Below are 55520 nucleotides of genomic sequence, written 5' to 3' on the forward strand. Positions count from 1 at the left end.
CTTCCAAACGCATCGAGACCAGGCGGACAGACAGACAGAAGAGCCGCTTTATATATATAGATGAAATAATGCATTTTAGGTCCATGACAGCTGCCTCTGCAGATGAAAAAATGTTCTGTTCATTTTGTTACAAATTTGTCCATTATTTATGCATTTTAGGTCATCCTACCTGATAAAAAAGGATGGTTTCCTAAAAGACCTCCTGCCAAAGATTTTAAGGTCTCATTTTTATTAGAAATGGGGCCAGGACAGGGTTACCAATGTATACAAAAAGCTCTGAATCCAGAGCTCTGAAAAGGAGACCAATCTCCACAATGACATGGCGTCTATGCTTGAGCAGAAACAGGGGAGTTAATGGTTATCTGGAGAGGCAAAAGATCTCTGCCCACAACCTGGAAATGCCCTGAACTACCTGCTCCACACGAGGGCAAGTTGGGAGAGACTGAGAACAACTGCCACTGTGCTGTTTATCCAGGCTAAATGCTGAGCTGAAAAAGCCATCTTATGAACCGCAAACATATGTAATAGTAAGACACAATTTTGACAAGAGGAGGAAGTGAGTTTTTCCTGCCGCCCATTTGGTATAGACAATCACTGTTGTGTTGTCCGACCATACATGTAACAGTTTTCCCCCACACTATGGCCTTAGTGCCAATCGATCGATGTGCCAGGTAGACTGCTCCATTGCCCAATTGCCCGAGTCCACTTCTCTGCATATGGCCCCATCGGTGATGTATCTATTGTAAAGTCCGCAGCCTCAATAATACACGGACTTCGGGAGAACAGTTTAACAGGTACTTTACTGAACAAGAGGCAGCTTGAAACTGAAACTACAGAAGCCTGCTAGGGCCTTTTATACAGGGGTGGTCACTGCCGGTACTGCAGTCTAAGACCAGTTATTCCCTTAAAGGTACATACACAACATCTATTACCACTGTAAACTGAAGGGAAGGCTGATACAAGAGCTTACCCTATATAGTACATTGTCCTCCTGTCCTGCCCAGGGGTGAGGCCTGGCTGGGAAAGGGAAGCTCTGCAAGTAGACCACTGGGTAAGCAAATTCAGCTGAAGTTGGTACATAAAAAAGTCAGGTGTTGAGAACTACAAAGATGAATGAATGCAATCAGACAAACTTTTTTCATAGTATTTTGGTATTCATGACTGTTCTTGTAGGGGCTATCTCCTATTAGAGTAGTGTAAACTGGACTGAAGGCATAAAAACATTCTGCTTGGATTGCAGGTGGGATTTCTCAGAATTGACTAAGAATCCAAGCACTTAGACTGTAGAGTATCTGCTGCAGTGTGCTGGCAGACTTGAGTAATAGGCTTTGATATTCAATTGTTCAGGTATAGATATATATGGAAATTCTGCATCCTGAGATGCCTAATGATCATGGATAGACATTTTCTAAAAATCCTAGGTGCTGAGGAAAGGCTGAAGGAATACTTGTGCTGATAACATTTCCCCTTAACAGGGAACTCAAGAAGAAAAACACCAACTTGCATTTAAAAAGTGCCTTTATCATGGAAAAATGAGACAAAGCACTTCACAGAAGCATCATTAAACAAAAATCGATACTGAGCCAAATATTAGGAGAGCTGACTAAAAGCATGGTCAGAGGTATGTTTTAAGGAGGGTCTTGAAGAGAGAGGTAGAGAAGCAGAGAGGTTTGCAGACTTGGGGAATGCAGAGTTCTCAGAGGATAGTATGGCAAGAGGTGCTTACAGAGATAAGGAGGGCTGAGGCCATGAAGGTATATGAACATGAGTAGAGAATTTTTAAGTGGAGGCTTTGGGGTACCGGGATCCAACCCAAGTCAGTCAGTGAGCACAAAGGTGATGGATAAGCAGGAAACTTCCAATGATGCTTCCACATAGCAATATTAAGTATGCATCTTTTAGGTGTATACCAGATAAATCATCCACTGAGCACACGGTTTGATCGTGCAACCATCTTGAATTTCTGTTATTTTAGGAGTTTGGTTAGAACCTTGTACAGTCTTTGCAGTCCATGAACAATCTGGAGTAGAAACTTATCTCTCACCTCTGATGCTAACAATGCTGCTACTGCAATGGGGTACCACAGGGGCAGCAATCGACTTGTAAAATGTTCTGATCTGCTTTAATGATTTCCTGCAGCTGTTTGGTCCTCTGGTGAACAAAACCTGCTCATTGACCTTGTGCCTAACCAGGTTAGACCCACATCAATAAAATCAACAACTTACATTTATGTAATGCATTTAACAAAGAAAGATGTTCCAAGGCTCTTTACAGAAGCATAAGGAAAAAAAAGTGAAAGTCAGGCCAGAGGAGGAAAGTCTAGCAGAGGTTCCCAAAAGCTTGATCAAAGAGGTGAGTTTTAAGGGTTTTAAAAGAGAGGGAAATGGAATGGTGCAGGATTTAAAGAGAGGGAATCCCACAGCATGAGGCTTAGGCAGCTGAAATCACAGCTGGTAGTGGTGGGGCAACAGAAGGGAGAATACACAAGAGGCTAGAACCAGAAGAGAGATCGGCTGGGGAGGGGGGGGGGGGGTAATTATAGGACTAGAGGAGGTTACAGAGATAGGGAGGGGTGAAACCATGGCAGGGTTTAAACACAGAATCAGAATTTTATTTGATGTGTTGGAGCCAATGTAGATCAGCAAGGACAGGGGTGATGGGCGAGTGGGATTTGTTGTGGGATAAGATACAGGTAGCAGAGTTTTGCATAAGCTGGAGTTCATGGAGGACGAGACATCAACTGGAACTAAGTAAGGGCAGTCCCACCATACTGATGGAGAATAGTATGAACAACCATGTATAAGGCTGCAGAAAGGTAGGAGGAGTAGTAATGCATCAGGGTCACAGTCACAGCAACTGTCATTTATAACCTTGGTTAGGATCACTTTGATGCTGTGGGAGCAGTCAAAACCTGATTGGTGGGATTCACATAGGGAGCTGTTCAAGGGATGGGCATGGATCTAGGAGACAACAATAAGCTCAAGGACCTTGAAGAGGAAAGGGAGGGTGTGATAATGGCAGTTTTGAAGGTGTGAAACAGTGCCCGAGTAAAAGGAACCACTTAAAATTTCAGCTGCCACAGGGACCAAGAAGGGAAGTTGGGTGGTCAGGAGTTTAGTGGGAATGGTGTTGAGGTAGCAGGAGGTAGGTCTTATGAACAAGGTTAGCTTGGAGAGGGCATTGGGGCAGATGAGGGAGAAACTAGATAGAGACAACAATTCAAGTCTAAGGAAAGGAGGGGGACGAGGGAAGATTTGGCTTTGAAGAGGTGGAAGGAGAGGCAGCTGATCTGTAAGCTTGGTGATTAAGAAACTCATGAGCACCTCACACTTGTTAGAGGTGAGGGTGCAAGGGGCAAGAAAGGGGTTTAAGGAGCCAGTTGGCAGTGGAGAAAATGAGGCTGGGATTATTTTAGCCCTCCAGGATGATCCTAGTGTATTGGGGAGTTTTGAGAGGACACGGAGGTTCAGGATTGCTTAATGTGGTTGAGGCAGAACTGGCGATAAATGGCTGAACAATTAGTTGCCAAATAGCGAAGTTAGTTTTGCACCAGGTAGAGTCAAGTTTGCACCCTTTAGATGCAAGGGACCCAAAATGAAGACTGTACCAAAGGAAATGATCGGTATGGAAGATAGAGAAGGCTTTGCTGGGAATGAGGGCTTTGTTAGGAAAGAAGGCATAAAAGTAGAGATGAGGGAGCAGTTGAGCAAATCAACTCATGCAAAGGTATCATGGCAATGGAGGGCCAAAGGCCAGGCAATTGAGAGTTTGAGTGCATGGTTATAAATGAACTGGGGAGTGTTTTCTTTAAACCAGGGACACATACAGAAGGAAGTGGGGTTTCCTACATTACAACAGTGACTACACACTTCACAATGATTTAATTGACAGTAAAGCACTTTGGGACATTGAGGTTGTGAACGGCACTATATAAATGTAAGTTTTTTCTTCCTTTCTTTGGGGAGACTCAGGGCGAGACGGGGGAGGGGGAACGAGAGAGTAGCGGGGCAGATGATCACAATTTAAAGGAGGTCAGCAGGGTGGAACAGAGTGAGGTGCTCAAAGGAGGAGAAGGTGCCAGAGGTGTGGGTGGAGAGGCCAAGGTGATAAGGGCCATGCTGCCATCATGGCAGTTTGAGCAGGACAGGTGGCAGGAAGTATAGGCATCAATAAAGGGAAAGCTTCAACATTCAGGAGCCAAATTTTGGGCAAAGTCAGGATGTCATTATGACCATCCACATGCACAATAAGGTTATGATTGTTAATCTGCCAGCAGAGGCTGTTGAGTTTAGTCCCCTACAGGCCACTGGGTGGGAATAATAATAATAATTCAACTTTATTGTCATTGTACAATGCACAAGTACATGAACAACGAAATGTGATCTTGCAAGCTCCCATGAGTCCAGTACAAATAACATTAACATTAAACGTAAATAGCACCGTCCTGGGAGAAGCAAAGCCGCTGCGTCTGTGCGCGCCGCCATTCCATTTCCACCATTCCTCCTGTCCGACAATCTTCAGCCCAACGCCCGGGCCTGCTCACCAACCGCCCCTCCCGGGGCTCCTTCCGTGACCTTCTGCACCTGGTCTTCCCTGATGGTCACCCCTCCAGGTACTAACCAGGCCTGGCTCTGCTTAGCTTCCAAGCCTTGCCAGTGACCCTGTCCCTGGTCCCAGGAACAGGAAAGAGACAATACAAAATGTTCCGAAAGTTAAAGTCTGAGGGGGCTGTGGTAAGATGAAGTCCATGCAGGGAGCATGGAGTCAGCTTAGAGTAGTCACTGACTAATATTCAGGTTCAGAGTCAGTATTGAAGAGGGAATGGATTCAGGAGCCTTAACAGGGGCAGAGTATCAGCTTGAGCACTGGTGGAGGTTGATCCTGGAGTCCAGTGAAGGTGTGCAGTGACCTGTTAAGTGTTAGCAGACAGCAGAGGAGTGAGCTGCAGTGAGATGAAACCTAATGACCAAGAACAGCGAATTCTGGGGAGCCAGAGGAGAGTGAAGGGTAAATCTAAGGGATCAGTGAAGATGTGAAAGATGGTCAGAGATGCAGCTGAAGTACAAGGTGAGCACCCAAGATTGGGAGCAGCGTTGCTCAAGCACATCCATTTGGTTTGACTCTTGGTTGCAAGGCACATAACTTGTTACTTGTGTGATGTATTTCCTATGCTGGGAGAAGATCTGCATTTTCCACAGTTGTTCTCTACAGAGGTTCCATCTAGTCATGGTGAACCTTTTATGTTATGTTTGATCGAATTTAGAGGTATACTTGATAATTGATAATTTACTATATCACCCCAGACCTTTGTGACCATAGCCTATCTGGATGGCAGCCAAGAGTAATATGAAAACTGTTTATGCAGTTTCAAGTCCAGAGAAAGAGTTCCATTCCAGGGATGAAGGCCCTTGATGCTGGTAGAGACTTTGGATGATTTTCAAAAGCCTGTGCATTTTTAACTTTGGTCTAATAATGCACCCTCTACAATTCGTTGCCATCTTGTTCCTTCATCACCCAGGGAAATCCTGTTCTCAATCTTCTAGAAAAGGATGTGCTACATTCGACTCCCTGCAGTTCCGCTGGCTGTAGGGCTCTAATCTGCCTCGCTATGGATGGGAGCATGGCTCTTATTGATTCCGCCAAGTCAATGACCATCTTGTTCAGGAAGTCTAATCGGTTGTGCAACGTAATCTGATACCTCTGCATACTGCTCAGAAAAATGCACCAAATCCATCTCACTTTTCTCAAGAAAGACTCTGTGCATGTCTCAGAGAAAAGACAACCCATTCTTCTTAGTGGTGAGCTAGGAGTACAATGCCAGACTCATCTAGAGATACATTCCTGGGTTATGGTTTGGAAAACCACCCAATATTCTTCAGGTGGATATTTATACCTTAGTTCTACTATCCCTGAAGGAGTACCAACTGACATTGGGATTGTTTCAGCAATACTTTTCTGGCAGTGATAGAACCTGTGAACTGAAGGGTCCCTTGCTAAGGGAACTTCTGAGATACTAAACTGTTACACCTCTGGAGGGATTGGGTGTATTCTGAGCCTGTCCTGCACAGAATCCCTGTAAGCTGTTGAGGCCTCAGTGCTGTGCGGTGCTAGTGTTTCACCAGTACTATGTATTTAGCTGGCCATGGCTATATTTCGTAGACTTGTGCTTGTCTAAATGTTGGGAGAAATACAGTGCTGCTATTCCTTACGGGTGCACTTTGTTAACCCAAGGTAAATTTGGCGAATTACATTTTGCCAGCAAGCATCTTATACAATTATTAACATCAGTGTTTGTGAATGAATTATTGCACAATATTTAAAGCCTATAGTGGTGCATACATGCTGTGCCAACTATGGAGACAGTAAGGGCTCGATTTTAATAGTCCTGAGGAGGCGGGTCTGTAGCGAAAATCGGAAAAAATGGCTTCAGACACCCAACCCATCTCCATCCCACCCCCACCCGATTTTCATGATTGTCTGTTCAGCCGCTCCCAAACTGACCCAACTGGAACCGGTGGAACAGGTAGTTAACAGCCTGTTCACTGCCTTGCTAATCCTATTTTGATAGTGGCTTCCCATTTTCGTGCTTCTGGCTCCTGTTTCCCATCTTGTCAGAAACAGACCAGGTTCAAGGAGACGAGTTGCTGGAGGACATGATTTGTATGCATTGGTGGAGCACTTTAAAAGCGCCCCTGAAACATGGCTGACATTCAAATGCAACAACTTTGCTGTTGTAGGTATGGGATAAGATTTTGCACATCTACTGACCTTGTGACTGTCCAAGCTGACACCCATCTGTAGTGTGACATGAATGGAATAATTTCAGGCCACTTCGACTGTGCGCGTGCAAGCTTATTGCCTCAAATGAAATCTATAGCAGGGGGATGGGAAACATTTATGCCCTCTCATCCTGGTCCTCATAATCGGAGGAGCAGCAGCTGCGTGGCCCAGCGCAGATCTTCCTGGTAAGAGGAATAGGAGGAGGACGAGGGGTGCCTTGCATGCCCTGTTGTGACCAATGCAGCATCCCTCCAGTTCACTGCTGCCTGTCAAGCAGGGTATGCACACTGCCATGCAACATTAGCATAAGCTTACTCTTCAACCATAGATGGCTACCATATAGCTCTGTAATTGCAGGTGACACATGTCCAACGTCATACATCATCTCTGCTATACCCTGTTATTTCCTAACACTTTCACCATCAGCATTACAAAAGCAAGTGGTCCTGAGCCCTCAATGCGCTTTTGCCATTTCCCATAACACATAGGCCACACAATCAACTGTTTGACATAATTTCTCTTTTACACATCACAAAAGGATAATAAACCAGAAACAGTCAGAAAAAAAGAGATAAATCACCCAAGTGACTCCCCTTGTGACTATAGGCGCTTAATCTTTCTCTTACCTGTGCTTCTACTTGGTGCTTCCCATGTGGCTTCAGCAGATGAAGAGGCACCTTGCTGACTAGGATGCTGCGCCTGCTTAGATGCCTTTGGCAGGCGTCTTCTGGGCTTGGGAGCCTGGGAGGGCTCTTGAACATTCTGCTCTTCCTGCGACTGCGCAGGGACTGAAACGGCCATCTCAGTTGTCTCTGCAAAGTGGGTCTCTGACCAAGGGCTCCGCATTGGCATGGTCGTGTGAGCGCTTTGAGAGGAGCCCACACTTCTTTCTGTCCTGCCAACATCCCTCTCATGGGTCAGCCACACCTCAGTGCTGGCAAGTGGCAGGAGAGCACCTTGCTGCACTTCAGGGGGACCATGAGGACACGTATCTGCACTGGCAGTCCTCATCAAAAGGATGTCCATGAAGTTCTGGTCTCGCTGCTCAATAGCTGCCCATTGCTCCTCTAGAGAGGACATTCAATTTTGAACAGTCACCATGTTTTCCTGACTCTGGCGACTTATTTCCTCCATGGCCGTAGCCATCCTTTCCACTGAGGTAGCCAGACTTTCCACGGAGGTTGCCATCCTATCCATGGTGGTGCGTCCATGCGCCATTGCCTCCACCACGGCAGTGCTGATTTTACAGATGGACTCCTCCATTCTCTCCACACTCGCACTAACCCTGGAGGCAAACCCTTCCAGAGACAGCTGCACTTGTTCCTGTATTTCCCGAGACGCTCTTTTTTTGGATGGTCCCAGAGGCACAGTGTCTGCATGCAGCTCAGCAGGGCTAGGGGAGTACTACGACCTCCACCGAGTACACTCCACTGCCGTCGCTGTCTCCACCATCTGCCGATGCTCACTTGTGCCCTGTGATAGATCAGGTGGCAACACTACTCTAACTCGCGAGGGCCCCACCGAGGTGAGCATTGCTGCGCTGGTGCTGGGTGCGCGGAGTCCAGGTGACGCTGTTCCCTCAGAGGCTTCAGGTTCCTCTGAGGAGTCGTCTGACTCTTTGTCCTGGATCGTGGGGAGGGGGGCGCTCGATGATCCTGTGGGCGAGTAAAAGCATGATTTAGATCCTTTTGAGCAAACGATACAACGCGATTCTCTATGAACATCATATGCCATTGCATTCCGAGAGGGATGAAACTCTATTACGTCACCAGTTTCCTCTAGTGTGCCCGTCTCTCCATTGCCCACTTCCAGGTCCTCGCCACCTCAAACAATCTTGTTTGCAGCCTCCTCAGCACTGGTTAATGTGGCTAGGGTAGGTGTTCCTCCTCCACTCATTGCTCGCTCCCTCTTATTGTGAGCTATCTTTTCCTGCAAGGAGGGACACAAGTGGTGTTTCAGCCACAGTGATGGAGTGAGGGACAATAATCCCTACCACAGAAGCTTTGAGAGAGACGAAGATGGGGTAAGGTACCAAAAGGAAGCTAGCTCCCTGTGCGGTTAGTTGTTGTCACTGCATGACAGGGAGAGCAAGTCTAAGGGGTGCATAGGCAGGATGCTGAAGTGATTCAGTGTAGAGACAGAGATGGATAGGGAAGGGTGCAAGGGAAATAAGAGTACGGTGGGATGTGAAGGAGGAGGCTTACAACGCAGAGTGCTGGTGATGAGAAGAGAAGGGAAGTAGACTGAAGGCACGTGTGATGGGATACTCACTTTTGATGTTCGCACAAGATCATTAAACCTTTTTCGGCACTGGATCCATGACCGTGCATTAATGGACATTGCGCTGACCTCCTCAGCAACGCGCAACCAGACTGCTTTGGTCTGTTGAGGACGCTTCCTCCGGCCATCAGGAGGGAAGAGAATCTCCCTGCACCCTCTGACAACATCCGCAAGAGCATGGAGGGAGTCATCATTAAAACGAGGAGCTGCCTTGCCTCTGGAAGAAGTCATAGCGTCAAAGTCCAGGAATCCAGAAGAGAAAGGTTTAGGCTGAATGGCAGCTTTAAAAGCAGCAACTATGACGACGTCATCAGAAGTGACCAGCCGACCTGATCGCACTCAATGGACCGGCCAGCGCGCCTCACTGAAATCAACAAGCTCACTGAATCAAAATCGGACATCAGCAGCTGATCCCGCCAGAAGCGGCTCCGGAACCTGCCCACCACGTAACCAAACTCCAATCCGCCTCGGCAATTAAAATTGAGCCTCAAGTTTGTTTTGATACAGGCAATGTTTTGCATGGGTCTGTGTTGAAGAATGCATCATACAACCACAGTGCAGCTAAGTTACACTCCCTGTGCTGAATTTGTCTTAGCCCCTTGTATGCTTATACTAGCTGAAGTGCCCGGCGGTGCCGAGGCTTTTTCGAGGGCATGTTGTTGTTGGAAGAGAGAGAGCGCGCGACTGGGGGGAAGAGAGCGCGCGACTGGGGGGGAAGAGAGGGAGGGGAGGGGGGAGGGGAAGGGAGGGGGGAGGGGGAGGGCGGGGGGAGGGAAGGAAGGGAGGGAGGGAGGGCGGGGGAGGGGGAGGAAGGGAGGGAGGGGGGGAAGGGAGGGCAGGGGGGGAGGGGGAGGGGGGATGGAGGGCGGGGGGGAGGGAGGGGAGGGAGGGCAGCGGGCGCCCCCCCCCCCGAGGGTCACGACCCCCGTGAGGGTCGCGCGCCCCCCCCCCCCGGAGGTGAAGACCGCCGATTGCGCGCGCAGCAGGAGCGGAGACGCGGCGTCTCTCTCGGCCGGCGGGCCCGGTTGCCAGGGCAACCGTGACGCTGACCAAGCCAGAGAGAGAGAGAGACGCCGCGTCTCAGCTGCTCCTGCTGCACGCCGCCCCCCCCCCCCCCCCCCCCCGAGGGTCGCGCGCGCCCCCCCCCCCGCGGGTCGCGGCCGCCCCCCCCCCTCCCCCCGAGGTGAAGACCGCCGATTGCGGCTGTGCGAGACGTCCGGCGGGCCCGGTTGCCAGGGTAACGCTGGACGCTCAGCAAGCCCCGGCAGAGAGAGACGTCTCAGCTCCTGCTGCGCGCGCACCCTAGCGGCGCTGGGCTGAGGCTCGGCCCTCCAGCCTTCGAGTGGGGTCGGGAGGTGCCTAGCTCGGGCGTGGGTGCGGAGGAGACGCCGAGGCTTCTAGGCCTACCTGGAAAAACGGGGAAAGGTAGGAAAATTAATGAGATTAGATAAGTTAATTACTTTCTAAATCATTTTTTTTAAAAACAATATGTGTTTTAAAAGCAACGTTTTTTTTTTTTAAAGACGCAGAAAGCGGGAAAAAGAAAGGAAAAGTTTGGAATCAAGATGGCGGCGACTCACCTCAGTTCAGAACGATAAAGCCTGGCCACATGCGCACCGATTGGCCCGGCGGCACACGCCAGCAACCCGGCGTACGATTGGTCGAGCTCGAGGTCACTCTGTCGCTAATGAGCGGATAATGAGATGCTAATGAGCGGAATGTTGAAGGTTTTTGGGATACCGCGGGCGCAATTTTAGCCCGGCCGAAACGTAAATACGCTTAAAACCATCTCGGAAGCGTAAGCTTTCTTTGGAGGTAACGCGCGCGTAGGTACGCCCTGTAACTTTCGAGTGCATACCCGCAACGCACACGCGATGACAGACAGACAGAATGACAGAAGTACCGATTTATATATATAGATACTATATTTGCTCTTTATATAACTTTCTAGGGAGCAATTAATTGATTGTTGGTGTCACCATCTAACCTAAAGCGCATAGTTTATTTTTGTCTCTTCTGTACTTATCTTTGTGTAGGTTTCTACGGAAGGATGAGCTAGATTGGCCGAATGGCCTCCCTCATCTATGCTGAAAAAGACATCCTAATATATTTTCTGGACGTTCACCATCCGGTGACGATACTTTAGACTCCCGGAAAACCTCTAAAACAAAACCAAAAACATGAACAGGCCAGTTTAAACAGCAGAATGTTCAATACTCTTTTTTCCTAACCTAACTACTCTTGTGGTGAGCCTATGGACTTTGTCTCGAACTTTTGCAAAGCCAAAGGGAAGAGCAAAGAATCTTTATCTGGGGAAAAACTGGCACAATGGCATAAGTTCCGTGATTTTATACAGCACAGGAGTAGGAGACCATATCCAAAACAGTCTGTCTGCAATGTCATGATGATATTTCATGTGGTTTCCCCAGAACCCATGAAGCTAGGATATACTCCTACTGTGTTACAGGATGTGCAAGAAGAAAATCAAACCTTTCAACTAATTGCAGAAAATATAATTAAAATAAAATAGTACTAAAGATTGAATTTTCCATCCTGCAGGAACCAATACACAGTGATGCTTCCCAAAACTTTCCCTTCTAGGAGAGGCGATATGTTACAATGGCCCCCAGATGGAGCTCAGTATGAAGCCTCACGCAAGTAAAGGTGTGAAAAATGATCCCCACATCAGAAAACAGATCTTATTTTCATTATTATGTATTTAAAATGACAAATGCCTCCTGGGTGTTGGAAAACCCTTGACTGAATGACTGCTACACTCAAAAGCAAATTGAAGACTCCAGGCTCTTCCATTTGAGAAAACAGATCTGGGGAAAATAATGGATGGTTGACACTCAGATCTAACAAATTCAACAACCAAGGTATTTGACTAATAAAGCATTGCTTCTTCTCAAATTGTTTGCAAGATTCTTGGAATGAGAGGAAATAGAAGCAATACATAGAATCATAGAATGGTTACAGCACAGAAGGAGGCCATTCGGCCCATCCCGGCTCTCTGCAACAGCACTTCAGCTAGTCCCACTCCCCTGCCCTTTCCCCGTATCCCTGCATATAGGAAGCATCTCTCCCAGGCGAACAAAACACCATCAAGGCTTGCGACTCAGCAGTTCTGATTCCTGCAACAGAGCCTTGATAACTTTTTGTTTTAAATGCAACGATTAGCAACCCTTTTGAGTAATTCAATCTGTCAAACAGTAGTGTTAATACTACAAATCAGGATCTATACTGTCCTGCTTAAGCATTATGTAGACAATTTCTGTACCAACTGACATGAAAACCCCAGCTAATGAGAGGCATCGCTCCAGAAAAGGAAACCTACTCAATTAATAGGTAGGACACAATACTGTTAAGAGTTGAAGCCATAAGCAAAGTCAATTAGTTCCAAAAAGAGGTAGACTGTAGAACTTTCCATGGTGCACAGTAACAATGAGTTGTTGCTGTCGACAGGAAAAAATGAATGGATGGTGGAGGGAGGTGGGGGAAAAAGGGTAAGCCGATTTCTTCTGCAGTATGGAGCTGATCACATGTCACTGTTGAAGCCAAGAAGTTTCTAAAATCGATGTGGTGTACTATGATTTCCCCCCCACTTCGTTGAATGATTCGGTCCATCCAGATATGCATCCAGGCAGGATAACTGCAGAGCTTTGACAGCCAAGCTATCAATTGTTAATCCTAATGGACACCACTAGAATTAAACTGAATACTTTCCCCATTCCCCTCCTAGTTATGCTATTCAACTAGCAATACATGAAGATTTTCTGTCCATGCTTTCGATCTTTTTAGGGAACCTTCCTGAATAGCAACTTTAAAGATACAATCCAAGTTGTGGAAATTACTTGCAAACAAAGAAAGGAAAACACGCCCACTGCATATCTTTTACAAAGCAAAATCATACCTTACTGACGAGGAAGTCTGTAGCTTCAAAGTGCCGTCCATACATTTTTGGTGATTCTCCAGGTATAGGTTCTATTTTAATACAGATCTCTTGACCTTTCCGGGCAACATCAACTTGTTTATGATTCACTTCAATACTAGTAATAATTCCAATATCGACAAACTGGAAAAGGGCAAATAATAATTAACTTTCATAAGCAGTCTACTGATTGGAACCAATATAGATAGGTTTATAAATGCTAAGAAATTGAAATTTATACACAAAAAATAAATCATTCTGGGGGAAAAAAAGCCTGAAAAAGTGTCCTTTCATTGTCAGTAAAAAACATATGAAGATGCAAGACTTATGTAAACTTACATTTTTTGAAGGAACACACAATGGGGTGCCTTGTTTCAGAAAGCCAGCTTCCACAATAACTCCCATTACAATTGGGTCACGAGAATTGAAAATGAACTGAGGGATAATTCGCAGTTTTGAAGGAAAAACGGCTACATGCCTAAAAAGGGGAGAAAAGTTTAGATATTTAAATACATACACATAAAAGTAGACGAGCAAGAGAGCTAGGGGATTAGATCTTTACAACTCATTTTTCATATGGAAAATTCTCATGCATTCAAACATTAAGATAATTAACTCATTATACATAGATACATAGAGATAGGAACAGGAGTAGGCCATTCGGCCCTTCGAGCCTGCTCCGCCATTCAATGAGATCATGGCTGATCTTAGCAGTTCAGTACCCCGTCCCCGCCTTTTCTCCGTAACCCTTAATCCCCTTAGCCTTCAGAAATATATCCAATTCTCTCTTGAAAATATTTATTGAATTAGCCTTCACAGCCCTCTGTGGCAGGGAATTCCACAGGCTCACCACTCTTTGAGTGAAGAAATTCTTCCTCATCTCTGTTTTAAATGATTTGCCCGCTATTTTTAGACTGTGGCCCCTGGTTCTGTGCTCCCCGGCCATTGGAAACATTCTCTCTGAATTCAGCCTGTCCAGGCCTGCCATAATTTTATATGTTTCGATGAGATCCCCTCTCAATCTTCTAAACTCCAGTGAGTACAAGCCCAAACTATTTAATCTCTCTTCGTAGGTCATTCCCGCCATTCCAGGTATCAGCCTGGTGAATCGCCGTTGCACTCTTTCCATGGCAAGAACATCCTTCCGCAGATGGGGCGACCAAAACTGTACACAATACTCCAGATGCGGTCTCACCAGCACCTTGTACAGCTGTAGTAAGGTATCCCTATTCCTATACTCGAACCCCCTTGATATGAAGGCCAACATACCATTTGCCTTCTTAATCGCCTGTTGCACCTGCATGCTCTCCTTCAGTGACTGGTGCACAAGAACACCCAGGTCCCTCTGCACTTCCCCATCTCCCAATCTATTGCCATTCAGATAATAATCTACCCTCCTGTTTTTACCCCCAAAGTGGATAACCTCGCATTTATCCACATTATAGTGCATCTGCCACGTATCCGCCCATTCCCCCAACCTGTCCAAATCGCACTGTAGCCTCCTGACATCCTCATCAGAGCCCACCCCTCCTCCTAGTTTAGTGTCGTCAGCGAATTTGGAAATATTGCATCCAATTCCCTGATCCAGATCATTTATATATATTGTGAACAGCTGGGGTCCCAGGACAGATCCTTGCGGCACCCCGCTGGTCACTGCCTGCCACTCCGAAAACGAGCCGTTTATTCCAACTCTCTGTTTTCTATCCGCCAGCCAGTTCTCTATCCACGTTAATACTTTGCCCCCAATTCCATGAGCCTTAATTTTGCATGATAATCTTTTGTGTGGAACCTTATCGAAGGCTTTCTGGAAGTCAAGGTACACCACATCCACTGGCTCTCCCCCATCTATTTTACCAGTTACTTCCTCAAAAAATTCCAGCAGATTAGTCAAACACGATTTACCCTTTGTAAATCCATGTTGACTCTGTCCGATCCTTTCCCCATTTGTCAAGTGCTCCGCTATTTTATCCTTAATAATGGACTCTAGCATTTTGCCCACAACCGATGTAAGGCTTACTGGTCTATAATTCCCTGCTTTCTCTCTACCCCCCTTTTTAAATATTGGGGTAACATTAGCTACCCTCCAATCCACGGGTACTGTTCCCGAGTCAATGGAGTTCCGGAAGATGATCCTTAGAGCATCTGCTATCTCCAGGGCCACCTCCTTAAGTACCCTAGGATGTAGTTTATCAGGCCCCGGGGATTTGTCGGCCTTCAGTCCCCTCAACTTACCCAACACCATCTCCCTAGAGATACTAATTTCTGTCAGCTCCTCCCTCTCATTAGTCCCCATGTTTGCCGATATTCCTGGGAATAACTTCACAGTTAACAACCTATCCTCTCTTATGAGGACTTACCTGATCTTGTTTTATTTCAATGAAGTCTATGACTGGAGGAGACATAGTTGCAGATTATATTGTAATTATGTTTTAATAGCTTATGGTTGCACTTATACAAGACAATGTGCACCCTGGTAAAAGGACATATACAATATTTTGTAGTAAAATGTTTCTTTTCCAGTCATGCGACTGACACCACCTTTTTTAAACAAGGAACCTCCTGTCATGATTTAAACTAGCTTTTGATGATGGTTTCTAAGAGTCTGCACAATTTTTGAAGAGAGAAAAAAAGGCAATGCCTGCATAAGTCTACAAAACAGGCCTTATTATTTTCATATCATCACAACTTTCAGTGTAATATGTAACAGTCTTGAACTTACTTGAATTCTTCTTGCTTTTGTTTTTTGTAATCTTGTCTGTATTTTGTGAAAGCATCAAATAAATGATAGATAATTTCTGCACTGAAGATCCTGACCCCAAGCGTGTCAGCAAGCTCCTGGGAATCGCGTTCAATCTTCACATCAAAAGCAAGAATGACTGAATACCTAAAAGTTGGATCCAGAACAGTTACCTTAGACAAATACATTATTCAGTATCAGCAGATATTGCTGGAGTACAACCTTAGTCATTTTACTGTAGAAGGAACCCACATCATTGAACCAGCTCACCATTCTGTTAGCCATAGCTGCTCTATTTTCTGCCCTCTCTCCTTATCCATCAGTACCCTCACTTCTCTTTTAAACACCTCAATTGATTCTACTTATTTGACCTTCTGGGTAGTGTTTCACAATTTTTAAACTGTGTGTGGGGGAGGGGGGGGGGGAATCCTAGATGTGCTGTTAACCAACTTAGTCTTAATTCTAAGATTATGTCCCCATATTTTGAATTCCCCTTGCTAGAGTTAAGAGTCTTTTCCCATCTATATAGTTAATTTCCTTCATTATTTTAAAAGCTCAAACATCTTTCGGAAATACAACTCAAGTTTACCCAATCTCTCAGCAAAGCTAATTCCTTTCCTCCCAGATGTCATCACGATGAGGTCTTACCAACTGTCTGTATAGCTGGGCAATTGTACTTGCTTGTATTTATATGTCTTGGTGTGTAATTGGTTGGGAGATTAATCGAAGGCCAAATTCTAATGTATTTAATCATACTTGATTGGAAGGGTTAATTCTTTATATTATCTTTTAGCTCTTGTCTGTTAAGTAAGTTTCTGTTAGAAGGCTGGAAATGTCATTTTCAGTTGTTTTGCAGTGAAATGAAAAGGACAGGGACATGTAGCTTATAAAGAGATCAGCAGAGGCAAAAGCAGACTTTTTGTTAGATGGCTACATCAACATCCATAGGTTGTGCAGTGGTGAGATAGTTAACAAGTTAATGGTGCCATCCATTCGAGAAATTGTAGCTAGGGTGGCCAACTCCTGAGAATTTTGTTGCGGAATATAGTCAAGTGATAACTGAAGTGTTGGGCCTCTAACTGTCTCCAGTTAAATGATCTGATTGACAATTCAGTCAAGATAAAGCCTTGATCAGCTGTATGGGAGACCTTCTTGATAAAACTGAAATTCATTAAGTGAATAATGGGATGAGGTAATCCTTTGATAATATATGAATTTTTTAATTTTTATTCATTGATGGGATGTGGGCATCGCTGGCTAGGCCTGCATTTAGTGCCCATCCCTAATCGCCCTCGAGAAGATGGTGGTGAGCCGCCTTCTGGAACCGCTGCAGTCCATATGGTGTAGGTACACCCACAATGCTGTTAGGAAGGGAGTTCCAGGATTTTGGCCCAGCGACAGTGAAGGAACGGCGATACAGGTCCAAGTCAGGATGGTGTGTGGCTTGGAGGGGAACTTGTAGGTGGTGATGTTCCCATGCGTCTGCTGCCATTGTCCTTCTAAGTGGTAGAGGTCGCGGGTTTGGAAGGTGCTGTTGAAGGAGCTTTGGCGAGTTGCTGCAGTGCATCTTGTAGATGGTACACACTGCAGCCACAGTGCGCCGGTGGTGGAGGGAGTGAATGTTGAAGGTGGTGGATGGAGTGCCAATCAAGCGGGCTGCTTTATTCTGAATGGTGTCGAGCTTCTTGAGTGTTGTTGGAGCTGCACTCATCCAGGCAAGTGGAGAGTATTCCATCACACTCCTGACTTGTGCCTTGTAGATGGTGGAAAGGCTTTGGGGAGTCAGGAGGTGAGACACTCGCCGTAGAATTCCCAGCCTCTGGCCTGCTCTTGTAGCCACAGTATTTATATGGCTGGTCCAGTTCAGTTTCTGATCAATGGTAACCCCCAAGATGTTGATAGTGGGGGATTCAGCGATGGTAATGCCATTGAATGTCAAGGGGAGATGGTTAGAGTCTCGCTTGTTGGAGATGGTCATTGCCTGGCACTTGTGTGGTGCGAATGTTACTTGCCACTTGTCAGCCCAAGTCTGAATGTTGTCCAGGTCTTGCTGCATATGGACACGGACTGCGTCAGTATCCGACGAGTCTCGAATGGTGCTGAACAGTGTGCAATCATCAGCGAACATCCCCACTTCTGACCTTATGATGGAGGGAAGGTCATTGATGAAACAGCTGAAGATGCTTTGGCCTAGGACACTGCCCTGAGGAACTCCTGCAGTGATGTCATGTGATTGAGATGAATGACCTCCAACAACCACAGCCAACTTCCTTTGTGCTAGGTAGGATTCCAACCAATGGAGAGTTTTCCCCTCGATTCCCATTGACTTCAGTTTTGCTAGGGCTCCTTGATGCCACACTCGATCAAATGCTGCCTTGATGTCAAGGGCAGTCACTCTCACCTCACCACTGGAGTTCAGCTCTTTTGTCCATGTTTGGACCAAGGCTGTAATGAGGTCAGGAGCTGAGTGGCCCTGGCAGAACCCAAACTGGGCGTCAGTTAGCAGGTTATTGTTGAGTAAGTGCCGCTTGATAGCACTGTTGACGACACCTTCCATCACTTTGCTGATGATTGAGAGTAGACTGATGGGACAGTAATTGGCCGGGTCGGATTTGTCCTGCTTTTTGTAGACAGGACATACTTGGGCAATTTTCCACATTGCCGGGTAGATGCCAGTGTTGTAGCTGTACTGGAACAACTTGGCTAGGGGTGCAGCTAGTTCTGGAGCACAAGTCTTCAGTACTATTGACGGGATGTTGTCAGGGCCCATAGCCTTTGCAGTATCCAGTGTCTTCAGCCGTTTCTTGACATCATGTGGCGTGAATTGAATGGGCTGAAGACGGGCATCTGTGATGCTGGGGACCTCAGGAGGAGGCCGAGATGGATCATCCACTCGGCACTTCTGGCTGAAGATAGTTGCAAATGCTTCAGCCTTGTCTTTTGCACTCACGTGCTGGGCTCCACCATCATTGAGGATGGGGATATTTTTGCAGCCTCCTCCTCCTGTTAACTGTTTAATTGTCCACCACCACTCACGACTGGATGTGGCAGGACTGCAGAGCTTTGATTTGATCCGATGGTTGTGAGATCGCTTAGCTCTGTCTATCACATGTTGCTTCCGTTGTTTGGCATGCAAGTAGTCCTGTGTTGTAGCCTCACCAGGTTGACACCTCATTTTTCGGTATGCCTGGTGCTGTTCCCGGCATGCTCTCCTGCACTCTTCGTTAAACCAGGGTTGATCTCCCGGCTTGATGGTAATGGTAGAGTGATGGATATGCCGGGCCATGAGGTTACAGATTGTGGTTGAATACAATTCTGCTGCTGCTGATGGCCCACAGCGCCTCATGGATGCCCAGTTTTGAGTTGCCAGATCTGTTCGAAATCTGTCCCATTTAGCACGGTGGTAGTGCCACACAACACGGTGGAGGGTATCCTCAACATGAAGACGGGACTTCGTCTCCACAAGGACTGTGCGGTGGTCACTTCCACCAATGCGGTCATGGACAGATGCATCTGCAACAGGTAGATTGGTGAGGACGAGATCAAGTAGGTTTTTCCCTCTTGTTGGCTCCCTCACCACCTGTCGCAGACCCAGTCTGGCAGCTATGTCCTTTAGGACTCGGCCAGCTCGGTCAGTTGTGGTGCTACCGAGCCACTCTTGGTGATGGACATTGAAGTCCCCCACCCAGAGGACATTTTATGCCCTTGCTACTCTCAGTGCTTCTTCCAATTGGTGTTCAACATGAAGGAGTACTGATTCATCAGCTGAGAGAGGGCGGTAGGTGGTAATTAGCAGGAGGTTTCCTTGCCCATGTTTGACTTGATGCCATAAGACCTCATGGGGTCCTGAGTCAATGTTGAGGACTCCCAGGGCTACTCCCTCCCGACTGTATACCACGGTGCCACCACCTCTGGTGGGTCTGTCCTGCCGGTGGGACAGGACATACCCAGGGATGGTGATGGTGGTGTCTGGGACATTGGTTGTAAGGTATGATTCGGTAATTATGAATATATCTAAAAAGAGGGGCATTAGAACAGATTCTTCAGAATTTGACAAGGCCTAATCAGCTGTTTTCCTCGAGCTCGAGACCTTTAACACAGTGAATTTGCCAGTAATTCGTATTATCGTAAGTGCACTCTTAAGTATATGTGTAATTATTAATAGTTATCATTGTATGCTTAATTCCTATGAAAGCCAATAAATGCCTTTGAACCCTATTATCTTGAGGAATTACTTAGAAACCTTTAGGTAAGAACATCCATTCTTTAATACTTATCCCAAAGATATATTTGTATTTTATATTTACAGCTCAGCTGTCAAAAAAATCTTCTGCAATAGAATTGCAAGAGGACATTTATAGACAAAAATAGATCAGATTTGGGATTTTAAAAAATAAAATGACAGAAATTATTGCATTTACTGAAACAATCTGGAGAACTTTACAGGGGCCATGGTAAACTATTAATAATTACACATATACTTAAGAGTGCACTTACGATAATATGAATTACTGGCAAATTCACTGTGTTAAAGGTCTCGAGCTCGAGGGAAACAGCTGATTAGACCTTGTCAAATTCAATTGTCAATTCCTCACAATTAAAGAATATCCTTAATTTAATTAAAAATGCAGGAAGTTGGTTACACATTAATGCAGTCTGTTAATTCACAGGATATAGTAAGAATGACAATTTTGCAAGCCAACATAAACTTAATAGACTACACTGAGCACATAACTTAAACAGAGTTAAAAAAACAGAATTCTGCTAGATCTTGCTAAATAAAATGTCACGACAGATGACATCAAAGTAACTGTGACACTGCAAATATTTATTTTGTTCACATTTTTGTATAAAAGTACCATCTATTATGCAGAATGTGGATAATGGTTTCCATTTATATAAATGATCTGGACAGGATACCAAACTTGGGGCCATGGTAAACTTTGAGGGAGAATGCAGGAGGACATAGACACTTTAGCAGAAAGGCAAGTAGGAAGCAGACGCAGTTGAATGTAGAAAAAGATGTAGTAGAACAATTTGACAAAAAGTGAAAGGATGTAATACCCTAAATGGCAAGACTCTCAACAAAGTAGAGGAACAGAAGTATGTAGGGATAGGTCTTTAAAAGTAAAACTGCAGGTAGAAAAGGTCACAAAAATGCAAAATAGATTCTGGGTTTTATACAGGGTACTACTACTACTACTTTGTGTGGCTGATGTAGATGTAAAGCAACAACTATAATTTTACATTTAGGTGGTTAAGCCAGATAATTGCGTCAGGAGTAGAAGTATATTGCTGTGATGCCTCCTTGGTATTTGTGAATCAGACATGGAGTCATTATATGTTCCATGGTCTGTTCTGGGTGATCACTGTCGCACACTGGAGAGTTTTTAATTCTCCACTTGTGCGTCAAGTATCCACATCTGACATGGTTTGTGCGGATGTGGTTTAGGGTTGCCTATAAGCTTCATGGAAGACTGAAACCAGGGAGCTTGTCCGGTCTTTCACGAGTTGCTTGTTTGTGACTTCTTGTGAGCTCCATTCGGCTTTCCAAGCATCATTAGGGTTGAAGTTGCATTGTCGAAGGTTAAGCGTATGGGTCCAAAAGGGCTTGCATGACTTCAAGTGGTGGTGAGGGACATTGTTGAGATTCTGGTGGATGTGGAGATTTTTGTTTTCCCCCCAGTCGCTATATTTCCCAGAGGGTTGCATCATTGCGCCAAATGGGATGGGGGAGCGATGTGCGATAGCACGGCCAGCCAAGGTTTTGGGGTCAACTTGAGAGTTTCAGTGAGGCACTGCATTGCAGTGTTCAGTTGAACATCAACAAGTCGAGTGTGGCCACTTCTGGCACAGTAGTCGGCTACAGAGTACACAAGGGCCATCGCTGATGTCCACAGCACCGATGCTGATGCTCTCCAGCTTGTGCTTGCCAGTTTCTGGACCAGGTTGACCCTTGTCTTCGTCTTGGCGGCTACCTTCAAGTGATCGCAGAGGTTAGCGTGCAGTCCAGATTCACCCCGAGATAGGTCGGAGTGGGGTCATGTCGCACAGTGCTGCCGCAGGTGGTCACTTTCAGGGTGTGCTTAGCGTTCCTGTTATCAAGATGGAGTGCAGTGACTGTTGTTTTGTGGGGATTTGGCTTGAGCCTCCATTTCTGGAAATATTCCTCCATGATGTTTAAGGCCCCCGTTCAGGGTGGTTCCGATGTCGGTGAAGGTGGCTGCTTGCGTTGCCAGGGCGAGGCCTTCCGCATATGCAAATTTGCACAACTTTGTTGGCGGCATGTTGTTCGTGTAGACATTGAAGAGCGTTGGCACTAGTACTGAGCCTTGTAGCAGTCTGTTGTTAAGGAACTGGGACGAGCCGACTTTGTCGCCGGAATGGGCATGTAGCTACCTATTGTTCAGCATCATCCAAAGCAGGCGTAGTAAGGCAAGGGATGTTCCTTGCGAGCTTCAGCATCAGGCCTTTAATCCAGACTGTGTCGTTGGCCAATGACAAATTAACAAAGGCTGCCCTGGTCTTGGATTTCTTCTGGAATCCAGCCTCGATGTGCGTTGCAAGGGCCAAAACTTAAGTCACATCCCGCTTGTTCTTCGGGGATCACTGACTCGGCAAAAGGGTACTGAATATAAGAGCAATGGTGAATTTGTGCAAGACATTGATTAGGCCACAGTTCGAGTACGGTGTGCACTTTGGGTACCCTGTTATAGAAAACCGTTAGAAAACCGGAATCATACCAGGAATCTGAAGTTAAAGTTAAGAAGAAAGGTTTGAAAAGTTGAGACTTTTCTCACTGGAACCGAGAAGGTTAAGGGAGACTTGAGAGATTTTGAAAATTATGAAAGGTTTTGAGGGGGTTAACACAAAGATTGTTTCTACTGGTTGAAAAATTGGTAACAAAGGGGTACAGATTGATTATCACTGAGAATGAAGGCAGAAATTAGAAGTTTTTTTCACATCATTTGGACATGGAATGCTCAACCACATGTGGTTCTTAAGGCAGATACTACAACATAATTGAAAATGGAATTGGATAGGTATTTGAAAAGGAAAACTATAAAAAGGGCACAGAGAAAGTGCAGGACTATATAATTAGAATAGATAGTTCCAGTTGAAGAGCTAGCAGCAGCACAGTGGGCTGAGTGGCCTCCTTCTATGTTGTAATTTCTATGACTATTAACATTAGACTAGAGCTGCAGGACACAGTACTGTGGGAAACTGCAGTGGGGCAGGTTCCATTTTTCTATTCACAACATGCCACTCTAAGCTCAGTACTAATGTTATTCATCCCATATTTTCAATGGTTTAGTTGTGCCAATATTCCACTAATTGGTACTTTGTAGAAGGCACATGAATGGAAACATTTCTGCATTCACTATTCCATCTCCCTTGCCATTCCCTCCCCATGAAACATTTCTGAAACTGGCTGTTCATTATCCTGGGTGCATTACCAAAGATTTACCTAGATAGTACAGCTAAGGAAGACACATTTGAGTGATCTAAGGCATGAGAGCCAGAAAAATTCAAGAGTAAAGAATAGTTGGAAAGACAGGTAGTACATAAAAACCATGACAACCTGAGCTTTGGGTTTCTGAAGCAGTGCCATTGGAACTCTGGAGGTCACCTCCTTTTATATTAAAAAGCGTTTACAACAGCAGAAAAATGACTAGTGAAAAGGTACAAATGTTCAGCACTTTGCTCTGTACTTTAAAAGAAAACATGAGGCAAAGGTTTCTATTAAAAAAAGGTCTGGATTATTGCAACAACACTGTTTGGCACTTACTGAGGATCATGCTCAAGCATGGCTGAAGATTTCATCACATCTTTCTTATGGACAGGTCCAATGTTAATTCCAGCATACTAAGAAAGAAAGAAAGAAATAGACAGATTTAGTTTTATAATTATTGACGTTAAATCAAAGCAGAAAATCGTAGAGATTTCAAGTTAAGATACTTACTGGCACACTTGATGTCCGAAGATATTCTAAGAGTGCCTCCAAAGAGCCCAATGTAGAGGCTTGTACATAAACACCCTTGTCCTCCAGTTTAATAGAATTCAGTGTTTGCTTCAGTTCGTGTTCTAGCTCATCCTGTTAACAGTCACATGACAGGGCACCAAATTACGTTAGTCACATTTTCAAACTTTGTCTACATTGAATGTGTAATGCGACTTTTGAAGATAAAAGCAGGCAACTATAAAGTTCTAAGAAAATATGGATCTTTCCAAATACACTATCTTTATTGTATCTAGTTTCTCCTACAACTGGTACCATGATGGTTATGCAAGTTTATTTCTAATAATATACCAGCTTCAATGCAGAACAAAGTGCTCACAAGATGACCCTCAGACGTTGGGGAGCAGGGTACAGGATTGTAAAATTAAAACCACTGGACATCATGAAGTGGGGACTTACGATTTTCCTTCAGGTAGCTTTTCATTTCAAAATGAGCTCATAATTCGCAAGAATAATTTTTTTTTAATTGCAGCTCATGTAGTGTAATTACACATCTTGTTCTGCACAATATCCAGTAATTACCACACAGAATGCTCAAGAACCCATAAGCAAAACCAATGAAAGTAAACTAAACACTGCTTGTTACTTTAATACAGGGAAGCAGTCAACTAGTGAGGCAGCGGTTCTGAGAGATGACCTCATCCAATCTGATTTCCAATCAGTGATCTACCTGGGGGAAAGTTTTACTTTAAAGAATCAGAACTTTTTTTTTTTTTTTTAAAAAGATAAAAAAGCAAGCACACACTCTGTGGAGGAAATGTTGCAGAAATTTCAAACACAAGAGAACATTGTGTAGGTACATGTACTGATTTTGGTGTAACTTATTTAATTTTTATGTTTTGAGCATTGTATTCTTCTTAGGCAGTCCCTCGGAACCGAGGATGACTTGCTTCCACATTAAAAATGAGTTCGCAGGTGATTGATGAGTCCAATGCGGGACCTACAGTCTCTGTCACAGGTGGGGCAGACGGTGGCTAAAGGGGCAGGTGGGTGGGGTGCTTGGGTTGACGTGTGCTCCTTCCGCTGTTTGTGCTTGGTTTCCGCTTGCTCCCGGCGAAGAGACTCGAGGTGTTCGGTGCCTTCCTGGATGCTTCTCCTCCACTTTGTGCAGTCTTGGGCCAGGGATTCCCAGGTGTCGATGAGGATGTTACACTTTTTCAAGGAGGCTTTGAGGGTGTCCTTGAAGCGTTTCCTCTGCCCACCTGGGGCTCTCTTGCCGTGCCGGAGCTCCGAGTTTTGGGAGTCTCGTGTGGGGCATGCGGACAATGTGACCCGTAAATCGGAGCTGATTGAGCGTGGTCAAAGCTTCGATGCTGGGGATGTTGGCCTGAGCAAGAACACGGACGTTGGTGCGCCTATCCTGCCAATGGATTTGCAGGATCTTGCGGAGGCAGCATTGGTGGTACCTCTCCAGTGCTTTGATGTGTCTGCTGTACATGGTCCATGTCTCTGAGGCACACAGGAAGGCAGGTATCACTGCTGCTCTGCAGACCATGAGCTTAGTGCCGGGTTTGAGGTCCTGGTCTTCAAACAGCATTGTACTGTTGGGGTGCTGAAACTAAGATGACGTTCGATCACATACATACATACATACACACAAATAATGTGCAAGATTCTCAAGAGATTTCAGCAAGATTCTCAAGAGATTTCAGCAGATCATAAAATTTGCCGGACTAAGTTTTAAATATGTACTGGTAGTGTTTTCAGACAACCAAATTCAAACCTTTAGAACTGCAATTTCATCATCCTTGTGGGCTATTAGTAGTGGTAAACCTGCAAGAGATTTCTCCAGATCTTTAGCAAGAACTTTCACACCTTGCGCAGCCCAGACTTCCTTTTGTTTCTCATATTGATTCTGAGGAAAAAATACATACATATCAATACAATTGTAAAACCAACAGTTTATTATATAATAATAATTCTATGGTTGGGGGGGGGGGGGGGGGGCAGAGGGCAGGGTACAGGCAAGAAGATCAATGGCATTGGCTCAAATTACATAACATTTTTCTTTTAACCATACATTCAAACCTGCAGTTCTTCTGTTGGCTTCCTCTTAAAAGCAATGTCAGTCAAAATAACCAAAAAGTCACACAAGCACTTCCAGAAGGGGTTGTTGTATAGTATAGTAGTGAACAGGAACAGTAATGCTGTCTGATTTTCTCCTTCCCTAACCCAAAGCTAATTGTAGCAGATCTATTACGACCCAGGCTGAGGTCAGCTAACTCAGTTGAGCCACCAGGTAAGCTCAATTGCAGTTTCAATTCCCATTTGGTTATTGTTTAGTCAAATATTCAAGACATCAATTTAGGGCATTATCTCCAAATATTCCTGTAAAAGCATTTTACTAAATAAGTTATTCATATTTTCAACACAATGCGCTCAGATGTCCCTAGATAAAGAGCTTGCACTCAAAGACATAATCTAATGCTCAGAGCTACAAAGTGCCAGCATAAAATTACTTTCCAACCTACTGCTCTAATCGCGAGTCAATTTAACAGAACACTTGTGCTGTATATCAATGCTATGAATTAATACATTTTGGCTGGAGATGTTACAGTACACTTTCCCCTCCCACCCCCCGCTCCAAAAAAAAAAATTTGCATGAATTTGCTTTGAATGGATACCTTTCCCATTTTTAATAAATGAAGCAATGTACCCCTGCAACCAGCTTAATATTAAACTGCTATATTCCAGGGTTAACTGTTACAACTGAAACTAGGTCGTCAATTTAATCCACTATAATGTGTACATCTCTTCTGCTAAATAATATTTTACCAGTAACATTGAAAGAAAAACCTTGCACTAAAACAGCATGGTCCTACAAGACGTGCTACATTCTCAACACATATACAAGTAGTAATAAAAATTCCATTGCTTCTTTATACTACATGTGTATCAATTATTGTTTTACATTGCAACCTTGTTTTTAAAAAAATCAGTTTTGTATTGTTAAATGCATTTTTTTTTAAACAATGTTCACATTCCTGGGACAGCCCTGTTCCTGGGACTAGGGACAGGGTCACTGGCAAGGCTTGGAAGCTAAGCAGAGCCAGGCCTGGTTAGTACCTGGAGGGGTGACCATCAGGGAAGACCAGGTGAGAAGGTCACGGAAGGAGCCCCGGGAGGGGCGGCTGGTGAGCAGGCCCGGGCGTTGGGCTGAAGATTGTCGGACAGGAGGAATGGTGGAAATGGAATGGCGGCGCGCACAGACGCAGCGGCTTTGCTTCTCCCAGGACGGTGCTATTTACATTAATGTTATTTGTACTGGACTCATGGGAGCTTGCAAGATCACATTTCGTTGTGCATTGTACAATGACAATAAAGTTGAATTATTATTATTATTCCTAAATATTCAGTAAGTGAAATGAATGCATAAAGCCAAGGACAGGAATAGGCCCTTTGACCCACCAAATTTCATCCATTTAGTACTCCAACTCACCCTGCCAACTGCATTTTGAATGTTATGTCTTTATGACTCTACTGTCTTAGCTGGTAGATTATTCTGCATGTTTTTCACCTTCTGAGTTAATTTTCTTTTTAATATATACTCATGTAAAATATACTTTTCATTAAGTTTAAATTCTCTTGTCCTACTGACCAGATTTACATTGATGTATTAATCTGGGTTCAACTTATCTATTCCATTTAATATTTTATATACTTCAATGAGGATTCCCTTAACTCTTTGCTCAATGGACGCTGGAGTTTAATATTCTCTATTTCTTAATGGTTCATCTTTAAATTTGGGATTAGTCTTGGAGCTCTTCTCCCAATCATGACCAATGAACATGTTCCCTTTTGAAGCAGTTAGCAAAATTGTATGCTCTATTTTCCTCATCATGTTAATTGCATACATACACATTAATGAGTCCCACCAAATATTTCTTTTATTAATTAGATATGACAAGAGAAAGTCACTTAGTCATTTAGCTTAAACTTCATGAATTCATTCTTACCAAAGTCACAAATGTGAAGCACAGATACGGATACAGTTTCTAGCTCAACTAATACCAAAATGGACCAAGACTCTGCTGAAAATGATTTCAACAGATTTTGAAAAGATGCAAGGTGAAATCTGGCAATTTGAAGGGATGAGTTAGTGTTGGGATAGAGACACATTGCTATAACTTTGCGATGGCACAATACACTCATAAAAGCCTTTAATATACAAGAGCCACAGAACTAAGTTTTGCTATAATACTACACACAAATATAGCAGGTAAAACCATCAACATATTTTTAAAATCATAATGTTATTTTCCATACCTTTACTCTCAATTCTTTAAGTGGTGGTGGTAATAGGAGACCTCTGATCTGTGTAACTATAGGACCTTCAACTCCAGGGACAATAATAGTATCTCCTTCCTTCATTTGACCATTGATTAGAATCACATCAATAGTCGTTCCCATTCCAGGAAGTGCTTTTACCTTAAAAAAAAATACCCAGACAAAAGACACATTAATTTACTGTTATATAATGTATTTTGTGCTTACTGCCACACTGTCAGCTCTGCGTCATTTCTTCCCTTTATGCTCCCTTTTCCAAAAACTGTTCATTCACAATGTTATATGGTTCTATGAACATAAGCAGTCCTCTGGTACTTTGCCATTCTCTAGGTATCTACTTAAGACACGTGAATCAACAGGATGATCTGGATACAGTCGTCACCTTAGCGGAGGGCATGCATCAACTTTACTCAGTTGCTAGCACTCTCACCTCAAGGTGGTCAGGAGTTCAAGACCCACTTTAGGACTTCAGCACACTTCAATGCAGTACTGAGGGAATATTGCATTTCAGCAGAGATGTTAAATCAAGACCCTGTCTGCCCGTTCAAGTGGACATAAAAAATTCTGTAAAAACAACAGAAAATGCTGGAAAAACTCAGCAGGCCAGGCAACATCCGTGGAGAGAAAATAGAGTCAACGTTTCGGGTGAACCCTTTGTCAAGACTAAAGAAGCACAGGAAATGAAATAGATTAAGAGGCCAGGCTGGGAGAGAACAAAAGAGGTGAAGAGACTTGTTCTCTCCCAGCCTGGCCTCTTAATCTATTTCATTTCCTGTGCTTCTTTAGTCTTGACAAAGGGTTCAACCGAAACGTTGACTATTTTCTCTCCACGGATGTTGCCTGGCCTGCTGAGTTTTTCCAGCATTTTCTGTTGTTATTTCAGATTTCCAGCATCTGCAGTATTTTGCTATCGATAAAAAATTCTGTGGCACCTTTTGAAGAGAAGAAATGAATTCTCCTGATGTCCCGACAACATCCCTCCATCAAACATCATCAAGAACAGATTTGTTTCTCATTCATTTCATTTGCTGTTTGTGCGACTTTGCTAGGCACATATACACTGTTGTGGCGTTGCCACATTGGGGGAAACACTGTACGTAGATAAACCTGTATAATCCCCTTTTAACTGCTGTATTCCCCTCCCCCGCAAGACAGTTGCAAGCTGAGAGGAATAAGGCATGTTCAGACTTGCCTGCTGCTGAGAGAAGGAAAACCAATCAGGTTCCAGCAGGTGACCAATCCATGAGTCATCACAGGCTCGCGGGCTTTACGAATTCAGTACTGTATTGTGAGAGTTGGAGTAAAGACCTATTTCTTGTAGCTCGCTGTGTTGCCTATTTCTTTACGCGGGAGACTGTAGTCTCCCACATTGGTGACCCCGAATGTCGGCGGCCGAAGCCCCCGACTCACGTAGCCCTACAGAGGCCAGCAACGACCCGACGGCAACCAGCAGCAGCCCGATGTCGGCCGGCGCCGCGTCCTTGAAGCTCCCCACCTTCTGGGAACACCAAGCACCAGCTTGGTTCGCGCACACGGAGGCCCAATTCACCCTTCGCAGGGTTCAAGACGATGAAGAAAGGTACCTCCACGTAGTCTCAGCACTAGCAAGCTCCACCGCCGCCGAAGTTCTCGACCTGCTGGGGAACCCACCACAGACTGGCAAGTACTCAACCATTAAGGGCCGCTTGCTGCAGGCTTACGGCCTGTCCGGGGAGGAGAGGGCCCGTAGGCTTCTTTCACTACCAGGCCTCGGCGACTCTACCCCGACCCAGTTGATGAGCCGGATGCTTGTGCTCCTGGGCTCTGAACCGCAGGGCTTCTTGTTTCGGGCCCTTTTCCTCAGCAGGTACCGACTGCCCTCGCGGGGTCCCCGATCACGGACTGCGTACAACTGGCAACCGCCGCGGACAAAGTCTTCGCCGTCGCCCAACTCGGCTGTGCAGCCGCGAGGCTCCCCGACACCACCGAGTGCGCGCCGCCACGCCAGGCCGCAGAACTATGCTACTACCACGCGCATTTCGGCCACAAGGCCCAACGCTGCAGAGCACCCTGCTCTTTCGATCAAACCAAGATGGCCGCCCGGCCCAACGCGCCAGCCCCGCGCCGCCGTCTAGGCCCGCTCGACCGCACCCCCGCCGCCACGATGGCCATTGGCACCGCAGGTAAACTGCTGTACATAACCGACTCCCTTTCAGGGCGCAGATTTCTTTGCGACACCGGAGCCCAATGCAGCATAATTCCTGCCTCCCAGCTCGACATCCAGGCAGGCTGCAGCGGCCCACCCCTTGTGGCGGCAAATGGCGCAGCCATCGCTACTTTTGGAAAGCGACGGGCCGAGGTTTGTTTCAACGGCCAGCGATTTACGTGGGATTTCGTGACGGCCTCGGTGGCACATCCCTTGCTGGGCGCCGATTTTCTTTGCGCCCACGGACTCCTGGTCGACGTCCGCAACAGGCGCCTGATCGACGCAGCAACTTTCGCTTCACTGGCCTGCCAGCAGAGCAACAGCCCGGCCCTCGTCGGGTCCTGCTCTGCCCCGGCGGATGACGACTACGCCCGCCTACTCGCAGATTTCCCGAGGCTCACACAACTGACCTTCTCAGCCGCGGCAGCCAAGCATGGTGTCGAGCACCACATCACCACTACGGGACCACCAGTGTTCGCCCGAGCCAGACGCCTGGACCCAGCAAGAATTCGCCACGATGGAGAAACTGGGCATCATCCGCCGCTCGAACAGCCTCTGGTCGTCCCCCCTCCACATTGTGCCCAAGCCGGGCGGTGGCTGGCGCCCCTGCGGCGACTACAGACGGCTCAACGACGCCACCACGCCCGATAGATACCCCATTCCGCACATCCAAGACTTCTCGGCACACCTAGCAGGAAAGTCCGTCTTTTCCAAGGTCGACCTGATTCGCAGCTACCATCAGGTCCCCGTCCACCACGCAGACGTCCAGAAGACGGCGGTCATCACCCCCTTCGGACTGTTCGAGTTCCTGCGCATACCCTTCGGGCTCAAGAACGCCGCACAGGCCTTCCAACGGCTCATGGATTCTGTCCTACGGGACCTGAGCTTCCTGTTCGTCTATCTGGACGATATCCTCGTGGCCAGCACTAGCAAGGCCGAGCACATCGCGTATTTGCGCTCTCTTTTCCAGCGCCTCAGCCAACACGGGCTAATCGTCAACCCGGCCAAATGCCAGTTCGGAGCAGCCCAAATTGACTTTCTCGGCCACAGAATCTCGCCAAAGGGAGCCATTCCCCTACCTTCCAAGGTGCAGGCGGTGGCCGACTTTCCCCAGCCCACCTCGGTCAAGGCGCTGCAGGAATTTTTGGGGATGGTCAATTTCTATCACCGTTTCGTGCCCAAGGCCGCCTCACTCATGCGCCCCCTCTACGAAGCCACCAGGGGCAAAACGGGCAAAGAGCAACTCACCTGGTCCAGCGAGATGGCGAGAGCCTTCCACCAGACCAAAAGCGCCTTGGCCAACGCCACACTACTGGCCCACCCCATCCCGGGCGCCAAGACCGCCCTCACCACGGACGCCTCGGATTACGCCGTCGGCGCTGTCCAGCAACAGTGGGTCGAAGGCGCGTGGCAGCCACTGGCATTTTTCAGCCGACAGCTGCGCAAGAACGAGCAGGCCTACAGCACGTTCGACAGAGAGCTCCTGGCCCTGTTCCTGGCAATCCGGCACTTCAGTTTCCTCCTGGAAGGCCGGCCGTTCACCGCATTCGTGGACCACAAGCCGCTCACTTTCGCCATGGCCAAAGTAACCGAACCCTGGTCCGCGTGCCAACAGCGCCAACTCAACTTCATCTCAGAGTTCACCACGGACATCCGCCACGTCGCCGGCAAGGACAATTTGGTGGCCGACTGCCTCTCAAGACCCTCGCTCCACGCAGTGCACCTGGGCGTCGACTACGCCAGCATGGCGAGAGACCAGGCCGCCAACGCGGAGATCCAGGCCCTCAGGACGTCAACCACCAGCCTCACTCTGGCCGACATCCACTTCCACGCAACCGGCACAACCCTCCTGTGCGACGTCTCAGTCCCCTCGCCTAGGCCGGTCGTCCCATCCGCCTGGCGCAAGCGAGTTTTCGACATCATCCACGGCCTCTCACATCCAGGGATGCGTGAGTCTCAGAAACTCATGTCCGCCAAGTTCGTCTGGCCTGGACTCCACAAGGATGAGAGAGACTGGACCAACACATGCGTGGCGTGTCAGCGCGCTAAGGTCCAGCAGCACACCAAGGCGCCATTGGAGTGTTTCCCGGTGCCCGAGAGGCGTTTCGACCACGTCCACGTCTATCTGGTAGGCCCCTTGCCACCGTCGCACGGTTTCACACACCTGCTCACGATCGTCGACCGCACCACCAGATGGCCCGAGGCGGTTCCCCTCGCCTCCACCACCACGACCGACGTCGCGCAAGCATTCGTCTCGACATGGGTGGCCCGGTTCGGCGTGCCGACCGACATATCCTCGGACAGAGGCCCCCAGTTCACCTCCCACTTGTGGAATGCCATCACCGCCGGCCTCGACACCAAGTTGCACAGGACAACAGCCTACCACCCACAGGCCAACGGGCTCTGCGAGCGCTTTCATCGTTCCTTGAAAGCCTCCCTCCGCGCCAGCCTGGCTGAAACCAGCTGGATCGACAAACTACCCTGGGTCTTCCTGGGATTGCGCACTGCGCCCAAAGAGGACCTCCGCGCCCGAGATGGTCTACGGCCAACCGCTCAGAGTACCAGGCGACTTCCTCCCCCTGACAACGGAGCCGTGGTCGGCCGCCAGACAGCTTTCCCTGCACCAGGACGCGGCCCAGCAATTCCGTCCAGTGCCCACTTCGCAACACGGCCCGCAGCCGTCCTACGTGCCTCGGGACTTACGACATGCGGAGTTCGTCTTCGTGCGCCGGGACGCGCACAGAGGCCCGCTGCAGGCACCATACACCGGCCCCTTCTCAGTATCGACGTCGGCGGGAAGCCGGACCTTATTTCAGTAGACCGCCTCAAACCGGCGCACCTGGACCTCAGCTTCCCGTTTCGTCCGGCTCTTCCCCCACGGCGGGGCAGACCTCCCGCATTGGCGGCGGCCCCACAAGAGGACCAAGACACGCCAGAACCTTACTTCCCGGCCGCCGCCCCACCTTCGCCGGCAGCCCGTCCAGCCAGCCCACCGGCAGACCAGCCGACGAACCAACCGGCCGACCTCCCAGACAGCCCTCCTCACACGCCAGATGGCTACTACAGCCGCTACGGCCGTTTGGTCAAACCTCCGCAGAGACTGACTTTTACAGTTAACGAGGATTCTGGGGGGGGGGGCGTATGTGGCGTTGCCACATTGGGGAAACACTGTGTATGTAGATAAACCTGTATAATCCCCTTTTAACTGCTGTATTCCCCTCCCCCCGCAAGACAGTTGCAAGCTGAGAGGAATAAGGCATGTTCAGACTTGCCTGCTGCTGAGAGAAGGAAAACCAATCAGGTTCCAGCAGGTGACCAATCCGTGAGTCATCACAGGCTCGCGGGCTTTACGAATTCAGTACTGTATTGTGAGAGTTGGAGTAAAGACCTATTTCTTGTAGCTCGCTGTGTTGCCTATTTCTTTACGCAGGAGACTGTAGTCTCCCACACTGTCATGGTTGTCTACACAACAATGATTGCACTTCAGAAAGTAATTCTTTGATTATGAAATACTTTAGGATGTCCTGAAGATGTGATATGGCACTTTATAAATGCAAGTTTACTGTCTTTCCTAGCACTTTTACGATTTTACTACATGCAGTGAACAGAGGAAACTTTCCCCAGTGCCAACACATGTACATTTTCCATCAAATGTCGATGGATAATGATCAGAAGGAACACTAGCTGATTGTTTTCCCATTTCTTCCAACAGGGATGCTGAGGCCAACTGTAGTACCTGCAGCCAACCTGAATAAGATCAGCTAATATAACATAAATCACAAATCAGCAGCTGAACCTGGGATCTTCCTATTCTGCACGACTTAGTAGCACAGCTTGAATTGCATTTACCGAATAAATCATCAGATTAAAAAAAAAATTAGAAATTAAACTACATGATTCTCCCCACTCATAACTTGGGTTTATCCTAGCAATAGGTGCAAGAGTAAATGAACACAGATTATCTACTGTTAACCATGGTAAATACAGTTCCAATCCAGAGAGGAAAAGATGGCATTAGTTTACTTGGTTTATAAACGTCACTAAGCAACTATCATGTTTTGGATTTTTTGAACATTTTTCCATAGAAAGGATTTGGGAAAAAAATGTTTAAACATTGAATTTTTAAAGCAAAGTTTATTCATGTTCCAGACAAAAGGTAGTTAATTGCTAATGAGCTAGGTATTCAAGTTGTTTGTCCAAAGACTGAAAACAATAAGCAATTTGTTGCCCGTATTGAAAATTGATAAGCATCTCACACCCAGTGTGTTGGGAAATCCCTGAGCCCGGTCGCTTGGCGGGGGCTGTCTAGCACAGGTCCAACCCACTCGGTTATGAACATAGGGAGATAAAAATAGGGATAGAAACACACGTTGAAAACCATGTTTATAAACAAAAAGCTAATAGGACAGGCTTTTACCCAGACTCAGTAAGCTAGGGAGATGTAATTTTGTTTAAATCAAGTAGGATGACTCACTGACATGGATGGGCGTAGCTTTGTCGCTATTTTGTATTATTATACAATGACATGTTATACTGATAGAAGTTATGATCAGACTAAATTAATTCTATTTTGTATATCAATTCATATCTTCCTAGCAAGTGTTGTCTTTGCCTGCCTTCAGAAAGATTGGAGAGGTGCGCGTGGGAGCACATGCGAAGGACACAAATTCAGTTCAGATCACAAAAAGGTTGTATTGTTACATCCCTGGGTTTCACTATCATATAGTTGGATAGTGTGCAGTACAGGCACACCCCTAAACGCAAGATGCTCAGACTGTGAACAAGAGTGACCAGCACTGCTGTATGCAAGGGAATACCTAAAACATGACCCAAATTTGTAAGCAAATAGAATCTACATATTATCCATGCTCAAATTTCTCAGAACCTGCAAGACAGATCCAAAAAGATTCAGGTTTGTTTGCATAATTTGTTAAGATTTCACAAGTATAATTTAATAAACAGAGCACTCCAACATCTAGTTCCCATCAGTCAACTTTATTTCAAATTTACAGGGACAACTGTGAATATTTCCATTTAACTGTTAATCTTCACTAACTGCCTTGGGGAGACAATTAAGTAATGTGAAGGTTATTGGGAAGACAGTAGCCATTGTTTTTGGTCCCCGCCACAAACTCCGTTCCCTAGCCACTGACTCCATCCCTAACATGTCTTGAGGCTGAACCACACTGTTCGCAACCTTGGTGTCATATCTGACCCTGAAATGAGCGTCCAACCACATATCCGCAGCATAACAAAGACCGCCTACTTCCACCTCCGTAACATCGCCCGACTCCGCTCTTGCCTCAGCTCATCCACTGCTGAAACCCTCATCCATGCCTTTGTTACCTCTAGACTTGACTATACAATGCACTTCTGGCTGGCCTCTCACATTCCACCCTACGTAAACTTGAGGTCATCCAAAACTCGGCTGCCCGTGTCTTAACTCGCACCAAGTCCCCTGTGCTCGCTGACCTACATTGGCTCCTGGTTAAGCAGCACCTCGATTTCAAAATTCTCATCATTGTTTTCAAACCCCACCATGGCTTCGCCCCTTCCTATCTCTGTAATCTCCTTCGGCACCACCCCCCCTTCCTATGAGCCCTCTTGAGCATCCCCGATTATAATCTTCAACCCTTGGTGGCCGTGCCTTCTGTTCCTAGGCCCTAAGCTCTGGAATTCCCTGCCTAAACCTGTCCGCCTCGCTACCTCTCTTTCCTCCTTTAAGACGCTCCTTAAAACCTACCTCTTTGACCAAGCTTTTGGTCACCTGCCCTAATTTATGCTTATTTGGATCGGTGTCAAATTTTTTGTCTTAAAATATCCTGTGCAGCGCCTTAGGATGTTTTACTACGTTAAAGGCGCTATATAAATACAAGTTGTTGTTATTAGCTTTTGTTGGATAGAACACCTGGATAATTGAAACTAACAACTTAGTAGGGCTTTTCATAAATGCAGGAACAACACAAAACGGGTGTCTACTGGTGATTAAACACAAGAAAGAAAATAAAGAACATGCATTTATATTTTGCCTTTCATGATCTAAGGATGTTCCAAAGTGCTTCACAGCTAATCAATGCCATTGAATTGTAGTCGCTGCTGTAATGTAGGAAAACACCTCAGCCAAATTACTTGTAGCAAGGTCCCATAAACAGCAATGAAATAAATAACCAGATAATCTGTTTTAGTGATGTTGGTTGAGAGATAAATGTTGGCCAAGACATCAGGAGAACTTCCCTGCTTTTCTTCAAATAGCACCAAGCGATCTTTTACAACTACCCAAGGTGGCAAGCTGGGTCTCAATTTAGTGTTTGATCCGAATGATGGCTGTTCCAACAGTGGAGTACTCCCTCAGTACTAAACTGAAGTGCTAACTCAGATAATGTGCTCAAGGCTCTGGAGGGCTTGAACCCACAACCTTCTGACTCAGAGGTGACTACCACTGAGCCAAGGCTGACAGCTGTTGAAAGTCATCCCTTCACTTTGCTGCTCATTTTTTTTTTTAATGTAAATAAATGGGTTATCCCGAGTTCTCCTGAAGGCCTAGTGTGTGTTACCATGTCATACAGAACAGAAAGACGACAGGTTCAATCCCTGGTCTTTGGTGACTTAGCTAGGGCAGTGAGGGGAACACTGCAATTCATCTCAATATCTCTAGACTAGCAAAGGGAGGGATGGGGCAACAGGGTTTCTACTCCTGATTGCTACCCAGTGACCCCTACTGTAAAATGTGCATACGTGTGGAGTTTGCACATTCTCCCCGTGTTTGCGTGGGTTTCCTCCGGGTGCTCCGGTTTCCTCCCACAGTCCAAAGATGTGCAGGTTAGGTTGATTGGCTATGATAAATTGACCCTTAGTGTTAGGGGGATTAAATACGTGGGGTTACAGGGATAGGGTGGGATATGTGTTGGTGTAGGGGTTACGGGGATCGGGTGGGATATGTGTCGGTGCAGGCTCGATGGGCCGAAATGGCCTCTATCTGCACTGTGGGGTTTCTGTGATTTCTGTGATTTCTGTGATTTGTTGATAGAGATCATGCGAGGGGAAGATCATGTTTGGTTCTAATGCCACAAAGTCAGTAGTCTGCTAATACTCATTTCCTTGGCTCACAGATAACGAATGGCCACTGCATCAAGGTACCAGAGAGCTGTCTACGGCTTCACCTCCTACAGGTAAGCCAGCAAAGGAAGGGTGATGCTTTATTAATAACGGTATTTTTTTCTGACTTAACATTTACCGTAAAAGCTAAATTTAGAAATATATTGCTACACAATATTTTCAAGGTTGAGCTGTAAATTACTGGAGATTATTTATCCAAGTTTACAGTAGATCTTGAATGCCTACCTCCATAACTTGAGCTCTTAGTTCCAGAGAATATGCTAGTCTCTTAGCAAGCATAGTCTGGGTCAGTTCCACCAGCAGAGCAATAAGATTTCCCATACCATCTCCAGTGTGAGCTGATGTAGGTATCAATGACACAAATGTACGCGGATCCTTGTTCTCAAAGAATAAAGCAGCATTCAGACCCTAAAAAATGTGATGCATGTTATCCATTAGCAATTCAGATAAATATATACCCTAATAAAATAGTTTAGGAATAGAATCACTTCACCCTAACAACTACAGTAAATTAATTCAAGTTGGCACACAGATGAAAATCAAACATTATTTAAATATTAATGGAGCTCTCATAGCATTGTTCAGAGTTGAAGGATATGCTAATTCTTGTGGTGAATGATTGTTTTTCAGTGGTGTCCCCAGGGGTCAGGATTAGGACCACTGCTCTTTTTGATATATATTAATGACCTGGACTTGGGTATAATGTCAAAGTTTGCAGATGATGTGAAACTCAGAAATGTAGTAAACATTGAGGAGGCTAGCAACAGACTTCAGGAGGACTGGTGAAATGGGCAGACACATGGCAGATGAAATTTAATGTAAAGAAGTGTGAAGTGATACATTTTGGTAGGAAGAATGATGAGAGGCAATATAAACTAAATGGTACAATGTTAAAGGGTGTGCAGGAACAGAGAGGCCTAGGGGATGTATGTACACAAATCTTTGAAGATGGCAGGACAAGTTGAGAAGGCTGTTAAAAAAGCATATGGGACCCTTGGCTTTATGAATAGAGGAATAGAGTATAAAAGCAAGGCAGTTATGCTAAACCTTTATACTGTAAAACACTGGTTGGGGGCTTCAGCAGGGGTACTGTGTTCAATTTTGGGCACCACACTTTTGGAAGGACATCAAGGCCTTAGAAAGGCTGCAGGAGAGATGGTACCAGGGATGAGGGACTTCAGTTATGTGGAGAGACTAAAGAAGCTGGGGTTGTACTCCTTAAAGCAGAGAAGGTTAAGAGGAGATTTGATAGAGGTGTTCAAAATCATGAATGGGTTTGATAGAGTAAATAAAGAGAAACTGTTTCCAGTGGCAGAAGGTCAGTAACCAGAGAACACAGATTTAAAGGTGTTTGGCAAAAGAACCAGAGGTGAGATGAGGAAACATTTTTTTTTTTTTTTTAAACACAGAGTTGTGATCTTGAATTCACTGCCTGAAAGGGTGGTGGAAGTGGATTCAATAGTAACACTCAAAAGAGAATTGGATAAATACTTGAAGGGAAAAAATTCACAGGGCAATGGGGAAAGGGCAGAGGAGTGGGATTATTTGGATAGCTCTACCCAAGAGCCGGCACATGCACGATGGGCCAAAAGCCCCCTTCTGTACTGCTATCATTCTATGATTCTATGAACAGAAAGCATCATGCAGGAAAGCAACTCTTCTGAAAACAAATTCTTAAGTTTAAAAAAAAACATTAAACTGAAATGCATTTTTTATTCCAGACTTTGTTTAAAAAAGATGGCCAACAGAGAAAGTCACAAAACCTGTTGTGCAAATTCCACAATAGTGGATTTGGCTCGCTCATCAAATTCATCTTTGGTGTTCTTCTTCTGCTTCTTTAATGTGGTAACCACATCCGTATCTGGACTTTTCTTCCAATCGTACAACCTGTCAATCTGAAGTAAAAAAAAATGTTTGCAGAAATGAAGTACTTATTCAATCACAATAGAGCAACATGCCCACATTTAGTACCATTAGTACCACTGATCTGTCAATAAGCCAAAAAATGTGTTTTAAATTGGAGATGCAGTGATATTCTGCTATGGTTAGATATTAGATATCTGCACATAGGTGTGCTGAGTTGTCACTCATCTGCAAAATGACCTCTCACCTCACACAAAATATGGTGCAGCAACAGACAAAATAGGTTCACTTTCATGTCACTTCCACTCTCTGACAGTTTGTGGATGTACTAATGTGATGGGCCACTTGTACAAATTCTAGTTAATGAGAAGAGGGCCTACAATGGAATGAAATCCTGGTCGTCAATTACCTAAAAAAAGATTGGTGGTATTACTTGCTGGAACTTACTAAAATGCATTAATAAACAAACTCCCCAAATGTGTGAAAAACACACAACTATAAAACAATTCATTTTCAGCTGTATCCGTTGGGTCAGAAGTATGATCAAAGAAACAGGAAAACTTAAAAATGCACCACAGGCAAAAATGCACCTTTTACCATCAAAGTAAACCCTTCTGCTTTGCATGAAGATTGACAATATGATATTTCCAGTTCTCTGCACATATGGCTGAAGATTTAAAAAGTGAACTTTGAATAAAGACAAACCAACAATTTTAGATTCCATCTAAAAGCTCAGCCGCCAATGGTGGAGCAATGAAAAATCGGGGATGCACAAGAGGCCAGAATTGGAGAAGCGCCGATATCTCAGAGGGTTGTAGGACTGGAGGAGGTTACAGAGATAGGGAGGGGCAAGGCCGTAAAGGGATTTGGAAACAAGGATGAGAATTTTAATGGAATGGAAATTTTGCCATCCCTGCTAATTTCATCTTTCCATTCATTCAATGAGATGAACTAGACAGAAATCAGATACAGTACAAAATTTAAAATTGCAAACTGAAATTAATATTTAATCTCATTTTTCTTTACAACTCATTCATAAAAGCAATAGCCTAGCCTTACAATGTTGCTTAAATTAAAACCATTACTCACCTTATTAAGTGCAACAATAAAGGGGCATTTTTTTGTTTTTAGTAGGTTAATGGATTCTATCGTCTGCGGCTCCAATCCATGCATGATGTCAACCACAAGGATGGCAATATCACAGAGGGAGCTTCCTCTATTTCTTAAGTTACTGCAAGGGGAAAAAAATAGCAAAAGAAAAATGTCTTCAATATAGATATCTCCAATTTAAGAGTTTGAAGCTTGCAACACAATAGATACAATATCTAGAGTCATGCAATATTGTTTGCTATATGAATTTGAAGGGTTGACTATCATTGGCATACTGGAAAGATGAGATCATTAGAGGCTGAAGATGTTAATCAAACTGTGCAGCGCCTTGGGATCTTTTACTACGTTAAAAGCGCTATATAAATACAAGTTGTTGTTGTATAGGCAGTGAAACGGGAGAAAAGAACAATTAAAAATAAACTCCAGGGACAAGTACAGTAAAAAAAATTATTTAACCAAAATGTTCACAACACACCAAAATAAGTCAGTTATTAGATATACAGATATATATTGAACTCTTCATCCCAATTGTAACTGCTCCCCAAAAATGGGAGACCTACAGAATAATGCAGGTGAATATTCAGAGAGCATGGTAGAAGTATGAGCCAGAAGATCAGTGGTTGAGCTGTGCAATGCAAGTTAATCTCATCAGCAAGAATGGAGGAGATTTTATAGGGTGTAACTGAAATGCTGCAGTTTAGCAATCTGCCCAACTATCATGATATGGATCCTACTCTTGCCAATTTTAGACTACATCTTAGATTTCAACTTAACTTGACTTGAGTACTGTACCTTTATAACCAGATCAGTAAAATAGTGACAGCTTGCCATAACTTATTTTTAACTTGAGGAAGAAAACACAATTTGCAGGGTAACAGTAAAAAAAAAGTTTGATGACGGAGCTATTTATGGAAAGAGCAGAAGGTATAGTTCTAATTCAGTTAATTAAATTTCTCTTGTGAATGGTTCACAAGATTTAGTCTAGTTAGCATTCAGCTGCATTGTATACCAAAATAAACACTAGTTAGAATGCAACATTGCTGCAACGTCAGTTTTTAAAAAAAACTTCATTGTTTAATACAGAATCTATGTTTGTGTTCAGTGTTACTAGCTTCAGTTGGAAATTGTTCCCCTTCTGGCTCCAAACATAAATGCACTCAGAAAAATGCTACAGTTTTGAAATGCATGCTCCCTTACTCAGTATGGGTCAATGTTTGTGTTACTTTCATTAGGTTTGTCCAATCACATGAAAGTAATTAAGACCAACCACCTAGTTTTAAAGAACAAAAATATTTACCTGAAGGATTCGTGACCTGGTGTATCAATGATCAGCATTCCTGGTATTTTAACGTCATCTTTCTCAAACTAAAACAGAGTTATCAAAGAGTGCTCATTTTTAATATTGCTTTATGACTATTCAATGACATATAAATTGGAGATTGCACACATAACTATTTTCATTAGTACTATAAAGGAAATCTGTTGTAACTTGTTCATTTTTTGTATACTTACGTTTTTCACCATCTTAGCTTGCTCCTTGATGGTTTCCAGAGGGACGTTGGTTGCACCAATCTGCTGGGTAATACCACCTGCTTCACCATCCTGTACATGAGTATGACGGAGCTGTGTGCAACAGAATCAGATAACATAATCACCATCAATGTGTATTGGTGAACCAATCGAGTGACTGAAAACACCTTTTCAAAAATTTTCATCGATCATTTCTGTCTCAGTAACGGAAATTGCCAATGTCCAAAAAAGGTTATAAACAAAATAATGGAAAAAAATCCAAAAATTACATATTTCAAAATAACAATTAAATGTGTCTTTTCATACCTTTAATGAAGTTTTTACTTGAAAGCCTCAGACTCTTCCAAAAGCTTGTGCTTGGACTGGCTATTTCTGTCCAAAGCAGTAGCTCTTAACTTAAGAGTCCAAGAATGAAATGTTCACAATTTCTCTGGATGCATCAATAGCATTTATGTTAGCTAAATAATACAGACCAAGATAGAAGCAGGCTGACAAAAATCGATTTGATTGTTTTTAGAAAAGCCAGATAAAAAATTTTAAATGCCTTAAGCTAAAATTTATGTGGAGTGCTTATTTTAAAAGCAGAGGCTGTGTTTGAGTGTGCGTGCGCACGTGCAAGACTGAGAAAACAATTCAGTGGGAAAAAAACTAATTACAGATTACACAGCTGTTGTCAGTGTCGTGTTAGTTGGTGTACGAATTATACTCTGGAAAGAGCGAGCCAGAGAGGGAGAGCGCGAGCGAGCGCGCGAGGCAGACTCAGAAAGCAAGTGGCAGTGAGAGTGAAAGAAGAAAAAGAGTGAGAAGAAAAAGAGTGAGAAAAAAAAGTGACAGACAAACCAAATTCTACCCAACCACAGGTTCCCCCTCCAGGTGATGACAGAGCAAAGGATACCGCCATGCTGCCAAACCAGAGTAGCCCCACCACAGCACTGCTAAACATCCCGATACCAACTCCAAAGCCAGGAACATTCCCCAGTGCTACCAATGCTAACCAAGCACAGGATCACTTTCAGTGCAGCTAATCCCCACTCCCCTTACTTACTGCTGCTGTATATCAAATACCAAACTCCAACTGGGACATCTTGCTTATCATATAAATTGTTATATGTCTGGGGGGACTCAGTAGAGGAGATTTTAGTGAGTTTGTAGATGATGAGTGGAAATTTGCTATGATTAACAAATACTTTACATTAGTGTTTTCAAAAGAGAGGGATATTGGGGAGGAGGTCAATTCTGAATTGATTAAAAGTGAGCGAGCGACATATTATAATAAATAACGTATTAGGGAAGTTAGTTAAGCTAAAGAACAAAATGTCAGGAGCCAATGAGATACATGCAAGGATCAGGTGTTAAATGGGGGGGGAAGTAGCAGAAATTATGGGCTGAATTTTAATGGGGAAAGTGAGTCGAGGGGGTTGGGGGTCTCCAAGGCGGTCAGGAAACCTGGGAGAACGGGTTTCCCGCAGGCCCTGCCAACTTTAACGGCAGGGCCCGAGCTACATGGGAAGCCTCCGTTTCCCACCCGCAACCAGCCAGATTGAGGCTGGCTGGCTCCGGGCGGGTAGGCCTGTGGCACTAGGCCACACAGAGGAGGGAAGGAGGGATCACGTGGGCGTCCTGCCAGGAGAAACTCGAGGTGTTGGGGGCCAAAGGAGCAGCACAGTGAGGGCCGGGGGTGGGGGGAGGGATGGGGAAATCGGAGGCCTGAGTGGGTGAGGCCTAGGGGTGGGGAGTGATCGGAGGCCTCCTGGAATGGGTTGGGGGGGGGGGGGGGGGGGGGGTCTCAGACTGCGGGGGGCGGATTAGGCAAGGACCCTGGATCCAGGAGGTAGGTGTAAAGGCACTTGCCTCCTGGATGCAGCAGTCCTCGCCTTGCTGCAGCTGGCAAGTTTTACGAGGTGTGCAAAACCCAACCAGCTCTTCCAGTTGAGTATCTTCACCACTGATCTTTCCTTGTCCTTTTCCATAACTACTCTAAACCCAATGATACTGTGAGCACTGTTTCCCAGATGCTCTCCCACTGAAACATGCTCCACTTGCCCACTTCATTCCCCAGACCACAGGAGGAGCAGTGTGTGCAGTTTTGGGCTCCACACTATAGGAAAGATTTAAGGCAACAAAGAGAGCATATGCAGATTCACTAGGATGATGCCTGGTATGAGGAGATACAAATATGAAGACTTAAAAAATTGTTTTTGTTAGAACAGAGCAGATTAAGGGGTGATCTGATAGAGGTGTTCAGTGTATTTTCTGACTCTCCATAAGCAACACCACAATATAAACAGATAGATACCAATTTAAGGATTTTGTATACAAGACTGTCATACTGCTATCAATGGGTAATTGTGTAATGGCAACATCTATTGTTCTTACTTGCTTCAGAGATGGTGCTGCACCCTCTCTCAGCCTGGTAGAACAAGCACAGCTAAAAAGACATACTATTTTCTCCAACTAATCATGAGCAAGGCTATGGTTTTACATTTGAGCACACTTCCGGTGTCAAATTTATTCCTTATAAATTCTTTTGTCCATATTTATAATAGAAACTGCCGAAGTAAACTTAAAAAAGACTTGCATTTATATAGCGCCTTTCACAACCATCGGACATCCCAAAGCGCTTTACAGCCAATGAAGTACTTTTGATGTGTAGTCACTGTTGTAATGTAGGAAACGTGACAGCCAATTTGCGCAGAGAAAGCTCCCACAAACAGCAATGTGATAATGACCAGATAATCTGTTTTAGTGATGTTGATTGAGGGATAAATGTTGGCCATAACTCCCCTGCTCTTCTTCGCAATAGTGCCATGGGATTGTTTACGTCCACCCGAAAGAGCAGACGGGGCCTCGGTTTAACATCTCATCCGAAAGACGGCACCTCCAACAGTGCAGCACTCCCTCAGTACTACACTGGAATGTCAGCCTAGATTTATGTGCTTAAGTCTCTGGAGTGGGACTTGAACCCACAACCTTCTGACTCAGAGGTAAGGGTGCTACCCACTGAGCCACAGCTCATTGCAGTATTGCAACTAATTCAATTTCTCCGCTTCTCAAATTGCTGCAATTTTTCCCATTTAACTATTAACAATAATTTTAAAAAGTACTGTATCAGAATAAAGACAGAATGTAGGACTTTAAAATGGGAACTGAATTACTTCCGAGAGTCTGGTCCAATTATCCCATCACTATCTAACCCCACTTTACCTGAAGATGACACTTAGTCTTGACTCAGTGTGCCGTCCCAAGGGAGATCAACACATCAGGCATTCTGCTCGAGCTTGTGGTTCACTTATTCATTTGTGCCAATTCTGCAAACACTTGCAGGATCCATTTCACATACCTTATCCAAAATTTTGGTTTTCCCTGTGTCAACATGTCCAAGAACACAAATAACTGGTGCTCGCAGTTTTTCAGTGTTTATATTCATGATGTTTTCTGCTCTGCGTTTCTGAGAAAGCACACAAGATATTTTCAAAACAGAAAAGCAATCAACATAAGCAGCAAGTCTGAGTTATGCATATAAAAATACAATTTCATATTAAAATCAACTATAGGAACGTAGGAACAGGAGTAGGCCATTATGCCACTCAAACCTGTTCTACCATTCTATTAGATCATGGCTGATCTGTACCTCAGCTTCATTTACATGCCTTTGCTCCATAGCCCTCGATACCCTTACCCAACAAAAAACTATCAATCTCAGTCTTGAAAATTTCAACGGATCCAGCATCCACTGCCTTTTGGGGGATGGGGTGGGGGAAAGAGTTCCAGTGTTCCATTATCCCGTGTGGAAAAAGTGGATCCTGATATCGCTCCCAAATGGCCTTGTTCTAATTTTAAGATTATGGCCTAGTTCCAAATTCCCCCACCACAGCAAATAGCTTCCCTGTATGGTATTTACATTAGACCATCTTCAAAATCATTATTGACTTGTACTTTTATTGCTACTAAATAGGAAACTGTCTGAATGGCTTAATGGGTAAAAGTACTGCATTGAATCATAAGGAAGCTCCCAGGTTCAATTCCTGGTGTGTGCCAAGTTAGATCATCTCAGCCAGGATAGAGGCAGATAGTTCCAAATGCTTTCTAGATCACTGGGCTAGCATTCCTCATCATCATCCATCTATTCATACGAGAACTGCAAGTGTAAATAGTGGGTGATTGACGACATTGATTGTTGCACATTCAAGCAAGTGTCTGTCCAGCGTCACAAATGAAGGATAAACAATTGGTACTGATGAATTATCTCTGGAACTGTAGCTAGGAAGAATCATCACCTTTAAGAGGAAGGGGAGAAGACTTGAAGAAAATTTGAAACAAAAAATGAAAAAGTATAGTAAGATTGTAATCCTATCTAAATATTGGAAAATGAATAAACAACTTGATAGTGTGTATAGATTTCCTAGGCTTCATTAAGGCCACAACAGAAAACTTTCATGCAACAATGTATTATCAGCCCTGTAGATTTGTCTGCTCATGGATGTCTTTCAAGGTATTAGAATGTCAGACAGGAGTTATTTTTAAGCAGAAGTGATACCTCAATACGTCGCTTTGCTTCATCATAAATTCGTTCTTCTTTTGTTCGGCCATCATCTGAATCGGATTCAAGTTCAGAATCAGAGCTAAATTCTTTTGTAGGTTTTGTTTTCTCACTCTTTACCACTTCAGGTTCTTTACCCACTTTCTGTGATGCTGTCCTAGTTTCATCAAAACCCTTCTCTTCCTCCTCATCTTCACTCTCATCACTTGCTCCATCTTCTTCACTCTCCTCTTCCTCCTCCTCCTCCTCCTCGTCCTCTTCAGCCTCCTCTTTTACTTCAATGTGGACAGTTTTCACTTCTGTCAAAGATTTTTCAAATTAACAGTATTAGCCAAGGAAATGTCTTAACTAAAACAAAAAGTAGCACAATACAGGTGTAACAACTGGTGGAAAGAATAATCTGAAATGTCTCTGGCAAATAACTGGTTTAAATTTTGAGGGGGAAAAGAAAGGAACTGGTTTAGCAGATTTTCATTGCAGAACAACAGATTTACGATGAATATAACTGTACGCTGTATTCATTTTAAAGCCTTTGAGACGGGGAAATGCAGCAAATACTCACCCTTTTCTTGTTCATGATCACTTGCCATAGCTTCCCAATCATCAAGATCAGCATCATCCTTTTTTTCTTCAGGTACTTTGAAACAAGATTTCAAACATAAACTTCTAAATAGTCAACTTTAAACTAGAAATATGTCTCAATCTATATCAGAAGAAGTTTTAGTTGAGTAGAATTTTGCACTTTGGAAATACAAGACATTCACTGTTACATAAAAAAACATGCATTTCATTGTAAATTAAAGTGATTATGCTTAGACATTCATGAAAATTCCAAATTCTACATGGAATTACATTGCAATATTTTCTTTTAGATGCGAGTGAAAAAGTATTACTCATGTAAATAATGAAAGGCCTTTGAGCTGTACTTATTAAAGAAGATAATTTTTTTTAAACTTAAGGGAATGCAAGTTAAACTAAAATACTGTCATTTCACTCTTCTGTACACACAAACTCCCCAAAATACATTGATGAATAAATTGTTTGGCAAACAAAATTGCTGTAAGAAATGGTAAACATACAAGGAGACAAAATTTTCCTCCCCAGTTTTCTCCCCTTCCCATTACTGAAATCATACATTTCCTGACTGGGATACAATTCCACAGGTGCCCAATCTCCCTCCAGTGCCCAGCCCAAGTGGCCATTCTTAAATTGTGACCCTTGATAGTATTGGCAGGCAATTGTGGAAGATATTTTACCCAAGTTCAATCTTGTCTTCACCAATCTATATATACACACCAACAGTCTCCTATTCCTAACCAAAGTTCCACAATTAAAATTGACAACTCAATCTCTTGACATGCTGAGCTTGTGTCACTTGCGAGTGTAATAAATACTATTTATGAAACTAACCCATCTTCTTAAATTAATCAAAAAGAACTACAGCGTCAATACTGTCCTGGAAATCTGGTGTGGAAAAGAAATATTGATCTGCAGATTCTACAAACAGTCACTGTTAAGCAAATATTTGCCTCTTCTCTTATTCATTCATGGGATGTGGGCATCACTGGCAATGCCAGCATTTATTGCCCATCTCTAATTGCCCTCGAGATGGTGGTGGTGAGCTAGCTTCTTGAACCGCTGCAGTCCGTGTGGTGAAGGTACACCCACAGTGCTGTTAGGGAGGGAGTTCTAGGATTTTGAACCATCGACGATAAAGAAATGGCGATATATTTCCAAGTCAGGACAGTGTGTGACTTGGAGGAAAACTTGGAGGTGATGGTGTTCCCATGTGCCTGCTGCCCTTGTCCTTCTAGGTGGTAGAGGTCTCCAGTTTGGGAGGTGCTGTTGAAGAAGCCTTGACAAGTTGCTGCAGTGCATCTTGTAGGTGGTACACACTGCAGACACGATGCGCCGATGATGGAGGGAGTGAATGTTTAAGGTGGTGGATGAGGTGCCAATCAAGCAGGCTGCTTCGTCCTGGATGATGTCGAGCTTCTTGAGTTGCTGGAGCTGCACTCATCCAGGTAAGTGGAGAGAATTCCATCACAATCCTGACTTGTGCCTTGTAGATGGTGGAAAGGCTTTGGGAAGTCAAAAGCAACATTCCCACTAAGTCGCGTGGCTGCGCAACAGTCTGGCGGTCCCGCTCACTGGCTTTTCAATGGAAATAACCATGCATGCGCTAAAAATTGAATGGGCTGCACAGTCAGTTAAAGGGCACACGCATCAAAGAAAAAATTAAAGGGAACATTGGTCAGGAAGTAAGTCACTTTAGGAAGGATGTGAAGGCACTGGAGAGGGTGCAGAGGAGATTTACCAGAATGGTTCCGGGGATGGGGGATCTTAGCTACAAGGACAGGTTGGAGAAGCTGGATTTGTTTTCATTCGAGCAAAGGAGGTTGCAGGGTGAGTTGATAGAGGTGTACAAGATTATGACGGGTTTGGATACGCTAGACGGGGAAAGGCTGTTCCCACTAGTTGATGGTACAAGGGCTAGGGGACACAGATTTAAGGTTTTGGGCAAGAGATACAGGGGGGAATGTGAGGAAAAACTTTTTTTTTATTTTTTTTTTTTATACAGTGAGTGGTGAGGACCTGGAACTCGCTGCCGACGGAAGTGGTGGAAGCGGACACACTCAATGTTTTCAAGGGGAGACTGGATAGGCACTTGAGGGAAATAAACTTGCAGGGCTACGGTGATAGAGTGGGGAAATGGGACTGACTGGATTGCTCTACAGAGAATCGGCACAGACTCAATGGGCCGAATGGCCTCCTTCTGTGCCGTTATGACTCACCGCAGAATACCCAGGAAGAATTTGGAGTGGGAGAGGAAGGATCCAGTTTTCGTGGTCCATGTAGGAACCAACAATAGGTAGAATTAGGAATGAAGTTCTGCCGAGAGAGTTTGAGGAGCTAGGATCCTCAAAAAGTAATAATCTCTGGATTGTTACCCGAGACACGCGCAACTTTGCATAGGGACAAGCAGATCAGAGTGTTAAATGCGTGGCTCAAAGAGTGGTGTGGGAGGAACAGGTTTCAATTCATGGGGCACTGACATCAGTACTGGGGAAAAAGGGAGCTGTTCCGTTAGGACGGGCTCCACTTAAACTGGGCTGGGACCAGTGTCCTGGCGAGTTGAATAACTAGGGCTGTAGCTAGAGCTTTAAACTAAGGGGGGGGTGGTGTCAGGTGAGGGGAATTTAGAAATCTAAAGAGAAAGTTCAAAGCAATGGAGCAGTGTAGTGAGTTAGATAAAGATAAGCAGAGTGTGACAGGAAGGGACAGAGAGTTTAACAGTAAAAGTGCATCAGCGAATGTGAAAGTAGGGAATAATGGTAAAAAGTAAAAATTAAAAGGCTCTTTATCTGAATGCGCAAAGCAGTCATAACAAGATAGACAAATAGAGATAAATGGCTTTGATCTAATAGCCATTACAGAGACGTGGTTGCAAGGTGACCAAGGTTGGGAACTAAATATTCCAGGGTACATGACATTTCAAAAAGACAGGCAGAATGGAAAGCCCTGATAATAAAGGATGGCATAAGGACAGTAGCGAGAAAGGACCTCAGCTTGGAAGATCAGGAAGCAGAATCAGTATAGGTAGAAATAACAAGGGGCAGAAAACACTGGTGGGAATAGATTATATGCCCCCTAACATGCCCCCTAACAGTAGCTATACCTCTGGACAGAGAATTAATCAACAAATAATAGAAGTTTGTAGCAAAGGTAATACAATAATCATAGCGGACTTTAATCTTCATATAGATTGGGCAAATCACATTAGCAAAGGTAGTCTGGAGGACGAGTTCATGGCATGCATTTGAGACAGTTTCCTAGAACAGTACATCGTGGAACCAATCGGAGAACAGACTATTTTAGATAGAGTATTGTGTAATGAAACAGGGTTGATTAGTAATCTCATAGTAAAGGATCCTCTGGCGAAGAGTGATCATAATATGATACGATTTCACATTGAGGGTGACATACTCAAGTCCGATACTAGAGCCTTAAACTTAAATAAAGCCAATCACATAGGTATGAAGGAAAAGATGGCCAACGTAAATTGGGAAATTAGATTAAAAGGTATGATGGTAAGGGCAAAACGATGAAATATTTAAAGCAGAGGAAGATACAAGGAGCGACCGGGGGGGGGGGGGGGGGGGGGGGGGGTGGAAATATAAAATATCCTGTATAGTTTTGTGTCAGTCTTGCAAAGTATGATGGGATAGTTGACATGGGTTAAAAGTTTAAGTATTGGTTTAGTTGATGCAAGACTGTTGGAACACGGCCAGAGCAGAATGTGCTAGGTACCAAAACCGCTCCCAAGGTGCAGCCTGTAACTGAACAATGCAAGACGAATAGGAGTAAGTCTGTGGTGACAGATGTCTTTGTGTATGTAGCAATGATTAGCTTATGAACGTACAGGAATGTGACGAGATGTTCTATTCATTGTTCTTGTGCATGAAACGGTTTGATGTATGATAATGATGTGTCAATCAGGACTTGTTTACTTCACTGTATAAATATAGGGTCCGAATTCGTGCTCGTGGAAGTTGTTGCCTCAGCCATTGACTGAGACACGCTTCCCTTGTTGCACCAAGTAAAACATTAAAGTGTTACTTTTCTGACGGAACCCGGTGTCAAGATTTCGACGGGGGGGCGGGGGGGGAGAGAAAGAGAGCGACGGGGGGGGGGGGAGGGGGGAAAAGAGAGCGACGGGGGGGGAAAGAGAGCGACGGGGGGGAAAGAGAGCGACGGGGGGGGAAAGAGAGCGACGGGGGGGGGAAAGAGAGCGACGGGGGGGGAAAGAGAGCGACGGGGGGGGGAAAGAGAGCGACGGGGGGGAAAGAGAGCGACGGGGGGGGAAAGAGAGCGACGGGGGGGGAAAAGAGAGCGACGGGGGGGGGAAAGAGAGCGACGGGGGGGGGAAAGAGAGCGACGGGGGGGGGAAAGAGAGCGACGGGGGGGGGGAAAGAGAGCGACGGGGGGGGAAAGAGAGCGACGGGGGGGGAAAGAGAGCGACGGGGGGGAAAGAGAGCGACGGGGGGGGGAAGAGAGCGACGGGGGGGAAAGAGAGCGACGGGGGGGAAAGAGAGCGACGGGGGGGAAAGAGAGCGACGGGGGGGGAAAGAGAGCGACGGGGGGGGAAAGAGAGCGACGGGGGGGAAAGAGAGCGACGGGGGGGGAAAGAGAGCGACGGGGGGGGAAAGAGAGCGACGGGGGGGAAAGAGAGCGACGGGGGGGGAAAGAGAGCGACGGGGGGGAAAGAGAGCGACGGGGGGGAAAGAGAGCGACGGGGGGGGAAAGAGAGCGACGGGGGGGAAAGAGAGCGACGGGGGGGGAAGAGAGCGACGGGGGGGAAAGAGAGCGACGGGGGGGAAAGAGAGCGACGGGGGGGGAAAGAGAGCGACGGGGGGGGAAGAGAGCGACGGGGGGGGAAAGAGAGCGACGGGGGGGAAAGAGAGCGACGGGGGGGAAAGAGAGCGACGGGGGGGGAAAGAGAGCGACGGGGGGGAAAGAGAGCGACGGGGGGGAAAGAGAGCGACGGGGGGGGAAAGAGAGCGACGGGGGGGGAAAGAGAGCGACGGGGGGGAAAGAGACGACGGGGGGAAAGAGAGCGACGGGGGGGGAAAGAGAGCGACGGGGGGGGAAAGAGAGCGACGGGGGGGGAAAGAGAGCGACGGGGGGGGGAAAGAGAGCGACGGGGGGGGAAAGAGAGCGACGGGGGGGGAAAGAGAGCGACGGGGGGGGAAAGAGAGCGACGGGGGGGAAAAGAGAGCGACGGGGGGGGAAAAGAGAGCGACGGGGGGGGAAAGAGAGCGACGGGGGGGGAAAGAGAGCGACGGGGGGGGAAAGAGAGCGACGGGGGGGGAAAGAGAGCGACGGGGGGGGAAAGAGAGCGACGGGGGGGGAAAGAGAGCGACGGGGGGGGAAAGAGAGCGACGGGGGGGAAAGAGAGCGACGGGGGGGGAAAGAGAGCGACGGGGGGGGAAAGAGAGCGACGGGGGGGGAAAGAGAGCGACGGGGGGGAAAGAGAGCGACGGGGGGGGGAAAGAGAGCGACGGGGGGGGAAAGAGAGCGACGGGGGGGGAAAGAGAGCGACGGGGGGAAAGAGAGCGACGGGGGGAAAGAGAGCGACGGGGGGGGAAAGAGAGCGACGGGGGGGGAAAGAGAGCGACGGGGGGGGAAAGAGAGCGACGGGGGGGAAAGAGAGCGACGGGGGGGAAAGAGAGCGACGGGGGGGGAAAGAGAGCGACGGGGGGGGAAAGAGAGCGACGGGGGGGGAAAGAGAGCGACGGGGGGGGAAAGAGAGCGACGGGGGGGAAAGAGAGCGACGGGGGGGGGAAAGAGAGCGACGGGGGGGGGAAAGAGAGCGACGGGGGGGAAAGAGAGCGACGGGGGGGGAAAGAGAGCGACGGGGGGGGAAAGAGAGCGACGGGGGGGGGAAAGAGAGCGACGGGGGGGGAAAGAGAGCGACGGGGGGGGAAAGAGAGCGACGGGGGGGGGAAGAGAGCGACGGGGGGGGAAAGAGAGCGACGGGGGGGGAAGAGAGCGACGGGGGGGAAAGAGAGCGACGGGGGGGGAAAGAGAGCGACGGGGGGGGAAAGAGAGCGACGGGGGGGGAAAGAGAGCGACGGGGGGGGGAAAGAGAGCGACGGGGGGGGGAAAGAGAGCGACGGGGGGGGGAAAGAGAGCGACGGGGGGGGGAAAGAGAGCGACGGGGGGGGGAAAGAGAGCGACGGGGGGGGGGAAAGAGAGCGACGGGGGGGGAAAGAGAGCGACGGGGGGGGGAAAGAGAGCGACGGGGGGGGGGAAAGAGAGCGACGGGGGGGGGAAAGAGAGCGACGGGGGGGGGAAAGAGAGCGACGGGGGGGGGAAAGAGAGCGACGGGGGGGGGAAAGAGAGCGACGGGGGGGGGAAAGAGAGCGACGGGGGGGGGGAAAGAGAGCGACGGGGGGGGGAAAGAGAGCGACGGGGGGGGGAAAGAGAGCGACGGGGGGGAAAGAGAGCGACGGGGGGGGAAAGAGAGCGACGGGGGGAAGAGAGCGACGGGGGGAAAGAGAGCGACGGGGGGGAAAGAGAGCGACGGGGGGAAAGAGAGCGACGGGGGGGAAAGAGAGCGACGGGGGGGAAAGAGAGCGACGGGGGGAAAAGAGAGCGACGGGGGGGAAAGAGAGCGACGGGGGGGAAAGAGAGCGACGGGGGGGAAAGAGAGCGACGGGGGGGAAAGAGAGCGACGGGGGGGGAAAGAGAGCGACGGGGGGAAAGAGAGCGACGGGGGGGAAAGAGAGCGACGGGGGGGAAAGAGAGCGACGGGGGGGGAAAGAGAGCGACGGGGGGGGAAAGAGAGCGACGGGGGGGAAAGAGAGCGACGGGGGGGAAAGAGAGCGACGGGGGGGAAAGAGAGCGACGGGGGGGAAAGAGAGCGACGGGGGGGAAAGAGAGCGACGGGGGGGAAAGAGAGCGACGGGGGGGGAAAGAGAGCGACGGGGGGGAAAGAGAGCGACGGGGGGAAAGAGAGCGACGGGGGGAAAGAGAGCGACGGGGGGAAAGAGAGCGACGGGGGGGAAAGAGAGCGACGGGGGGGAAAGAGAGCGACGGGGGGGAAAGAGAGCGACGGGGGGGAAAGAGAGCGACGGGGGGGAAAGAGAGCGACGGGGGGAAAGAGAGCGACGGGGGGAAAGAGAGCGACGGGGGGGAAAGAGAGCGACGGGGGGGAAAGAGAGCGACGGGGGGGAAAGAGCGACGGGGGGAGAGCGACGGGGGGAAAGAGAGCGACGGGGGGGAAAGAGAGCGACGGGGGGGAAAGAGAGCGACGGGGGGGAAAGAGAGCGACGGGGGGGAAAGAGAGCGACGGGGGGGGAAAGAGAGCGACGGGGGGGAAAGAGAGCGACGGGGGGGAAAGAGAGCGACGGGGGGGAAAGAGAGCGACGGGGGGGAAAGAGAGCGACGGGGGGGAAAGAGAGCGACGGGGGGGAAAGAGAGCGACGGGGGGGAAAGAGAGCGACGGGGGGGAAAGAGAGCGACGGGGGGGAAAGAGAGCGACGGGGGGAAAGAGAGCGACGGGGGGGAAAGAGAGCGACGGGGGGGAAAGAGAGCGACGGGGGGGAAAGAGAGCGACGGGGGGGAAAGAGAGCGACGGGGGGAAAGAGAGCGACGGGGGGGAAAGAGAGCGACGGGGGGGAAAGAGAGCGACGGGGGGGAAAGAGAGCGACGGGGGGGAAAGAGAGCGACGGGGGGGAAAGAGAGCGACGGGGGGGAAAGAGAGCGACGGGGGGGAAAGAGAGCGACGGGGGGGAAAGAGAGCGACGGGGGGGAAAGAGAGCGACGGGGGGGAAAGAGAGCGACGGGGGGGAAAGAGAGCGACGGGGGGGAAAGAGAGCGACGGGGGGGAAAGAGAGCGACGGGGGGGAAAGAGAGCGACGGGGGGGAAAGAGAGCGACGGGGGGGAAAGAGAGCGACGGGGGGGAAAGAGAGCGACGGGGGGGAAAGAGAGCGACGGGGGGGAAAGAGAGCGACGGGGGGGAAAGAGAGCGACGGGGGGGAAAGAGAGCGACGGGGGGGAAAGAGAGCGACGGGGGGGAAAGAGAGCGACGGGGGGGAAAGAGAGCGACGGGGGGGAAAGAGAGCGACGGGGGGGAAAGAGAGCGACGGGGGGGAAGAGAGCGACGGGGGGAAAGAGAGCGACGGGGGGGAAAGAGAGCGACGGGGGGGAAAGAGAGCGACGGGGGGGAAAGAGAGCGACGGGGGGAAAGAGAGCGACGGGGGGGAAAGAGAGCGACGGGGGGGAAAGAGAGCGACGGGGGGGAAAGAGAGCGACGGGGGGGAAAGAGAGCGACGGGGGGGAAAGAGAGCGACGGGGGGGAAAGAGAGCGACGGGGGGGAAAGAGAGCGACGGGGGGGAAAGAGAGCGACGGGGGGGAAAGAGAGCGACGGGGGGGAAAGAGAGCGACGGGGGGGAAAGAGAGCGACGGGGGGGAAAGAGAGCGACGGGGGGGAAGAGAGCGACGGGGGGAAAGAGAGCGACGGGGGGGAAAGAGAGCGACGGGGGGGAAAGAGAGCGACGGGGGGGAAAGAGAGCGACGGGGGGGAAAGAGAGCGACGGGGGGGAAAGAGAGCGACGGGGGGGAAAGAGAGCGA

At 46.7% G+C, this 55520-nt stretch overlaps 1 protein-coding gene across 1 annotated transcript; it reads right to left on the reverse strand.

The window, feature by feature from the left end:
* Positions 1 to 951: 951 nt before the first annotated feature.
* eif5b (eukaryotic translation initiation factor 5B) lies at positions 952 to 47037 on the reverse strand. The gene is made up of 16 exons (XM_085981058.1): positions 46942 to 47037; positions 46377 to 46678; positions 45180 to 45287; positions 41822 to 41932; positions 41607 to 41674; positions 40289 to 40430; positions 39100 to 39231; positions 37562 to 37744; positions 28015 to 28176; positions 25472 to 25603; positions 23692 to 23823; positions 23518 to 23594; positions 15711 to 15875; positions 13331 to 13469; positions 12974 to 13135; positions 952 to 1065 (listed from the first exon to the last, which is right to left on the reverse strand). Exons 1-16 carry the CDS (start codon positions 46967 to 46969, stop codon positions 967 to 969), a joined length of 2142 nt encoding a protein of 713 aa, XP_085837184.1. The 5' UTR covers positions 46970 to 47037; the 3' UTR covers positions 952 to 966.
* Between the last annotated feature and the right edge of the window lie 8483 nt (positions 47038 to 55520).

This window comes from Somniosus microcephalus, unplaced genomic scaffold, assembly GCF_052327205.1.
Source record: "Somniosus microcephalus isolate GS21.2 unplaced genomic scaffold, FLI_Smic_1.0 scaffold1075, whole genome shotgun sequence".
NCBI lineage: Eukaryota > Metazoa > Chordata > Chondrichthyes > Squaliformes > Somniosidae > Somniosus > Somniosus microcephalus.

What these genes read in the sequence shown, in the direction of transcription:
- eif5b (XM_085981058.1), bottom strand. Translation starts at nt 46,969, where the DNA reads ATGGCAAGTGATCATGAACAAGAAAAGG. An exon ending in TGATCATGAACAAGAAAAGG is followed by an intron (nt 46,679 to 46,941) that starts GTGAGTATTTGC and finishes AATCTTTGACAG; the next exon opens with AAGTGAAAACTGTCCACATT. An exon ending in TTAAAGAATTGAGAGTAAAG is followed by an intron (nt 25,604 to 28,014) that starts GTATGGAAAATA and finishes TTTTTTCCTCAG; the next exon opens with AATCAATATGAGAAACAAAA.